Source organism: Antechinus flavipes, chromosome 2, assembly GCF_016432865.1.
Source record: "Antechinus flavipes isolate AdamAnt ecotype Samford, QLD, Australia chromosome 2, AdamAnt_v2, whole genome shotgun sequence".
In the NCBI taxonomy this organism is placed as follows: Eukaryota; Metazoa; Chordata; class Mammalia; order Dasyuromorphia; family Dasyuridae; genus Antechinus; species Antechinus flavipes.
In genome coordinates, this window is record NC_067399.1 from 292,681,255 (window position 1) to 292,753,343 (window position 72,089).

The window sequence follows — 72,089 nt, forward strand, 5'->3', positions numbered from 1 at the left end:
CCCAAGACACTGAATTTGAGAGTTACTAAATGGTGATCATTCTCTAGTAACCTAGACTTGTCATAGAACCTAGCAAGTGAATTGAATATTTTGGATGTTTAATATTGTCAAATTCAATTGAATTAGCTATAGGGGTAACAAGATGTTTATTTTCCAGGTATCTTGGAAAATATCTATGGCACATACATAGGGAGAGATATTGGTGGGGATTATGCAGTCTGGTCCCCCCAATCAACCCAAATCCAACTATGAATAAGTCATATCACATACTAAAATATTCTAGTTCTCTTTTGTTTTTCTCCTCTATATAAACTTTCCATTCTTCCATATATGAAAAAAATGAAAGGGCATTTACTAAGTATTGTACTATATGCCAAACATCATGCTGAATACTGGGGATACAAATATAAGAGCAAAGACATTAAATACAAGAAAAATACCTGACTCAAATTAATTAACCAATGGAAAATATAATAAAAGTTAACACTAATAGATGAAACAAAACTGCTAAAATAATTTTCTTCAAATTTCTCTATTTGTATACTTCCAAAGCATGCATTAACACAATTCTAATTTCTAGGAAAAATTAATGCATTGCTAACAAATATGACATCTCTTCTTTCAAAGTCATTGTGAACACTGTCCTATTATTATTTTCTCCACAAAAAAAAAAAAAAAAAGAAATGATTAGCATGCAGGATGTCAAGGAATTTCTCCCACCACCATCCCTGATGCCCTTGTACAGACCAGTTCCATGATGATACTGCAAAGCTTAAGAAGCAGAAGCAAAAGGCAAGAGAAGTGAAGGAAATATAATGACTTTTGAGGGAAAAGGGATAGTAAATGAAAAAAGTGCTGTAGTGGAAAATATGTATTGTAGTAAGTGGGTTTGTAAAAAATATGTACTGTAATTACATAAAGAATACATGAAATAAAATGAGAACTACGTGGCTAAGTTGTGGCAGAATGTTATAATCACAGCTGATAAGAGAAGAAATCAAAGTGATTGTAGAGCACTTGGTCTACATTAGTCTTTGTGTCTATGTCTGTGTCTGTCTGTCTGTCTCTCTCTCTTTCTCCATCTCTTTCTGCCAGCAACTTGCTTTTGTCTAAGATGAAATTTCATTGAATTCTAATGAACAATGGAAAACAAGTAATAAATTTGCAGCTTTGGGTAACTATGCCTGTCTGTATGGAAACATAAGCAAATATTCCAACTCATGAAAAAAATAATTCATGTTTAAAAGGAAAAAAAAAACATGGAAATGATTTATATGTCAAATGTTGAGTTTTCCACTTATCCTCACTTCATTCTTTTAATTAGGATTGGCCACATGGATGCTGATCTCACTTTAATTTAATACAAAATGATCAGTAAAATACTTGAAGGATGAAAGCACATAAATTTAGCCAAATTGGGAAGCCACTGAAAATCCATGAACCTTAGGTTTTTAATTAAATTTCAATCTTCTGAGGATTAATTTCATTTACTCAAGCTCTTATTTCAGAGAGTAAAGATCCATTAGCTTTTGGAGATCACACAGCTGTTACAAGGTGGCAATGTCATGCATTATGAATAAAGAGATTATAAAATATGAGTCAACTTTTCTTCACAGAGAATGAAAAAGTCAGGGGAAAAATATTTCATTAAAAATATTTGGCCTTTTGGGAGAAAGGATGTATATGAAGATATCCCACAAAATAGAGACACAGTGATTACTCTGAATAAAGTATTTGGCAGCAAAAGTGTTCCAGTTTCATAGTAGTGTTATCCAAGACTTGGTTTTAACATATGAAGTTTTAAAAATATGATTAGAGCTTTAGGAAAATGGTAAACACAGAAAATCAAGATCTCTATTCCGTGTTCTCATCTAATTTTAAGTTTATTGTGTTGCTTTACTAATATCTACCTTTCATTTTGTCTATTTTCTCATAGATCTGAAATAATTTGCACAGATCTTTCTTTTTCTGGTTACAATCACTATTTATGAGGTTTCACCACATGAAGTACCATGAAAGGCAATGATTTTCCCTTTCAAAAGTGATTTTTAAGTTTTTTTTAAATCAGAATATTTTTTGCAAGAATTCCAAAGTCCTCTAGCAAACTCATTGCTATAATCTTCAAGATGGATGTAATTTGTGCCATTTGATAACAACCTTTTCTGGATTTGCAATTGTGTCTTTCCATTGGTTCACAGCTTCAACATAGTTGCTGTCTTCACTTATCCAAATCTGTAAAAAAGTTAGGGAAAAGGCCAATTAATTAATGAAAAAAACTAATCACCTAGTCTAAAAAAAAAGTCAATTCTTAAGAAAGACTGATTGTTCTTTTTGGTTTGCATATTGTCAATTAAGCATATTTTAATTGCTCCAGAAACTTTTGGGGATTTTGAGAAATTAGTAAAAGATCTGGGTATGTTCATTCTAGAAAAGATCTTGAACATGCCAGGGATCAGAATTTGGAAGAGGACAAGAAAATGGTGACAGATGTGACTCTAGAAGAAAACACAGCTAATTCAAAGTTATTCATGGTGTAAATGAAAGTGCATTTACCTAATGTTTAGGAGATTCTAAGGTGCTAGCTGTGTTGCTAACAGTGCAGAAATGTTTCCAAATTTCTACATTTTAATTTACACAAAAGTAAAACAAAAAATAGGGGTGGACTAGATTGTTTCTAAAGTATATTTTTTCCCTTAACATTTTATAATTTTATAATTCTCCAAAGTCTCAGCACCATATTTTTCTTTTCTTTACCTAAAGTATTTCTGGGTTTCATGCCCCTTGAAGCAATGGGCAGTACTTTCTAAATAAGGGTTAAAGAATATCAACAAAAATAAATTATGAACTGAAGAATATATATATATATATATATATATATTTTCTGGGATTCACAACAAGTCTTGGTGAATATATGTGTTTTGAGAATCATATATACCACTTAAAACAACAAAGATATAAGTACCAGATTTTGTTATTCTAGTAAAGAATCAAACTTTTATATTACAGGTAATTTGATACATTTTTCCTATGTTTCCCCAAAAATCTAGAGAAAAGTCATGATAATCATAAAGGTACATAGAGAAACTACTGGTCTTTTATAAAAAAGAGAAAAAGAAGATAATTTTATGAAGAATCACAAGACTTAAATGGATCTTAGTCTTTATTATATAAATTACTGAATATTTTTATTATAGTATCTGAGTAGTATCCTATAGACTATCATGATAGAAAGTTATAAAATAGACAAAAACATATCTTATCTAAACATTATTTCCTATATTAGTAAAAGTTCAATAATTTTTTTTCAAATTATCGACTCTAACATAATTTATTCACTCGTATGTAAAAAGGCCCAGACTAATCATAAAATATGATTTGGAAAAGAAGCAAATAACAAATCTAAATGAGAGTTCACTTAAACATATTTTCTCTTCTCTGTAAAAGTTTATCATCAAGAATCATAGTCAGCTCCTGCCTCTTATATAACATTCAATTCTATTATTACAGTTCCTGATGTAAAATGCTAGCTTATTAATCATAATAAAAATTCTTTCCTATTTTAATAGAAATCCTGACAAGCTGAAGCATTTACATTAAATGTACTGATATTTTATGTATAAAATGTGTATATAATAGGCAAGTCATTTGTAGTATTAATCTGAACTGCTAGGCTTTCACTAAGACCTAGGTTGATAATAATAACAGCCACTATTATTTTTGTAATTATCTTACTTGATTCCCACAACAACTTTGTTGCTATTACTAGATCCAATTTATAGATGAGGAAACTAAAGAAAACAATAGATTAAGTGATATTTCCAAGATTATACAGCTAGTAAATGTTTAAGGACATAATTGGCTTCAGAAACATGAGTCTTCCAAACATCAGGTCCAATGTCATAGCCAGTGCCCCTCCTAGATGCCTATAGTTAAGGACTTCTCTTTAATTTTCCCTATGCTAATGAACTGTGTCTGAAATGCAATGAAATATAGATAAATGACAAAATGATAAAAGTTACAAAAGATTTTTTTTTTAAATCAAAACTAACCTGTCCTACAAAGTGTTTTCTTCTTACTGAACTCCGACTATAAAGCTTGATAAGAAAATTAATTTCTTTCTCATTCTGTGTAAATGGAAAAATCATTGTTTCTCCCCACTTTACTCTACCATTGTTGGATTTTAGTAGACGTGTTTTCTTCTTATAAATCAAATCTCCTGAACTAAACATTGCCACCTTCACAAAGAAATCTGTAAAATAAAAAATTGGGAAAAAGGTTATTTTGTTTTTTGGTTTTTTTTTTTTTAATTGAGAAATTACAGGTCAATGTATTTTAAGTAACTGTGTATACATTTCTTTTTCAAAATACTATAAGACAGAGAATATGTACATTATTGCCCTCATTTTATACATGAAAAATACAGTTCCCTAACATTAAGTAACTTATTTGTAAACAAACAGTTATTGTCAAACCTAGATCCCTTAACTTCTGGATTCAAAATTCTTTCTATTATCATAACATGATTTTCTCATATCAAATGATTACAAATTAAAACCTGAAAACTTTTTGGGGGGTGGGGCAGAGGGAGCGTCATCAAAATTAATTAAGCAATCATTAAACTTTAACTTAAAAAAAACTTAAATTATTAAAACAATAAACAATAGTAGATCATGATGAAATCAAGAAAATAATTAGATGCTATGTCTTTGGTATTAACTAAAAATTCTATATAGAATGAATAGTATTATAAATAGCAAAGAAAAAAAATTTGACAATAAAAATGAGAACTTAAATGGTGGTGGTTATTCTTGCTGTTCACTCATTTTAGTTGTATATGACTCTTTGTAACTCTATTTGGGTCTTAGTAGAAGGATAAAGCCAATTAAATAACGAAAAAGCTAATCACCTAGTCCTAAAATCAATTCTTAATTTTTTCTTAACAGAAAATCTAGAATAGTTTGCCATTTCCTTTTCCAGTTCATTTTACGATGAGGAAACTGAGGCAAGCAAAGTTAAGTGACTTGCCCAGGGTCAAATAGCTATTAAATATTTAAGATTTGATTTGAGCTTAGATCAGTGCTCTATACACTGCACCACCTACGTGCCCAAAATAAATGAAGAAACATGTTTAAAGATATAAAATACCAGAACTGACAAAATATATCACAAATAGTTTGCTTTTTTTTCTGGGTTTGGTGTTTTGTTTTGTTTTGTTTTGTTTGGTCTCCTGGATTTTACTTTTGTTCAGATCTTTCTCTCCCAACATGATTCATAAAGAAATGTATAGTTAAAAAGTTAATATACTTTAACTTAATATAACCAGATTAATATAACCAGGTTAATATAACCAGACAACAAATAAAACAATTAATAAAACAAGGCCATATATGACACACACACAAAAGTTAGAAATAGGACATTCTCAGAGAGAAAAATCAGACAAGCCACTAACAAATGTCCCACAAAAATATACCAGGACTAACTGGATCCATTATGAGCGAACTTTTTCCATAATTATATTTATAAATAAAATATTTAATTCAACAAACATGTTCAAAAGAACTCCATAAAACATTATGAATCCAAAAAATAAAATAAGTAAGCCATCCCTGCCTTCCAGAAATTTAAAATGTAACAGAGGGTTGACATATATTGAAGGGAAGGGAGAGGATATGGACAACAAGTCAGCAAAGGATATTGAAGAGTAGTTAGGAAGGTAGGAGAACCAAGTGAGAACAGAGTTGCAAAAATCCAGGGAGGAGACAATGAGATGAGAAGTCATCTCCCTTCACCATTCCATTGTGGGAAAAAAATGGGGTGGAGGTGGGATAGAGTGGCAACAAGGGAAATGTCTTCAAAGGTGTCAAACATTACATATATGGATATATTGATTAATTTAGTTGATTTCTTTTCTTCTTTTATTCCAGTTTTTCTTTTTTATTAAAAAAAAATGCCACCATAAGGGACAGATTTCTGGAAGTAGAAAGGGGAAATCTAGGAAATATAAAAATGATAACATAGGAAAATAACCAATTAAATATTAACTTTCAAAAAGATCACTGGTAATGTCAAAAAAAAACAATGATAGTCAACTGGTAGTATTAAAGGATAAATGACCAAGAAATGAGTTTTTCTCACTTCTTGAGTTCAAACCTACCCTTAGATACTAACTACTTGTTTGACTTTGGGCAAGTCACTTAACTCTGTTTGTCTCAGTTTCTTCTGTAAAATGAGCTGGAGAAAGAAATGGCAAACCACTCTAATAGCTTTGCCAAGAAAACTTCAAATGGAGTCACAAAGAGTCAGACAGGAATGAAATGACTAAACAACAAGTAAGCAGGCAATCAGAAAGTGGAAGGTAAGCACTCTGGGCAGTATTTTTAAGACATATGGCTATAAAAGAGATATAAGATGATAAGTTGAGGAGAATGGCAGTCAAGTGAAGGATTAAAGAGAGATTTGGGCATGGATATTAGCAGCATGTAAGGGAATAAAACGGAAGCCAGTAAATAAGACAATTAAAAGGAAACAGAAAGGAAAAGCTTCTAGAGAAGACAGTGTTAAAAGCTCAGGTAGAAGTTCTTGGACAACAAGGATCACTTCTTATTCAGACTATGGAATATAAGATGAGACAATGGAACAAAATAGAAAAAGGGGCATTGAGACATGATTTAAAGGAAAAAAGAGAGCTCCTTGCAGATGGCCGCTATTTTCTCAGTAAAAGTAGGAGTTGAGTGTATTTTTTTTAAATTAATGTATGTGTATAAGCCCAGAAAAAAAAAAGGGAAAAAAAGGAGTTGAAGTCATCTGCTAGGAAGCAAAAGAGATAGTTTAACAGAGGAGAAAAAAAGAGTTTGAAACAGCTGCAAAGACGAAAAATAAATAAATAAAAGGACTGTTATGTATGAATGAGAGTCCAGGTGCAATTACAAAACAAATTTGTGGTGGACCCCAGTCAGCAATATTTTGTTATTTCTTGCAGGAGTATGCAGCAACAGACAAGTTGAAGCAGACAATACAAATAGTAGGAGTAATCAAGAGTTATGGTTTGACAAGATGAGATGACAAGGAAGAAAGTATTCAAGGAAATAGAATCATAGAATTAGCTTACTATAATCCAGATAGTCCAGAAAGATAAGTGAAGCTATAATGTAGCATAATGGACTGCAAAACAGAGAGTTATAGGAGGACTAAACATCATGAGGAGTTGAAGATAGAGGTGAAAAAAATGGAAGAGCAGGAAATTAGAAAGAGAAACTTCAGAATTCAGGATTACAAAGCTAGCATAATCGGAGTTAAGAATAAAATATAGGATGTGATCATCCCTATGTTTTTAGGAGGGGAAGTGATGCTATGTATCACGGAACTTTTGGAGATTGATAACCTGAAAGACTAGAGTGTTCGAGGGAAAAACAACAGGTATAAATAATTATAGAGATATTTACTATTCATGTTTGGGCTATGTCAGTAAAATAAAAATTATAATACTTTGAAGAGGATACCTTTTAAAACTAGACAATATGCTAAGAAAAATCATTTAGAAAAATAAAGCATTTAAATTTTCAAAAATAATGCAAGAAAGTCCAAATAAAGAGACTATAATACTACCAGACCCTAAATTCAACAGTTGTCATCAAAACTACTTGAAAATGGTCAAAAAAAAACATAGAAAAGTTCATCAATGGAGCAAACAAATGAACAAAATAAACAACAAAAAAACTGTAGTCTGGTAGTTGATAAAGTCAAAGACATAAATTACCAGGAATAATTGCTTTTTAACAACTGCTAAGAAAACCAGAAACAAACCCTCTAACAACACATCCTAAAATAAGTTTAAAACAAATACACCTTTAAAAAAAAAAAAAAGGTTATAGCATGACAAAAAAAAAAAATTAGAAGAAAACGGCTGAGGAGTGGAGGGAATTATTAACCAAACAAGGAAAATAGTATGTTATAAAATATAAAACTGACAATTCCAACAGCAATTAAGAAGACTGGGGAAGAAAGGGAAATCAAATCAATAAAGATCTAATTCAAAGATAAATGATTAAGTTTGAGGAAATTTATTTTCTTTGAATATCACCAATAAAAGTTTAATATCCAAAATACATAGAAATAGATACAAAGATATATCATTTTATATAAAATAAGGATATAACAGTTTTCAAAATAAGAATTGCATATACATATACATATGCATATATATATATATTATATGCTACAGATGAGCATATAAAAGCATGGTTTAAATCACTAATGATAAAAAGAAATATAAATCAAAACTCTGCAGTTTCATGTCATTCCAAACAAATTAAAAATATGAAAATAAATGAGAATATCCATGTTGTAAAGAATAGGACAGGTATTTTGATGAGGAAATATGAATTAATTCAATTATTCTGAATTTTAATTTGGAATCATTCAAGAAAGATAAACTAAATTATCTACTGCTTTGATCCAATAATCCATTGATTTGGCACATAACCCCAAAAAAATCAGACAAAAATAAACTCCAATATATTCCAAATAACATCACTCTACATGGTAGCTAATAACTTGTAACTTAACTCTTTAACTATTATTACCCCTACTTGTTGATGGGAATTTTTTTAAATTATGAATGTAAATTAAAAAAAAAAAAAAGAACATGAGGAATAAATATTGGAAGATTTTTGAATTACTACAAAATGAAATAAACAGAACCAATAGAATGATGACTACAACTAAGCTAATTAAAAGATCAGTAAAAGAAAGTTGAAATCTGAGTAATGGAAAATATGATTAAGGTTCTGAAAAAGAGATCTAAAAAAAAAAAAAAACATAGCTACTTCCTCATAGCAGAGAAGTGTCATATTTTTCAGAATATTATACATTTTGTCAGACAAGATTTCTGCATCAAATGTTTTTGCTTAATTGTTTATTTGTTCTTTACAAGAGACATTTAATCAGGGGAGGAACTGAGACATAAATATAAAGGAAAAAATCAATAAAATGCATTTTTAACAGAAAATTAACATGCGTATTGAGAAGATGGAGAAATAAGGAATAAACTCCTTAAGAAAGAAAAAGAGTGGCCCTAAATACTGCAATTACTGTAACAAAGACCTAGATCAGGTGATATAGACAAGATGGGGCAAACTTTAAAAGGAATTCTTGTTGAGTGATACCAATGGCAAAAAAAGGAATCTCCCTTTTTTCTTCTGGTCCAGAATGACATCAGACACGAGAAAGATGCGAGTTCAAAACTAGCCTTAGATATTTACCTGCTGTATGATTTTGAGTCCAGTTACTTAATCCTCAATTTGCCCAGGGGTGTTGAGAGAATCAAGTGAGGTTATGATTGTATAATGCTTCACAAAATGCCTGGCACACAGCAAGCACAACCTAAATATTATCACTATTATTATTGCTGATAATTATCATTACTATAATATGTAAGGAACTGTGATGGTGCTGAGGACATATACAAAAGTGAGATAATTCTTAAGTTTATATGAACATAAAACACAGAACATAACACAAAGTCACCAGGGAAGTTCTTTTGCTCTAGAATCATAAGAATTGAGTAGAGCCAAAGGGAAGTCAATTAACCTGCCAACTTCTGTAGTAATGGTATTAATTTTCTATTTTGCCCAGCAAAAAGGTGATATGCAGAGAAAAGTTGCCCAAGAAAACCCTCTGGTTTCCAGATAGAAAACATAAGCAACATGGTCCATGGCCAGTTGGATATTAATGGTTTAATTGCATTTTTACTTACCCACCAAACTATCAGAATAACTCATCCCAGGACAGAGTTTCAAAGTTGGGTGAATATACTGCCTCAAAAAGATGAGGCAATTTCTGGAGGTCCAGTTCTGAGGGGTGCTGAGGGGAACAGTAATTGCTGGATAAGTAGCAAATCAATCAGGTCAACTTTGGTTTCCTCACAGATGATTTAATAAATGGAGCAATTATAAGGTGGATCTACACGGATCCTGATATAGTAAAGAGATTTCACAAAATAGGAGAATCTTGAGCATTGGAAAGATTCCTTTCATCAAAACCATATCTGAACAGGATGGGTTCATAGATTTAGAGCTAGAAGGAACCAATCCAATAGTCTATCCAAAATGCCAGCTCAACCCACTTAGGAAGAGCTGATTGCTAATCTTTTTAGTGTAACAATTGACAAATGCAATAAATCAGAGCTTGATTAACTGTTTGTTTGTTTTTTTGAGATTTTAAAAGTGTGGAGAAAATGTCAATAATGCAGATTAAACTTAAGAATGCCATGCTTTTTTGGAGAACTAATCATTCAATATTTACCAGCATGCTGCTGCCTCTAGTGATGGTGAACTCATTATCTCCCGAGACAGCCAATTACACTCAGCTCTAATTTTCAGAAAAATGTCTCTTATATAGAGCCAAAGTAAGCCTTTTCTGTCCAGATCTATGATTTCATTGGCAAAGAAAACTCCCAGTGAAGTAATTCCCTATACCAATAAAGAATAGCAATTGTTCTGCAACTTATTCTCTTCCAAAACTTTACCAAATTAAAGGGGGGCGGGATCTTTCTTTCTTCTCTATACTTTTCATTTCTGCCATTCTGCCAATGTACTGTTCCTCTCAGCAAAAGACAAAACATATAATTGTAGCTAATAAGCATAATGATAATAAAACAGCTGATATTTATTTTTTACTTTATGATTAAAGAGTACTTTTTCATTCTTTATCTCACATGATCCACAAACAGTCCTATAAAGAAGACAGATCAAGGATTATCACACCCATTTTACTTACAAAGAAACTGTAGTTTACAGAATTTAAACAATCTGCTCAAAAACATACAATGGCACAGGGCCAAATCTACTTCTTCTGACTCCAAGTCCCAGTTCTTTTACTATCATACCCTCCTGCCCATAAAAATGCATAAAAGCAAGGTTAGCAACCCATTTGAATTGAGGAAAAGGCAATCAATTTTTTTTTAAATTTTTAAAAATAAATATTATTTCATTTTAGAATTACCTCAATCCTGGAAAGTAAACACCACTATTATCTTAATTTTTATAGATGAGGAAACTGAGGCAGAGGTTATAGAATTTGAACTCAGGTATTCCTCCCTTCAAGTTCAATGTTCTCCCTTGGGTTATCTATTTGCCTCAACTATTATGTATTTAACTAAACTTTGGCATATTAAAGTGCTTGAGTCTCCTTCAAAATCTTCATAATTCTACAACTACCCCCACCTTCTTGTTTAATTAAATTGCTTTTCTTTAAGCATTATTATTCAAGATCAATATTCTTTGAGAGAAGGAATTAGTTACTAGTATTATGACCTTTTTTCTACTTTTTTCTTTTTACTGAAAACTTATTATTCCATATGTACTACTGACTAAGTTTTCATATAGAAAATTGACTATGCTCTAAAACAGGAATTTAGATCTCTTCTAAAAATAAACTTAGACATTTAAAGCAAAACATATATGTATACTGCAGACTTCCTGTAATGAGAGGCTAGAGAAGGCATAATATATAAGAAGATATGGCATTCAGTATAAGAACTTTAAAGTTGTTAAGAGGTCTCTGAACTTATCTTTTTTTAAGTTGCCATATTTTTCAGAAACACTAGATCCAGAACATGCAGAAGACCTTAAATGTGTCAAGGATAAAGTAGCAGCAGCACCACCACCCCCAACTGACATAATTTGAGGTTTGCATCCCAAGCAAGAAATTCCATATTCCTTGCATGTCCTTGGGAGGCAAGACAAGCACCAGTCAGTTTGTGCCAGATAAGGAAAATGCTTGTGCAGCTAAGTCCTTTGTAAATAAGTGGACCTTTATAACTTCATAGTCTAGCAGTTCCCAATGGAAAAAATGTAGCTTTTGCCATAAACTTGTTCCTTCCCATCAAGAGTAATTTTGTCCCTTTCCAACTTTTACTGTACCTTTCTCTCCCATAGCAAACCCATTCCTGGTTTCTCCTTTTCTTGCACTGTCATAAATATGTAAACTCCTATAAGGACTGTGAACTCTGGGTTCCACATACATCTTCATTTCTTTTGTAATAAACCTAGTTTTCACATAAGTCTCACGCTGCTGTGTCTACTTGTTGACAAAGTTGAGGTGGAAAAATTTAAATATTTTTTAAAGTCATTTTTCCAAACAAGAAAAAAAAATCAAAGGAATCATCTTTATCTATATACAGAACAGGAGACAAGGATTTGGAAAATAAAAAATAAATTAGTAGACTATGAATTTTGTAGCTATAATCTTATTCTAGAAATCCCTCTATAATTTTAAGTGAGACATTTGTGAATCCTAATGCCCTCATATGTGAAATAAGAATGATAATATTACTTGTCCTGCCTGCTTTATAAAAATTCTTTTGAGCTTCAAAGGTGCTATGGCATAGAAAAATATTTTATAAACTAAAAAGTACTATATAAATTCAAGTTATTATTTTGAAAGGATAAAGAACTAAGATTTAAAATGACTAACAAGGGAAGAAAGGATGAGACTTTGAATCAAAAAGAAAAGATCTGAGTTTAAATCTGGCCTCTGATACCAATTAGTTGTGTGTCCATGGGCAACTCATTTAACCATTATTTGCCTCATTTTCTTCATCTGTAAAATGTATAATAATAATATCTATCTCCCAAAGTTGTTGTGAGGATAAAATGACTTAATATTTGTAAAGCTCTTTACTAATCCTAAATTGCTATATAAATGCTAACTACTAGTTACTATTAGCTGTGGAAACACACAAAAGAAATAATGAATCCAAGAGATATTATGAAGAAACATGAAAGAAAATAGTGAAAGATTACATATGAGAGATTAAGAATTAGGAAGATTCATGATAAATTGAGAGACTGGTTTAAGAATATTTTTAATAATTTGGATATTGGAGGGATTCTGGTTGGGAAACAGAATGGCTCAGTTTTTCCACACTTCAAGTTGCAAATATTGGTAAAACTTTCAAATTAACATAATTCCCTTCAGCTAAAAACATAAGCCTGTAGAAAAAGAGAAAAAATATAAGGTATCCATCTTTCATATTACTTGTATTTGAAGCTCATAAAAAAATAGTCTCAAATCCTAGTGGGAGGGATGGTCAAAAAGGATAAAATCTGAGAGAATCATCATCAAAATATAAAAATTTACTATTTTTAAATTACAAATGCAAAAATTAAAGGAACAATCTTTGCATTAAAAAAAGGATCATAAGACAATAGCTTTTTATCCTAGATGTTAGAAATCAGAAAAGTATCTTAGTAGTAGTTTATTTTTTTAAGTATTCTTTTACCTACTGTTATTGAACTTACTCAAAGTTAAAGGAGTGGATGAGCTTGGAAGATGTTGTGCCTCAAGAATTTGTAACTGAATCCTGCTGTTGACAGCTTGAAAACAGGTTCCTACTTCAAGTTCCGCATGACACACCTGTGTAATAAAAGTTACTTTATAGTTAGGATTACGGCATATATGTACTTTGAAAATTCCAAGATGTACACCTAGAAAATATTGTCTTCTGTAGGTTTTCAAAACTAAAGCTGCTTGTGATTATGTAATTAAATTCCATGAATTCTACAAACACACATACCAATCCACCATTAATATCTCCTCTTATATCAATGAAACAAAGGATAATCTGATCCCTAAATAATGTTACACAGAATGTTCTTCATTTAATAAGACGTGTACTTACTGGGATATAATGCTGGGGACACAAGTTTTTGAAAGGTTGATTTTCTAGGAATGGCTAATTAAAGGGTTCAGAATCCAAATACCTAGAAAATTTAAATAGCCATTTCTCCACTCCCACTCACCCACCCCCAAAGAAAACATCAAGGAGAAAAGATACTGACAAGGTAGGAAATTCAAGACACCACTTGATGATGAATAGATATGAATAAAAAACTATAAAAGCTGAAACACTACTAATATAAGAAATTTCTTATAAAAATGTAAGAAACTCAATGAAGATAAAAAGGTAATAATGGAAAAATGAAGGAGTAGTAATTTTCTTGCATTCAGAGAGTATAGTTGAAATGAGTTCCTACACCAGCCATCCTTACTTAAAACTCAGACCATCCCCCAACACTCCAGATGACTTCTTCATTTTGTTCTCCAACAGAGATACCCTACTCTTTTTTTTAGCTCATTTTTATGTATTTTCTTAATTTTCTAGAATGTAAGCTGCCTGAGGAAAGAACTGTCTTTTAGTTTGTCTTCCCAGCACTTAGCACAATTCTTGGCACAAAGTATGTGCTTAATAAATGATTGGTTGATCTAGCTATCTATCTGAGGTTATCTTGATTATCTTTTATTTTTGTTGAAAGAACATCTATTTTATTTTTGTCCAGTCCCATGATTGGCAAATCCTTGATCACTTAAAATCTTGAAAGTTTTTTCATATTATATCATATAAACTCATGATCCCTTACATTAATTTTTTAACCCTTATATTTATAAAGCACTTTCATTTATTACTCTCAGAGGTCAGCAATGTCCCAGGCACTGTGTTAAATAATGGAAATACAATCATAGAAAGAAAGAAAAAGTCTGAGTTTGGAGCCATATTTGAAAGAACTAAACTGATTCATTTATATTTGTTCTAGAAAACTGGGAGTCACTAGAATTTCTTAAATAAAGATGATCTGATCAGACTTTCACTTCTTGAAAATCATCTTGACAGATGAGTAGAAGATGATTTAGAGTAATCTCTAGACCTAAGGTAAGGAGATTAAGGTCTAAGATATTTTTCAGAAGAAAACTCCTTTCAGCCTATGTAACAATTACTGAATCTTTTGTCTAGACATTAACATAAGTCTGGCTCAAACTTTCATAAGAGATTTACAACTGTTTCTTTTGCGCATATCTAGTACTTAAGCATATAGTTCCCATTTTAACCAACACCTGAACATTATGAGAATTGTCATAAATTTTCTGAGGTTCAGCACTTACCTATTTTCATTTGAGAGATCTGATATTGAATAAACATGTTAACTATATGGCACAGATAGATTTAGATTTCCCACTGAATTACACTGGATTACCAAAAACAAAGAATCCAAACCATAAACACTAAACCCAGCAAGACAAACTTTACTAACTTGTGATTTGTGTTAAGTTTCAGCCTTTAAAGCAATATGAGAAAGGAATGATCCATTTGAATCTTTTGTAAAAGTATTGAATCAGTTTTATCTAGGTTGTTATTCAATAAATATTCCTTTTTTAAATGAGGATCAGGTAATAAATAAAATATACAAGTAAAATAAAGGTTTAAGCTTAATTCCATGAAGAAAAAAAATGCCCCAAAATGAGTTTATGTACAATGTAGAATAGAGAAAGGATGGGAAAGGTGGTTTCCAAGAAACTTAATTCAGTACACAAAAACCTATTCCTCTTGTTTCCTTTATATGGCTTATGTTTTGCCTATATCTCAAAATATCCCATTTTTGTATTGTCTTTTAAATTATACTTTGACTCTTTTTGGAGACAGATGGAGTATAAATGCTAAATAAATAGTCCAAGTTTTAACCTTGGGAGATTGTCATAGAAATCAATGATATGTCTACATGGTAACTCTTGAATTAAATCCTTACAGATTAATAAAAGTTTATAACCAATATCTGGCTGTCGAGTTAATGAAAGCAAGTAGTAGTTCTTAAAAGTAATCTGTATTACTGACATATATACTTCTTATGGGAAGATCATTTATGAGATCAGGAAGTATTTTATTGTACCAAATTTATGGGCAGGTATGCTATTCTCTGGTGATGAGAACAACATGCTTAAGATAACTACAGAGCAATCTCTGATTTAGACTGGCATTTATGATTCTTGCTTTCCTTAAGCAACCAGCTGTTGTCTGTTACTATAATAAAATTTATTGGATAGATTCCTGTCTTCTAAAATATGATACAATAAAAAAAAAACCAAACCCTTAATGGTGCTTAGTGTAAAGCATTCATCCTTAAATAGGTAAGCTTATTTAACAGGAAGAATATTTAAAATCCTGGTTAAGTCTATTATTTGTTCCTACAAAATCCATGACGCACAAAATATTTTCCAAGTTATATAATGTCATTACTCACTGAAACTTTTGAGGGAGGTGTTATATCCAAACAGTAATCCTTTTCCTGTATATTAAGCTCTCTGAGAGATAATGAGCATTCTCCAATGGTTTTCTTCCTAGGAGTCTGGGTTTGGATCTTAAATACCAGTCTAACAGTTTTCAGGCTTTGGAGTTTAATAGCAAATACAAAAGTCTCCATAAATTCAATAACCTAGAAAAAGTAAAAATCAAAGCAATTATACTCTTTATTTTTGAAAAGCAGTTTACAAATACAATCAACTATCACAAATATTCTGTCATTTTAATCTTCACAGATACGAATTTAAATAATTAATTTCTTTTGGGTTTTTTTTGTTCAAATATTTTTTAATAAAATAAGGAAAATAAGGTTGAAAGAAGCTAATATCATTCTGCTCCAGGTAACAGAGCTTAAATTAGATAGTAGATGTTATAACTCCTAAGCAAATGGTCCTACTAAATCACAGTGCATCCTCAAAGACAACTAAATGAAACATCAATAACTTGGTTGTTTTTTTTTTTAATGAGATTTATGGATAGAAAAACTACAGATTATACAAATTATACAGATTTGGGGGGGGGTGGTCTAGATATTAATTTTTTATACTCAAACAGTCATGACAATTGACTTCTTTACTGGCTTGCTCATATGTAATAGTAGTTTGCATTTCCATAGCACTTTCAAATAAAAAGCTGTAAAATGGTTTTATATAACATATTTTCCCAGGATATCTTTATATTTATTATTAAAATATAATATTCTGAGCTTCAGAATAGCATTTAACTCATATAAGTTACATATCACTTATTTCCACAGAAAACAACAACAACAACAAAACAAACAAACAAACAAACAAAAAAATGAAATTCAAATAGAAACACACTGGTCACTTACACTGGATCCTTCTTTGACTGAAGATTTGAAATGTATTGGTTTGGGCAAAGTTAATATTCCTTTTATAGAAATAGTAGGATTTTCTCCATAACTGGAAGACCAAGTCAAATCTCTGCACTAAAACAATCAAAAAGGAGTGTTTTAGTAGTCATTAAGACTATAATTATATAATTCACATTTAGCATCTAATTGTTATATATATATATATACATATATATATATAAGCTGTAAGAAAGAAAAATTTAAAATTAATATAACAGATGAAATTGCTTAACTCTTCCAAATTAAAATAATAAGGAAGTGAGTATATATCAATTGCCTTTGGCTTCAGTTATTCCCAACTCTTTGTAAACTTATTTGGGATTTTCTTGGTAAAAATACTGAAGCAGTTAGCCATTTACTTTTCCAGTTTATTTTAAAGATGAAGAAACTGAGGCAGATAGGGTAAGTAACTTGCCCAAGGTCACACAGTTAATGAGTGTCTGAGGCCAGATTTGAACACTAGCATTTTAGCCATTGCACCACCTAGCTACCCAGTTGCCTTCATAAGATACAAATGTAAATCAACAGTTTTCAACACAGTTCAAAGGACTTCCACCAATATAGATTAAATATGGCTACATGCCTTGTAGAAAAATTCTAAGTAGTTAATTAAAGTTAAATAATATTTTAAAGGTCACAGGGCTACTAAGTGTCAGAAAATCCAAGTTTTCCTGATTCCAGACTCAACAGTTTATGTACTACACTATAATGCTCCTACAGACCAGCCCCATACCACAGTAAATAAACATGATAAAATGAAAACAATATACAGATTTGACTGAGTACTTTTGTAGCATATTACAAAAAAAAGGTAACTCCCATGAATAGCAGTCTTGTTGTTTGTTTAATAGTAAGCTGTAAGAAGATAATATGTAGAATCTGATAATTCATTCTGTAAGAAAGGCAGAAAAACAACTATAATGAATTACCTGTAGAATTGTGATCCAAATCTGATCTACTGAAGAATTATAGAATAATTTTATGTTCAGTCTTCCAAAATCTCTTTCATCTCCTGATAATGTGATTGTATCTGAAGTGAGAAGGTACAAATGACATTTGAAATTCCATCTAAAAGTGCATTCTATATAAATTCTCATTTTATCCAGTTTGATTTTCTGGTCTTCAACACAATACTACCCTGTTGAAATGTAAGGTCCTTCTGAAGGGCTGAGCCTAATTTTTTTTTTTATAAACATAAATGCCTATTCCCTTTCTCTTTCCTTTGTAACCCCAATGCAAACACTTAAATGTATGTTGCCTTATCATTATTATCTTGATATTTCAATTGTTTAAACAAGAAAAAAAAAGCTGTCATTAAAAAAATTAAATTCATAATATAGGATTAGTTTCCAAGGTATTAAAAAACTAAGGAAATACACAAGCAGATCTTAAAATACAGTGGTGGGCATATAAATTAGAACTAAGAAAGAATTAATATTTCTGCCACACTGTAACGTAAGGTTCAGGAACCTCCATTAAAAACTTAACACAAGCAACACAGAAATTTGTGTGATGATATTGCATGACTGAAAGCACAAAGACAGACTCCATAGGCCAATTGAACTTCCTAATATCACTATCACCTTGGTGATACTTCCAATTTTTTGTGAACATATAAAACTTTCCCTCCCACTCAATCTTCACCACATCACAAGCAGTGTTTAATTACTACTTTGAAATTGACTCAATGACAAATGCAATAAAATTATATATTTTACCCAGGCTTCGAGTACTGCCCTGAGAATTCTTCCTTGAAGACGAACTGCTTGGTACACTGGACATTGAATCATATCTCTAAAATGAAAATGTTTTCATTATTCAAAAACCTCTCATCATATTTTAAAGAAGCTCTCATTTAAAATATGACAGCTACTTCTAGTTGCATTCTGCAAATAAACTAATTTGTGATGTCAATAGTCAAAATTTCATAGTTGTAGATATTTAAGAATCACTCCATCAAAGTTATCATTCAATTTTGGAAATTAAATATGGTTCAGAGGGAAACCCTTCACCTAAAATGCTATTTATATTGTTACAGAAGAACTTATTAATGACAGATGATATTTACACAGCACTTTAATGTTTATGAAGCCCTTTTTGCATACTTGATTTCATGCAATCATCACAGCAACCCTGAGGTAATAAGGCATGTATTATTGTTCCATTTTAATATTGAAGAAAACAAGATTCAGAGAGGTTAAATAGCTTGCTCATGGTCATAAACGAAGCAGATGATTTGACTTTTATTTCTTCTGACTCCAAGTTCAGTGCTCGAAAACAGTTTTCCATTTTTATCAAATGATGAAACATTTTTCATGCTCGGTTCAGTAATATTATAAGAAGAAATAAATATGCTAAAGCTATAAATAATTACATGCAATAATGTAGAAAAACTAAAACTTCTTCTAGAATATTACAATACCTTAAAATTCAGGTATTCATAAAATTAAATTATTTTAAGACAATGAACTGGGTTTTTTTCCTATTCCAAATAGATGCGTGGATTTGTTATTTTTTTGGACTAGACCAGTGACCTTTTATTAAGAGCTTCCAGTAACTAATTTCTTTTAAGAATATATATCAGTACCTTCTCTGAAATATAGCCTTAGAAAGTTATACCTATATGCCAAATATACAAAAATAAAATTATTCAAATGTTTGCTATGCAATAACAATATTTTGTCTTGCTATCTCAATTGGCACCAAGTGGAGATACTTCATATTCAATAAAATGTTTTTTTTGTTTAATTTGTAGTTACATTCAAAAAGAAAACCTAAGTTAAATAAGAAATTTCATCTCAAAGTTCAAATTTCAGGCAACTTAAGTTTCCCTAAGTATATACCAAATAAGAAATAGGAGATCCAAGAAAAATAAGAATACTTTTAGTTGTCAATTGAAAAATTCTTGAAATGATGCTATCAAGTGCTGAAGCAAATAAGTCTAAGAGGGATTCCATCATAATTTATTGTTCCTATTGCACTTTACTACGCTGTATAAATTCCTCTAATTCTTCAGCCTAAAAATCAATTAATAGAACAAAGTAAATGTATTTTAACAACTTACTTGCATGAATCGCTGTGATGAACCTGTAAGATCAAACATAGATTTGCTTAGTCCAGGGGACCCAGGCATTTTGGGGCTCCTTAAATCACAAACTGTAAAAAGAAATAAAGAACACAATGGAATTTTATTTACTTCATGAAGGAAAAATGGGCTTCTATATTATAGTCTTGATAGAAAATCATAATCTTCTGAAAAAGTTATTTTCTATCAAAAATAAGGTTAGTATAGTTTGAATTTGGTTAGATTATTTGATTAAATCAGATATTGCAAAGAATAAAGAAGTAAAAAAATAACATGAAGAACTAGATAAGATTCTCCCAATTAACTCAACATAAACCTTAGCAGATATTCATTTCACCATGTGCACCAGAGGAGTTATAAAAAACATAAGACACCAAACACTTATAATATTAATCAGAAGCCTCACATCTGAATAATATGAATACTTTCTTCAATGAGAATCAAAAGGTACTATATCTGACAAACTAATAAAATGAAATCCATTTTACATTGATAGGAAAACACTGTTACCAATTCAGAATCAATTTTTATTGAGATAGTTATATGCAAACAAAATCCTGACCATTCAGAACAATGGTCAAAATTAAGATCAGATTACACAAAAGAAAACTTCATGTCAAACTGAAATCCAATGAAGTCAAATGACTTGGCATGTACACAAAACTAGTGCATATCAGAAGCAAGATTTAAAAGTAGAACTCAATTCTCCTGACTCAAAGTCTTTTAAGAGTAAATATATTATTAAATTTTGGGAGATTAAAACATTATATGTATATAAAGCATTTTATAAATCTTAAAAGCAGTACATGTCTGCTATTATTGCAATTAGATTATAGACATATGCTTGAAAACAAGTTAGAATTTTATAAATAAGGTAATTAGGCAAGATTAAGAAATTAAGCAACAAAGGTTTGCTTTTACAGAAATTCACATATACCAAAAAATGAAATGGAAAATTTCTACCATCTATTATGTAATATTTACTTCCTTTGTTTACACTAATCAAAAGGTTTGTAGAGTTATCAAAATATAACAGATGGTATTTCTACTATTAAAAGTTATACAATATTCTTCTTCCATAAGAAAAAAGAGAATAACATTTCCATAGGAGGGTTTGTAAACTAATATATTATAATATTAAAAGAAAGCATTCTTTCTCTCAAAGAAAATTTAAAGGAAATTGAGTTTTGTTCCTAGTACATGCCTTATCCATAAAGAATATCACAGAATCATGAATTTCATACTAGAAGGAACATTGGAGGTTATTTAGCCCAACTCCTTTCATTTTACAGAAGAAGCAACCAAATCCCAATTAAATGACTTGCCAAAAGTAACAAATAATACTAGTAAGTGACAGAGCTAGTCTTAGAATCTAGGGCCTTTGGCAGCAAAGTCATCAGTATTTTCCACACTGACCATGCCTACAAGTACTAAATTGCTAAATAAAAAGTATCCATTTTCATTATATCCAAACAACAACTTGTTAAACTTTATTTTCAGTGGCATGAATGTTATTACATAGTATTGTACTTTAGTTTTGCTTCCGTATATGCTGAGGGAAGAGTGTAAAGACAGTAGAACGCTACTTCTTACCTGACCCATATAGCCTCAGAGCTTCATTGTTAGGAGGAAATCGCCTGTTTAAGTCAGGTGATACATGTTGAGGCATGAAAACTGGATTATATATGTCACAATTAGCTCCATCCAAGGGTGAACTACTAAGTACTGTTTTTCGATCTCTAAAGGAGGCTCTGGCAGAACCTGAAAAACATACCATCCATTAAACATACAATGTAGGCACATTTCACCAAACATTATTAAGCAGTTCTAAAGAAAAATAATTTTAGGTGAAACAAGTGTAATGGGCTGAGGCTTGAGTTGATGCACTGAGGTCCCAAGCATGTGAGGCTAAATAGTAACTGACCATACTCTATTAATATATATGCTTGGAGAAAGAATGGCCCCGCCCACTCTTTGCGCAAGTCCTGATGTGTTGTATAGGAAATGACGATTTTGGTGGGTGGAGGCAGGGGAGAGGAAAGGGAAGCGGAAAGAGAGACTACTGGCTGGCATCTTGTCACAGCTGCTCGCACTGCTATCGCCACCGCCCTTCACCTCCAATCCCCCTCTGCTAGCTGGCTTCCTCTTTGTCAATACTGCTATCACAATCCTTCTCCACTTCTTCACTTCAATAAAGATTGAAGATTTTTCCTTTAAGCTGAATTCCTGACTCCGGCTGATTTTAAATAGGTGGTCATCACAAACAAGTATGGAAAAGGACAAATTCAGGAATTTTCTCATGACTAGTTTAAATTTAAACATTTGACTTCCATCATATTTGGGGAAGTCATAATCCCTTTCTCAAGAGGAACAAAGTAATAGAAAAGTATCAGAAATTGATGTTTTGTGTGAGAGCTGAGTTTTAAAGTCCATATGGTTGCTTTAAAAAAATAGATTTAGTCAAAATTATTCTTAAAAATAGAGATTAGAAGAGGATGGACTCAAGATGACAGATTAGAGGCAACTCAGATGAACTTTCTCAATATTCCCCTACAAACAATTTTAAAATACTGCCACAAGTCAAATTTTGGAGTGGCCAAGTCAACAAAAGGTCTGAGAGGCAGTTTTCCAACCTGAGAAAGCTTAGGAGCCTACACACACAGCATCATAATAGTGGTAAAAGCAGTTTCAGTAGCTTTCACCTCAGAGATGATGAGGGAGTCAGACAACCTCTCAGAAAGAGACTACAGCAGCCCTTTGCTGGCACTGGGTACAATTATCATTGACTAGCAACTCTATTTCAGCAACTCCATGTGCAGTTCTAAGTCACATTTCCAGTATAGAGAAATGATTGATGTTGGTCACAAGGAAGCTGGGGCTTTGGTCACAGTTCCAAAGCAAAGAGTACTCTAGTGTTTGTTCCTGCAGAGGATCAAGAAATCTTCTTGGGTAAAAATAAGAGCACAGATCAGAAAAACAACCACACCTCTCCTGGCATCACACCACTTTAAAAGCACTGAAAACTTACACTCCCCCAGAACTAGCATTGAAAACAATAACACAAAAAAGTCTGAAACCTGGGACAGTGCTTCTCCACTCCAATATGAGCAGAACCCAACTTTGTATAACAAAAAGTTCAAAATCAAAAAATAGGCTAGAAAAATAAGCAAACAACAAAAACAAAATTTAAACATAAAAAGCTACTACAGTAGCAAGGAGGACCAAGACATAAACTCAGAAGAAGTTAACAATGTGAAAAGTGACCCAAAAAATGCTTCAAGGGAAAATATTAATTGGACCCAAGCTCAACAATTTCGAGAAGAGTTATAGAAAGATACAAGAGTAGTAGAGAAGAAAATAAAATAAAGAAATGAGAATGATACAAGAAAATCATGAAAAGAGAGTCAACAGTTGAGTTAAAAAAGGCACCCCAAAAAAATACTTAAGAAAATAATACCATCATCACTACTCCCAAAATGAATCTAATAGAAAAAAAGGCACAAAGATTCATTTAAAAAAAAAAAAAGAACTCCTTTAAAAACAAAATTAGGATTTTTTCTTGTACAGCTTGATAATTGTGGAAATATGTATAGAAGAATTGCACATGTTTAACATGTATTGAATTACTTGCTGTCTAGAGGAAAAGGTGAAAAGAAGGGAGAGAAAAAAAATTGGAAGACAAGGTTTTGCAGGGGTGAATGTTGAAAATTATCTATGCATATATTTTGAAAATAAAAAGCTTAAAAAAATAAAAATAAAAATGGTCAAATGGAAAAAGAGCTATAAAAGCTCACTGAAGAAAATAAATCTTTAAAAATCTGATTTGGCCAAATAAAAGCTATTGTTTCCATGAGATATCATAAAATAATGAAACAAAGTTGAAAGAATGAAAATATAGAAGAAAATGTGAAATATCTCCTTGCGGAAACAACTGACTTGGAAAATAGATGAAAAAAAGAGAATTTAAGGATTACTGGACTACCTAAAAGTGATGATCAAAAAAATAAACTAGACATCACTCCCCATGGAATACTGCCCTGATATTTTAGATCCAAATTAGTAAATTAGAAACTGAAAGAATTCACCATTAACTCCTGAAAGAGAGCACATACTCCCAGAATATAGACAAATTCCAGAGCTTCCAAGTCAAAGAAAAATGATGCAAGCAGCCAGAAAGAAACCATTCAAATATCATGGATCCATAGTCAGCATCACAAAAGATTTAGCAGCTGGTTAAAGTAGAGGGCTAGGACTATGAAATTCCAGAAGGCAAAGGAGCTAGTATTATAACAAAGAATCACCAATCCAGTGAAATGAGTATAATCCTTGGGGGTGGGGAGGGAGAGGAAAGAGGGGGGGAGAAATAAATATTTAATGAAATAGAGGACTTTCAAGAATTCCTGATTTTAAAAAGAGAGAGAGAGATAGAATATTTGATATTCAAACATAAAACCTAACAGAAGAGTAAAATGGTAAATATGAAAGAGTGATCATAAGATCATCAATAAAGTTAAACTATTTACATTCCTATATGGGAAAATGGTTCATGTAACTCTTAAGAATTTTATCACTATTAAGGCAATTAAAAGGAGTTTACATAGATGACATGTTGATTATGTTGGAATGATCTAAAAAATGAAAGGGTAAAAGAGAGGGATGAACTGGAAGTGGGTGGAGAGATGGAAAATGGGGAAATTTTTCACACAACAGAGGCATACAAGGAAAAGCCTTTACATTGGAGAAGAAAATGCAGAGAATTGGCAGGTAATGTTTGCACCTCACTTTTATCAGAATTGGTTAAAAGAGGAAAGACTATGTCTACACACTTAGTAGTGTATTAAAAATGTAACTTAGCTAATAGGAAAATGGGAGGAAGAGATAAAAGTAAGCAATGGGGAGGGGAAGGAAGGATAAAAAGAAGGACAAATTAAAGGAAACAGTGATTAGAACCAAAATAGACTTTTGAAGTGGGTCAGGATAAAAAGAGAGAAAAAATAAAAAATAAAGGAAAATGGGATGAAGGGGAAAACACCATTTGTAATCATATCTATGCCTATGAATGGGATGAGAAACAGAAGCAGATAGCAGAATGGATTAGAAACTAGAATCCAACAATGTTATTTATAAGAGACACACTTGAAACAGAGTTAAAAATAAAGGGCTGGAGCAGTCTAATATGTTTCAGCTAAACTTAAAAAAAAAAAAAAGCAAGAATAGTAATCATGATCCCAGACAAAGCAAAAGCAAAAATAGATCTAATTAAAAGAGATAATTAGATAGTAACATCAGAAGTTTTCATAGCAAGTTTCTCTGATAATGGCCTCATATCTCAAATACATACTGCGTATAGAACTGGATCTTATTTATAAAAATAAAAGCCATTCCCCAATTAATAAGTTGTCAAAGCATATAAGGGGCAACTAGCTGGCACAGTAAATAGAGTGATGGACTTAAAGTCAAAAACACTCATCTTCTTAAGTTCAAATCTGGCCTCAGACACTTATAATTATGTGACTCTGGACAAGTCACTTAACTGTATTTCTTTCTGTAAAATTATCTGGACAAGCCACTCCAGTATCTTTGTCAAGAAAATCCCCCCCAAAAAGGTCACAAAAGTCAGACATTATTGAAAACTACTAAACAATGAAGACAAAAACAGGAATTTTCAGAAGAAATCAAAGCTATCTATATTCATAAAAAATGCTCTGAATCACTACTGATTAGAGAAGTACAAATTAAAAACAACTCTTATGTACTACTTCATATCTATTAGAAATTATAAATAGTGAAGAAGATGAGGAAGAAATAGGGATATTAATAAACTGCTGGTGAAGTACTGTTCTCCAACCATTCTGAGAAACAATTTGGTACTCTGAACAAAGGGTGATAAAATTGTGTATACTCTTTGACCCTGTGATGTCACTACTAAGTCTGCATTCCAAAGAGATAAAAGAAAAAGGACATATTCCAACATTATTTATAGTTGCTCTTTATATAGTGACAAAAAATTAAAAATCTAAGGGATATTCACCAATCGGGAAATGGCTGAACAAGATGTAGCATATCATTGTGATGGAGTACTATTATGCTATAAGGAATTATGAGAGTGGTTTTACTAAAAACTAAAATTTACTAGAGACCTATTTGACTGATAAAAAATGAAGCAAAAAGAACCAGGAAATCATTATGCCCAGTAACAGCAATGTCACACAATGAGCAGCCATGAAAGACTTGGCTACTCTGATCAATACAATGATCCAAAACAATTCCAAAGATCTCATAATGAAAAAAATGTTATATACCTCCAGAAAGAGAAGTGATAAACTCTGAGTGCAAATTGAAGTATAATTTTCTTATTTACTTTTTCTTGCTTTTTAAAAAAATATAGCCAATATGGAAATATGTTTTGCATACTTTCATATATATAATTGATATACTGCTGGCCTCAGTCAATAGAGAAAGGAGTCAGATGGAGAGAGAAAATTTAGAACTCAAAAAATTTAAAAGAAAATTTTAAATAAATACCAAATTTAAAAAAGAAAATAGCTTAAATCTCCCTTAAAAGTATACATCACAGGGCAGCTAGGTGGCGCAGTGAATAGAGCACTAGCCCTGAAATCAGGAGGATCTGAATTCAAATGTGATCTCAGACACTTCACACTTCCTAGATGTGTGACCCTGGGCAAGTCATTTAACCCCAATTGCCTCAGCCAAAAAAAAAATATCTAGATAAATAGATAGATAGATAGATATCTATATCTATCTATCTATTTATCTATCTATATATGTTATATATATATATATATATATATAGTAGTATCTTTAACTGTTGTAGCTACAAAGGGAACTCAGTCTCTTTTAAAGAAGGCAATCTTTATCAGAGAGCAAAGAACAGCGAGATAGTTGTTATAGAAACAACTGAACATAAATTTTATCAGGAAAAACACCTGAATAAGACTTCCAAGAAGTGAAAAGCAGAATGCAAATACAGATGTTTAAAAATATTTAACAGGAAATTTTATAATTAGAGGGAAAAGTACCCTTGAACAGGCTTCATACACAAATCTGGTTATACTAAGAGATTATATCACCATATAACTTTGTCCCAGTTACACTAAGGAAATAGAAAAGTGTAGAGGCAGGAACTCTGGAGAAGTATATTTGAAACAAAGTGTTAACTCAGTGGAACTGATGAGATGATGGTTCTCTAGTTCACATATATATTTAGTACTTAGTATGGTGATGTAATGATTCTCACATAATCAGTATACTGTAATGATGTAATAAGGTATATAAGGTATATAGGGTATATAAAGTATATAAAGGCAAAGAAGGACTGGAAAAGAGACATTCTATCTTTGACCAGCCTCATGGTGGCTCTCCTGCCTCCTCCACTAAGATCAAGACTGGACCAGAATAAGGACTCTAGATTCTTTTCTGACCATTCTCATGGTGTTTATCCTGCTGAGACCTAGGCCCATCCGAAGGACCTCCAGAAAGCTAGCCCAAACATTACACAAAGTTACCCCAACCAGGGTCTTCTAGAGATCAGCAGGAATTGCATATAGGTTGTCCCTCTTACTAACCTAAGCAAAATGACTACACTACAGGGAGGAAGATAAGATTCTAGAATCACACAGTGCCCCATATATTGGAGAAACTGATTCATTTCTCTTCTCATTCTAAAGCACAAGTTTATTGAGTGGAATAACAACCCACAATTTAAAGTGTTAATTTTCTCTGTCTCTTTGTTTTCCTTTAGTGTACATAGCTGAATTTGAATAAACAAAATGAAATAATATATGATGCAACTCTTTTGTACTGTGCCCAAAAAAAAAAAGAAAGAAAGAAAGAGACTTCCAGAAGTGAAGCTTAGAAATTAAAAAGCAAGTTAGCCTGATTTCCCCTTTTTCAAATAGGAATAGATAAAACAATGGAATAATGAATTTTATCTTGCAAAATTTGGGCTATAAATGTAAATCACTTTAAGCTTGTCATTTTTCTCTTTTCTTGTGTGTTTCAGAAGCAGCCAGATGATTGTAAATGCTAACAACATGATTCTTTTACGTAAATACAAGTGCTTATCAGTGAAATATTTACAGAAAGTAATTGATATCTCTCTAATATTTAACAGCCCAAGTTAAGAAAGAAAAAAAGAAAGTTTCAAAATAGGGAGCAAAGCTAAGAAATTGATTCAGAATTGGCAAAGTCAGGTTACCCTGACTTTGGGATAAAGTTTGGATATAATGCACTTTTAGGCACCAGTGAATTATACTGGCCTGACAACTTTATAATGGAATATGCTTGTAGAATTTTCTGTTATGATGCAAGACAATCCTAAATTACTTATAAATGTAATAAATAATTATGATTAGTTGATCATAATAAATTTCATGACCCAGAAAAAAAAAAAAAAAAAACCTTAGGAACCAACAATCTTCATCAATAAGAGAAATTCTTAGTTAATTGCAGGTCAGCAACTCACTTTCAACTTACAGTTTTATAGAGTTGCCTGAGGCAATGAAAGGTTAAGGTACTTGATAATGAGCTTACTGTAAATTGTCAGAAGTAGGATTTAAACCAAAATCTTCCTGTAAGGATATCCCTCTATTTTCTATGCCACCATAGCAGTCATAATTTTAATGCAATTCAATCAACTAAGAAAATACATGCAATATATGCAAAAAGTTTTGAAGGAAATAAAAATAAGACTGACATGGTCCCTAACTTAAAGAAATTTACAATCTATTGAATTTTGATCTAAATAGCAATGTAAAGGAGAACATCCCAAATATACTGACCACAAAACTTTCTATGTTTATTTTCAGACTTCTGAAAATTGAAAGCAAAATCATATGAAGGTTATTCACAACCATATGGGAGGGACTTGTGAGTTAAAATAGTTATCTGAAAATATTCTGAGCTCTCAGTTTACTTGTCACAAATGCCACAGATCTTTGGTTCAAGCCTCAACAACCAGTTTTGCTACAGTCCTTCAGGAGCAAAAGTGTACTAGGGTTGCAACCGAGAAACATCAATGCTGCAAAGTTTTGAACTACCAGTGCCAGGTCAGAGAACTCAGAAACAAAGGAATTGACACACATCACCAGAATTTGCATGTGGAAAACTCTGGAGCACTACACCACGCCTGAGGGAAAGAGTACAGCATCCAGCTGGAGCCATTTCTGACCACTCAAATGTCACTTACTACCAACAGTGATGTTGAACTAAGTAGCTTACCTCTAAGCTTTAACTTTTTCAACTGTATATCAAATTGTGCATACCCTTTGATCCAGCAGTGTTTCTATTGGGCTTATATCCCAAAGAAATACTAAAGAAGGGAAAGGGACCTGTATGTGCCAAAATGTTTGTGGCAGCCCTGTTTGTACTGGCTAGAAACTGGAAATTGAATGGATGCCCATCAATTGGAGAATGTCTAGGTAAATTGTGGTATATGAATGTTATGGAATATTATTGTTCTGTAAGAAATGACCAGCAGGATGAATACAGAGAGGCTTGGAGAGACTTACATGAACTGAGGCTAAGTGAAGTGAGCAGAACCAGGAGATCACTTTACACTTCGACAATGATATTGAATGAGGATGTATTCTGATGGAAGTGGATTTCTTTGACAAAGACTCAGTTTCAATTGATAAATGAGGGACAGAAGCAGCTACACCCAAAGAAAGAACACTGGGAAATGAATGTGAACTATTTGCATTTTTGTTTTTCTTTCCAAGTTGTTTTTACCTTCTGAATCCAATTCTCCCTGAGCAACAAGAGAACTGCTCGGTTCTGCTAACATATATTGTATCTAGGATATACTGCAACATATCTAACATATATAGGACTGCTTGCCATCTAGGGGAGGGGGTGGAGGGAGGGAGGGGAAAAATCGGAACAGAAGCGAGTGCAAAGGATAATGTTGTTAAAAAAAATTACCCTGGCATGGATTCTGTCAACATAAAGTTATTATAAAATAAAATAAAATATTAAAAAAAAACACTTTTTCAACTGTAAAAACAGGAATAGTACAACAATTCCATATTTTGGAACTGGAATTGGAATATACCAATTATACAGAGATACTCTGTTATGACTTTCTATAAGGAAACAGCTCTACTTGTTTAAATGTTTTCCTGACATCAAACCTATATTTGCCACTTTGCAACCTCCATTCATTGCTCTCTCAATTTTGAATCTGAGATCAATTAGAACAAGTCTAATCCTTCTACTACATGACAATTCTTCAAATACCTAAAAGCAGCTATTAACTGTCCCTTGATTTTTTTTCCTTTTCAAACTTAATACCACCAGTTTCTTCAACCAATCTCTCAGGCCATTCAGCATCCTGACTGCCCTCCTCTAAATCCCCATCACTTGGTGGCCATTGTTTAAGAAGGACATTAATAAGCAATATTTCAGATAAGGTCTGGAGAGGGCAGGGTACACTGGACTCACTGCCTCACTGTTCTCAGAAACCATGTCTATCAATACACCACAAGTGTTATGTAACACTGCTATCTTATATCAAGATTTGAAGTCCACTAAAATGAACAAATCATTTTTACAATAAATTCTAACTATAAATGTTTCTCTAACATTATATTTGTTAAGTCCAAGATTTTTTTGTACCCAAGGATAAGATCCCTAAGAGCAAGGATTAATTTTTTTTGTCTTTATATTTCTAGTGCCTAGCAAAATCCCTGAAACATAATAGGTGCATAATAAATACTCGTGATTTACTGATCAATTTATTCTTATTGAATGTCATTTTATTAGATTCAACCTAATGTTCAAGGCTCTCAAGATATTTTTGGATCTTTATTCTGTTATCTAGAGTGTTAGCTATCCCTCCAAAATGTGTATTATCTGTAAATTTAATGAATATATCACTGATGCCTTTATCCAAATCAATAATAAAGTTATACAACATAGGGTAAAGCATTTTCCTAAGGTAAGACCACCTGCCACACTGATGTAAAACATGTAACAACTTTCTGATTTAAGCCAGCTAAATATTTCTGAAAGACTCTTTAGTTCACCTTTCTTACTTTTATGAGGAAACTGAAATCACTTGCTCATTCCTATAGATTGTAAACTTCCTAGATGGGATTTGAACATGAGTTGCATGATTACAAATTTTCTCCCTCTTTTTCTCCCCAATACCCTTCCTTGAACAGCAAATAGTCCAATACAAGTTAAACATGTACAATTCTTCTAAACATATTTCCATATTCACCATGCTATACAAGAAATATCAGATCAAAAGAAAAAAAAAAAACATGAGTAAGAAAAAAAGAACAAGCAAACAACAATCAAAAAAAAAAAAAAAGGCAAAAATACTATGCTTTGATCCACATTCAGTCTCCATAGTTCTCTCTTTAGATGTGGGTGGTACTTTTTATCCCAAATTTATTGAGATTGCCTCAAATCACCTCATTGTTGAAAAAAAGCAAGTCCATCTGAATCTATTTTACTTATATTATTATCTAGTTCACATTTCTTCATTCTCTCCTCAAGTATAATATCAGATGAGGCAGCTAGGTGGCACAGTGGATAGAGCACCAGCCTGAAATCAGGAGAACCCGAGTTCAAATTTGGTCTCAGGACACTTAACATTTTCTAGCTGTGTGACCCTGGGCAAGTCACTTAACCACAAATGCCTAGGAAAGAAGGAAAGAAGGAAGGAAGGAAGGAAAGAAGGAAGGAAGGAAGGAAAGAAGGAAGAAAAAGAAAAAAGAATAATATCAGATAATTTATCAAAAGCCTTCCTAAAAAGTAGGCAAATTAGAGAGACCACATTCTCATCTATTAGTTTAAAAATCCCATCACACACACATAAAAAGGTAAAAGTTTGATATATCACAACCTTTTCTGGCTCTTGGGAATCATTTCATTCTTTCTAATTATTCATCATTTGAGGAATCTACTCTAGAATTGTTACAAGAGCATAAATCAAGTTCACTGGCCTAATAAAGTGATTCTGTTCTTTTCCCTTTTTTTGAAAATTGGGAAATTTGTACTCTTTTCTGATCTGGTAGTATACTTTCATTTTCTAGGATCTTTCAAATATTACTTGACAGTGGTTCAATATTCACATGTGATAGTTCTTTCAATAAATTTTAATTGTAAAAGATTTACAATAAATGAAGGAATGTAGTATAGTGAAAATAGCACTGACTTTGTAATCATACAATTCATGTTCAAATCCCATCTAGGAAGTTTACAATCTGTGGGAATGAGCAAGTGATAATCTCCCTGGATTTCAGTTTCCTCATAAAAGTAAGAAGGGTGAACTAAAGAGTCTTTCAGAATCTTACAAGCTCTAGATCAACAATCCTAAGAATGCAAAAATAATAGCAATATTAATACTTAAATACTGTACATGTGAACTTTTAACCTGTGTCATTTTACCCCTTACCTTGAAGTTCCTCCATATGTAAAGGAGTTGCTTGAGTCTTTGGTTGAATATACGATAATTTAAATCTGGGCACAACAAAAGGCACTTCTTTGCCATCAGGTGGAATTTTGGAAAGGAGATAATCCTCTGTACAGCCAACTTGACATTTAACAGACACTGAAGACATTGGAGGTAGACATGTAACATTTTGTCCTTCTTGAGTTGCTACTTTAGAGTCTTTTTCTGTGGAAGCTGTATAGAAATAATAATGCTAATCATAAAAATAAAACACAAGAAATATAATAATAACACAGCATTATTGAGAGTACAAGGCAGAGTGGATAAGATGCCAAGTTTAAAGATGTGAAGACTTAAGTTCAAATTTCATCTCTGATACCAGCTGTGGAAGTCCTGAGCAAGTGACTTACTCTATTTGTTGTACAGCTTCAAACAACTCCTTAAATACATAGGAGTATTCCTACTATTACATCTATAGAAATTGGTAGAAAAAATCCCTCCATGTTGATTTATAGAATTTTCACATATTGCCAAAATCTAAATTATTCCAAAATAGAAATCTCTATCTTTTTTTCCACTTTCCACTGTAACTCATTATTTTTCTTTTTTATAGTTGTTTCATATTGCCTCTTAATAATCTGCTCATCTTCATTAGAAGGACTATGGATTTTGCAATCAATTTTTTTCCTCAAACTATTCCAACTTAAAATAACTCATCCCATTTATAAATGAAAGGGTCAGAATATATTCCCAATTCCTAGTTCAGGAAATATGATCACCTTATCCATAAGGATAATAATCGCATCTATCTCCCAGGGTTGTTATTTGGATCCATTGAGATATTATATGTAAAGCACTATAAAAATCTTAGAACACTGTGTAAATGCTATAGCTATGGGTTGGATTAGATAGTCCCTAAAGTACCTGAAAGTCTACAACTCACTGAGTTGGAAATGAAAAGGAAGAGACAACTATGAATTCAGCCGCTCTTTTGGAGTTATTTGTGAGTCAAGAAAATTCTAATATTCAATAGCCTCTTTAAAAAAATAAGTTTTCCCTTAATTAGGACCAATTAGCAACAAATATTTCTAAAATAACTTTAGAAGACTTAACAAAAGTTCCACCAAAGCTTTGGGGTTTTTTAAGTGTTCCATTCTAAATGACTAATAAGAGAAATGCAAATCAAAATAACCCCAACATTTCATCTCATCTCCTGAAAATAGGTTTAAAAAATGTAAAAATATGGCAATAATCAATATTGGAAGGGTTGTGGAAAAATAGGCACACTAATATATTGTTGATAAAACATTGAAATATTGAAATAAACCACTGTGGGAAAAAAGTAACATGTATATAAACTAACTAAAACGTCTCTACACTTTGAACTAGAAACTTCATTGTTTGAATCAGAAACTTCTTATATCCCAAGGAAGTCATCCATAAGAAAAAAGTCCCTACATATTCCAAAATAATTACAGCAGCATTTTTTATGATAGCTAAGAACTGGAAACAAAGTAGAATCCCATTTATTGGGGAATGGTTAAACAAACTGTGGGAACATGAATGTAATAAAATAATAAGAAATTATGTATGTGATGAATACAAAAAGCATGAAAAGATCTATATAAATCAATACAAATTAAAATAAGCAGAGTCAAAAAAAATTTATGCAGTAAACAGTATACATAAAAAGGACAACAACAACAAAAAATCAAAAACAAATCCAATAACTTTATAAAAAATAAGCAGAACCTGAATGAGGAGATATGAGAAAATACTCCAATCTTACCTTTTGTGAATATGAAAGGTCCTCAGATGTTACACATTGCACATGTTTAGGGTATTTTTCAACATATTGATCAAATTATGCTGATTTTTTTTTCTCTTTAAAAAACTTTGTCATATGGGATGGCTCTCCAAGAAGAGGTAAGGGGAAGTATACTTGGGACAATTATGGTAATGAAATAAATATAAAATAAAAACTAAAACTTATTTTTAAAAAGAAAAAATTCCAGAGGCAACTAGGTAGCACAGTGGATTCAGACTCAAACATTTGACACTTACTATCTGTGTGACCCTGAGCAGGTCACTTAGCCCCAAATGTCTCACCAAAAACAAATAAATAAATAAATAAATAAAGCAAAGGGTTCCAGTATCACAAACTGTTTCAGAGTCATGGCTTTAGACTAAAAAGAAAAAATATATACATTAAATAAGTAAATGCCGATTCTATGAAGCTGATAATGCCTGAAATCATAAATTAACTTATATTAGACATTTCTAGCTCAACTAATCAGAAACATTTTCCCATAGGGAAAAAAAATTATTATAAGTGGCACATTATACATGTAGTTACAGTAACTTGAAATAAATAAGAATAAAAGATTCATTTTTTTCTTAATTTCCTCCCCAAAAGAAATCCATGAATAATCCATGCATAGTTTATGAATCAAGAAGTGGAATACTTTGTCTGAGAAAGGAAATAACACAGGGTTTCTCAACCCAAGCCACAAAAGCTTTTTAAACTATAAAAAGGACACTGAACTATAATGCATTGTAGATACAATTTATGACATTGTTACTATGGGAAAATCCTTCCACACTGTAACTAGGGACACCAGGAACAAAGCTTCTTTGCTAGTCACATTAATTGCCAAAGTGATTTCTTTGATACTCTTATCTGTCAAGTCTTTGAAAGTCAGGACTGTCTTAATTAGCTTACCAATAATCTTAGTTAAGTATTTACTATTATATAATAATTAGGATTAGTAATAATTAGTATTTTGCTTAATAATAATAGGTATAACCATATATAATTCACAGCTGTGCTTTTTTATCTCACCATAGAAACAGCCTCTGCAGCAGCTTTTTACAAATTCTGTGGCCATTGCTTTTAAAATCCAATATCATAGCAATAAAAACAAGTTTCCAAATATAAATTTATCTGTTGGTAGAAATAAAAAAAATAACAATATTTAACATTAATTAATCAATCCATCAACAAGTATTTATTAAGTGACAATTATGTGCCAAGGACTATGATAAACATTGGGGATACAAGTACAAAGAATGAAACAATTCCTGCTTGTAATAAGTTTGCATTCAATGGGGGAAGATAGAAAGTACATCTATCACTCTCTTTGTGTCCCTTATATAATTCCATAAGCTTTTCTTTCTAATAAATTACTAGTAGTTTCACTTACTGGAAGTCATCAAAATGTTATCTTAATATTAAAACTGAAAAATGGAAAAAAATTCTGATTTCCTCATTTTTTAATGCTATTTGAACCTAAATACACTCTCATAGTCAAGTTGGAAAGATAATAAGGTGCTAATTAAAATACATGAAAATGGACCCTTTTTCCTACACAGTAAATCTAGATATCAGAAGTAAAACTTACCAGAGAGAAAAACCAATGCTTCCTTTTCTTGAAGGTAAGTCAATTATGCCCATTCTGCTGAAGAAAAATAAATATGTTTAAAGCTCATTGACAAATAAGATATGATGAACAGTTGAAGAGGAGTGATCAACTATTTTTCAGATCAGCCACTTGTAGTTCTTTTTTTCTTCTCTCTGCTGCCTACCTTTCACTTGCTGATATTTTCATTAATTGGTTAATTCAGATGTCATGGGCAAGATTTCTCTAATACAAAGAAAATTATTTCACCAGTATATGGTAGCAAACTAAGTTTTCTCTAGCAGACACAGATCTGGTTTATCTGTTCAATCAAACTAATACTGAGATCCTCCTTTCCAGAATATCTTATATCCTTTTCCTATTCATTTACCCAACAATATATATGGTACTTCCTATCCTCTAAAATTATATCTAAACTTCAAATTTTAGCATGGTATTAAATATTCATCAATTCAGTCTCACCTCTGACTTATAATTATTGTGTGATTCTAGGCAGAGGCACTCTAAATGTACTAGCCAATTTTCTTAAGATTGTAAGTTATACTGTGCACACCTTTTGATCCAGCAGTGTTTCTACTGGGTCTGTATCCTAATGAGATCATTAAAAGGGAAAAAGAGCTCACAAGTGCAAAAATGTTTGTAACAGCCCTTTTTGTAGTAGCAAGGAAATAGAAATTGAGTGGATGCTAATCAGTTGAATGGTTGAATAAATTATGATATATGAATGTAATGGAATATTATTATTCTATAAGGAATGATGAGCAGGCTAATTTTAGAAAATCCTGGAAAGACTTAAATGAACTGATGCTGAGTGGAATGAGCAAAACCAAGATAATATTGTACACAATAACAAGATTATGTGATGATCAGCTGTGATGGACTTGGCTCTTTTCAACAATGAGGTAATTTAAAGCAACTCTAATAGAATTAGATGGAAAGTGCCATCCACATCCAGAGAGAGAACTATGAAGACTTGAATGTAGATCAAAGCATAGTATTTTCACCTTTTTTTTTGTTATTGTTGTTTCTATGCTTGTTTTTCCTTCTTGTATTTTTTCCCTTTGATCTGATTTTTCTTGCATAGCATGATGCATATGCAATTATGTTTAGAACTGACCAAGTTTAATCTATATCATATTGCTTATTGTCTTGAGAAATGGGGAGAGGGGGACAGATGAAGAAAAATTTGAACACAAGGTTTTGCAGAGTTGAATGTTGAAAACTATCTTTGCATGTATTTAGAAAAATAAAAGGCTATTTAAAAAGAAAGAGAGAAAGAGAAAGGTGGGGAGGAAGGGAGAGAGAAACAGATAGACAGAAACAGAGACCAAGACTAAGTTATAGAGAAGGTACCAGCCTGAACTGATAGAAAGTGTTTCATCGTAGGATTCCCGATGTTGGAATCTTTACAAATTGCTAACTCATTAGAATTGATAAATTACTGATCTGATCTTACAAGAAGATGTTTTGGGCCAGAACCTGAAACAAGGTACTAAGTAGAACTAATTAATACAATGCTTGTGTTTACACCTTTACTCACTGGAGTTCACAAGTATGCCAGATTCACAAAGTAAACTTTGTAACTGTGAATTCACACCTCCCTTGAAGCTCTTAGGTCCAGAGAGCACTATGGGAGAAACCCTAATCTCTCTCTCTCATGCTCTCTGATATATAAGAAGAAAACAGAGGCTCAATTAGAGAGAGATTCATTCCATTTTCTACTTGGCTAGCTGGTGGCAGAAGGAGAGTTTTCAGAGGAAGAAGCTACGAGTCGAGAGTTCAGCGGAAGACTGAGAAGGCTCTCTCAGAGGCACAACCAGATTCATCTTCATCTCATACCACTGTGGTGTCAGGGCTCCTACACTTCCCCCACTGAGACCAAGCTGGTCTGAAAGACTCACCAGAAAGCTAGTCGAGCCCCAAGTGAAGGAGACAGGAGATTCATTCCATCTCTGTGCTGGCTGGAGGCTGAAGAAAGCAAAGGACAATCTGCAAGAGCTCTTGGAACCAAGCAGAGAGATAGACCTCAACTAACCAGGCTATTTTGAAAGGAGAAAATAAACGTTTGTATTTTTACCAGCTGGCTGCATTTGGGTGATTATTACTTTCAACTGCAACTAAGACTGCCTCCAAGAAAAACCTTCCCCGAGAAACCTATACCTTCTCTTCCAGAGAGAACTACTATTATTTTATTTTAAAAGAAGAAAATCACCACACATTCATATACAAAAAAAATAAAGATCCAAGGACTCAACCCTAAGAAGAACAAGAAACAAATGAAAATTTCTCATAGTGTCTTGATCATTGACTTTGAAAAGATTTAAGAGCCAGACTCTAAAACATAAGTGAAGTCAAAATACAGAACATTCTGAGAACCACTACATATGCTGATGAGGACAGGTCCTTTAGAGAGGAACACTTTTCTCTCTGAAGTGTGGGAATGGTGACCCCATTAAATGATGTGATATTACTTTGTATAGCTTCTCTTGTTAGTGACACCAAAACAGAGTTCATTGGAGGCAAACTTGTGAAATTAATGACACTTGTCTTCTCATCAACCTCTTCATTTTCCTTTCCTTTCTTTTTCAATGGCATCTCCCTCATTACCTCTTCAGCCATCTGATTTTTTCTTTTTGGCCCTCTTTCCTTACCCAGAAAATATCTGACTTCATTTGGAATTTTACTAAAATTCACCCATGCCAATGTGTTTGGTCCTTTAAGGTTTCTATTTCCTCTTCCTTCAAAACCCTGTCAGCAGCCTGTTTGTTTTCCCTTTCTTCATTTTCTTCATCTATCTTATATTCCATTCCTACAACATCAAATTTTCAGATATTGGTCATGGATATTATGGGCCAGAACTTGAAACAAAGTACTAAGTGGAACTGAGGAGACAATGGTTATCTAGTTTAGCATGATGTTCTCTAAATTCATTATGATTGATTTAATCTTATAACAAATAATGGTTTCTTAGTGATATAATGATTGGTTTATACTCAGTGTGAAGCATATAAGCTAGAAGCCTCAGCCAGAATTCATTCAGAGAAGCTCACAGAAGGCAGAGGAGACAGGTAGGAGCTTAAGCTCTGGGAACCAAGGACAGACATTCATTCGATCTTCAGTCAGGCCATTGGTGGCAGGCTCTCCTGCATTTCTCCACTGAAATCAAGACTGATCTGAAAGGCTCTCCAGAAAGCTGCCCAATCTCAGGAAGGCGATATTAAAGAATCTGGACTAGAAGAAAGCTAACTGGGCCCCCTGAAAGGAGACAAGACTTTAAAAGAGATAATAAAGGATTTGGACTTTAACCCCTGGACACTCATGTGGTGATTACTGAACTGAAACTAAGCCTGCTCCAAAGATCCTCAGAAATCTAAGAAAACTGAACCAGAGAACATTACACATGGACATGTTAGATAAGTACTATTAATATCTCTCAGGGGATATTGGCAATGGATAAAGAGCTTAACAATGAAAAAGTCTTCTTAAACTCAAAGTAATAAAATTATAACAGTGAAATGGTTGTTGGTCCAAGTGTTATCGGGGGAAAAGTTTCCCTCCAGCCTTATACCCATGTGTATTTATTGAATGGACAAGACTAGAGGTGAATTAATGAAAGAGATGGCATGATAAGTAGAAATAATAAAGCATATTTAGATATCCACAACTCATGAGTGTCACTACCCTCCACTAGAGTCCATATTTTGATAATGTAATTTTATATTAGAGATGACATTTTCACACCAATATGCATATATTAACATGAAGAGAAACACCAAAGTAAATAAAATTGTGTTAGTAAAAAAAGACCTTCAAAAATATTATGAAAATTGAGAATAATAAACTATGTCAGACTTTGAAGCAGCAAAGGTATAATTCTAAGACTCAACTATGCCATGTTATAGATGTCTTGGAGGATTCAAGATAGAAACTAGAGTTTAAATCAAGTGGAAATACATATATTCAAACATTTGATGGCTTACATTTGATGAAGACATGATAATAAGATAATGTTGTAAAAAGATCAATAGATTTAAAATTAAAAGATGGATGCTCAAATCTCAGCTCTATTATTTACTAGCTGGTTATTTTACATGAAGCTCCTCATCTGTAAAATGATAATATTAATGTTGTACCACCTATCCCACATAGTTGTGTTGACATAATTAAATACTAAACCAAATCTCTGCTCTCATCAGTATAATTATTCCCATCAAAGATGCTGATCCTAAACCATCCTATGTATCCATTTTATGAACTTCTGTCCATCTCCTCACTTAATTCTCCAAAAGTGTCCACCTAGTGCTCTGGGGGCCTTTCTCTCTTTCTTTTTGCCACTCTCTCTTCTCTCTTGCCACTGTGAATATAACAAAGTAACACACAGTTCTCTTTTGAGTCAATTTAATTAAACTCAAAAAGCATTTGTTAAGCACTACCAACAACAAAGTATCAATCTTTGAGTTAGGTGCTAGAGATGCAAAGACCAAAATGAAAAGTCATTACACTTAAGGAGCTTATGTTCTATTAGGGAGAAAATAGAGATAAATAAATTTAAGATATATAGAACAAAAATATAGTAATTTTCAGAAGTAAAGGAGAAATGCTCACAATCAGGTACATCATAATTGGTACTTTATCTAAACCATGAATAGAGTTAGAGGTAAGAAAGAAGAGCATGCTATTCATGGGGGACCCCATAAGAAAAGATCTCACAATGTAAGCAATCATGTGAGCAATTAAAACTTATTTTACATTTCTTTAATGATACCCTGAATTTTGATATTCCTTTACAATATCTTGATTGCAATGCTGGGGATCTACTGATATTTAACAATGCCTTTTAGGTATTGTTTGAGAGATCTAAATTTCTCTTATTTTGGAGACTGTGGTTTTCCATGATTCACAGTCATATAATACTCAAATCTATAGGTCTGTGATTTTATCCATTGGGATATTCCTTCTAATTATGCATATTGTAATCCATTTATGCCTATATTCTTTTCAACTTTTGCCAACATCTACTCATTAAATTTACTGATATCTTTCTTCTCAGAAAGTTCTTTCTTCTGATAGGTGATCACTTTTAACAGAAGGTATAAGCAAAGCATATAAGTCAAACATTTTGTTTTGAGGGTTTTGGATAACATGCTGGTTTCAGCAGTTCATGTCATCAACAATAAATTAATATCCTTTCAGTCATCACAAATGCTGTCACAATTTTTAATTAGCTAGAAATGTCATACTTTATTAGAATGGAATCTTAAAGGAGAAATTTCCCTTCACATAATCTAACAGTCACATGTGGGAATTTGAAGAACTCATCAAGAGGTTAAATTGCATGAAAGACTGTTTTCCCAATTCTGAAATTCACACACACACACACACACACACACACACACACACACACACACACACACACCGTCCCTGAGGCAAGAAAGCAATAAGTTGGCTCCCTATCCCGAGGCAACCAGGTGTGCCATTTCCTTGTATGGCATTTTTTCTTTCTCCTCCTACCCTCATCCAACATAGAAACAATGTTCTTGGAGTTGTGTATAAGTAGGGTTATGTGTTCTCCATACACCAGGGAAGAGGGAAAAGTAGTTAAGATAAAGGAAAGTTAAGGGAGCAAGAACATAAAAAGCCTCAAGAGCTGAAAGCTCACTTTGCTAGGATTTGCCTAATAGCTGACAAGAAAAAAAGAGTTGTTGACCTGAATTGACAGGTCATTATCCAGGAAGAGCCAACACTTCAAGTGAGCAGGTGTAGATGAATTTAAGTAAGCTAAATGACACCATGATGCTGTGACATATTTTGACTTAATGTAATCACTCTCTTCTAACTCCATGGCCACCCTTCCTAAAAAAAAAAAAAAAAAAATCCCTATGCTATTGAGATTACAGGGTATAATGGATTGAGAGTTTGTCTCAATCAAGAAGATTTAGGTCTAAATCCTACTTCAGAAATACACAGGTTGGGTAAGTAATTTAATTTTTGTTGTCCTGGAGAGCTTACCTATCCCCTGCAGGTACTCCCTTTCCCAATGATATCAAGCAGTAGGTTGGAAGTAGAGATCTCAGCATACATTTGCTTTTGTAAATTAAAATTAACACTTTTTTAACACTTTTTTTGAAGACTCTAAAATAGAGATGAGTCCCAAGTTTCTTAAGATCAGGATTAATTTTATAAAATTGTGTTCCCAAAAAATGATGTTAAAATTTAATTATAACAAAACCAAAGAAATTGTGCTTACTTAATTCAATATTGCTATTTCTGGTTTCCTAGACTGTCTTGAATAAAAACACCCTACATATGTTACTAAATCCTTTGACCCCTTAATCTCAAAAGAAAACTGAAGCTTTAAAACCTCAAAAAAAAAAAAAAGAGACCAAAATAATTTCAAAAAAGGACTGTTTCCAAAGTTACTAATGAGCTTTTATTTGCCAAATCCAACAGCCTTTTCTCAGTGTTTATCCTTGACCTTTCTGCAGCTTTTAATACTTTTGATTATCCCTTCTTCTTAGAATAAGAGGTTCTTAAACTGAAGTCTTTAAAGTTTGTTTTTTTATAGCTATATTTCAATAAAATTATAATCCTTATTTTCTTCTTTTAGAAAACATTATTCTGAGAAGAGGTGCCTTTGCAAAAGGGAAAACAGTTTACCAAAGGAGGCCCATTACATTAAAAAAAAAAAAAAGGTTAATAAGCACTCTATGTGATCTCTTCTCCCTAGGTTATTATGACACAATTCTTTCCAAGTCCTCTTCCTATTAGTCTGATTTCTCTTTAGTGTCATAAACTGATTCATCATTTTTGTTTCATTTTTTATTGACAGGTATACATGGCTCCATCCTTGAACTTCTTCTCTTCCCTCTCTATTTTTCATTACTATCATCTCTATATTAACAACTCCCACATTTTTCCTTTCTCTCCCCATAGGTAGAAACATATTCATTTGTGTGTACATATATATGCATGTATATGTACATACTTGTTATACATGTATGTATGAACATCCAGTCCATCTTTCTTCTAAACTTCACTTTCACATCTCAGTATCTACTGGCCATTTCCAAATATCTCCATAGGCATTTCAAAGTCAATTAAGTTTGAGGTTTTTTTATCATTGGCTTTCTGCCAAAAATTCCTCTTCTTAACTGCCTTCTTTTGATTCACCACCACCTTTTCATTAATCTAAGTTCAAAACTTCAACTTTTCTTTCTCCATCAACTTTCACATCCAATCATTTATCAGGCTTTTTTTTTTAATTCTTTCTCCATAATGTACCTCACATAGGTGCCACTTGTCTATATTCATATAGCCATCATCATAGTAGACCCCTCACCACTTAAAGAAACCAGGTAAGTCTTATTTTTGCTTTTGCTTTCTTCCAGGGATATCTGTGGGCTATTAGCTCAGAAGATCTGCTATAGCTTCTTCAACTCACTTGGTTTTGAAGATTTTCTAAGTTTTTATTTCTTCCCTAAAAGCCCCATCAAGTCTTCCACCTTTCTCATTCCACTGTGAACCATAAAGATATTTCTTTAAGGATTCTCAATCTTACTTTTTTTCAACACACCAATATCTTTAATTATCTCAAGAGGAAAGAAATAGATAACTTTTTAGGGAGTAAAGAAGCAAAAACAAACAAAAAATTGTTCAGAATCACTGGAATATATACATAAGTGAAGCAAATTAGTTCCCAAAACAAAGACGTGCTGGCTTTGCCGGCTATCAGCTTTGTTCAAACCAAAGAACATCATTGAGCTAACAGCATCATTCAAATACTAACAAGAAAAAAACTCCATCACCATTTGATGCCTCTATGCCAATAAACCAAATTTATAATATATTATATGGAACTAATTGGCTACCATTATTTTCTCTAAAGAATGTTTCTGTTATAAAAGAGGTAAGGGGACATTCTATACAAAAGTGTAGAAATAGGAATTGTAAAGTCATGTATGGACAATAGCCAAAAAAAAAAAAAAAAAAAAAAAGTTTAGTTAGAATAAAGTGGGTAAAGGAGAATAAGGTCCAGTATATCTCAAAAGATAGGATGGAGTCAATGAAGGACTTTAAAAGACTAAGGAAAAAATCAGTACTTTATCCTAGAGGAAATAAAGAATCATCAGTTTCTTGAGTAAGGTTCTGATATTTTCAGATCTGGCTATAAGTTTGTTAATTTAGCCATTGTAGCAATTAATTGAAGAGAAAAAAGAGACAAATTAGCCAGCTACTTTAATATTCCAGACAAGAAGTGATGATGGGTCTAAACTAGGCATGAGAATGGAGAAAAGAAGGCAAATGTTAAGTAGGTGTAGGATCAATAAGACTTCAGTTTACTTCTTCTGACTTCCATGTTCACAAATGAAACTACCAGAAAAATCAAGAAAGCATTATTAAGTATTAAAAGCCATTAACACAAAACTGAAAAGCAAGGGCTTTGAAAGGGCAAAGTTTATTTAGCTGATTCAAAAGCTATATCTGTGACTGAGATTTAGACTTCTAGGCCATTCTATATGGAGTTCTTGGTCAAAAATGGAAAGCACCTAATCAGATCTAATAAAACTATATCTAGCTGAAAGTCTTAAAATTTTAATCAAAAAGACTTTAAGGAAGAGAGAAAGGGAGAGTGAGCAAAATTGCCATAGAATGCCCACCAAATCCAATAAAAAGTAAGTGCCTACAATGAAGAAAGGCAAAAAAAAAAAAAAAAAAAAAAAGAGTAATAGATTCCTGAAAATCCCCAGAAGACAAGGAACCAGCAATAAAACCATTGACCTCAAATGTCTACATGCAAATAAGAATATGGAGACAGATTTATGTATGTATACAAATAAAAAGGAAAGTAAACTAGAGACCATAATATAATGAAGCATATTTGACTAGATAAGAATCACTGATAATATGGGATGGAATCTATGAATAGAATATAGTTATGGAAGTGCATATCTTATTCAAACAGAAAGAGATAAATGAAAGGAGGAGGGAAGAGATGTGACATTTTATGGACACATACTCAGGTGAAATCTGGAAAGCAAGTGTAACCAGGCTTTGGTGTATGGCCAGCTTACCACATGGAAGCAACCATATGAGAAAAACTAAACACCTGTTTCTAGGAGAAACTTCTGTACTCTCCAACCACATGAAGGGGAAAAGTTTCTTTCCACTAAGAATGTAGCCAGAACTGGATATATCTTCAAAACTAACTAATGGGGATTTAGTCATTCTCTCTCATATTGTCAGCCTCCAGGATGCACATCTTCTTTACCCACAATACAGACACTGTGCAAAGTACTTAGCATAGAGTCTGCCTTTTAGTAAATGCTATATAAATGCTTTTTTTTCTTTCCCTTTCTTTCCCCACTAAATGTTGGAGAGATAAAGGCAGAAATAACTTCTATGATGACAAAGCTTACATTACAATGGAGGAGGTAACATGCAAATCATGAGATACAGACAAGTTATACAAAACGTAAAACGGAAGGCAATCTGGGAGGAAAAAAACATTAGTATCAGGAAAGACCACTGGTATAGTAGGAAAGGCTTCTTAAAGAAGGTAGAATCTGAGTTGAATCTTGAAAAAACAAGAGAAACTAAGAGGTAGAGGTTTGGAGGCAGAGCATTTTAGGCATATAGAGAATAGCAATCACACTTGGATTGCAAATGCCATATTATGTTGAAAGAATTCCAAATAGGCCAAGGTTGATGGATCATAAATTATGTAAAAGCAAGCAAAATACAAAACTGGAAAGGTAGGAATAGGGCAGATTATAAGGAGCTTTAAATACCAAACAAAAGTTAATTTTGAGCCTGGAAACAATAACAAGCCACTGGGCTCACTGAGCAAGGAGGTAACATAGTCAGAACTGCATATTAAGAAAATTATTTTGTATAAGCCATTTTCCACAACTGATAAATGGTCAAAGGATATGAACAATTTTCAGGCAAAGAAATTACAGCCATTTCTAGTCATATGAAAAAGTGTTATAAATCATTATTCTTTAGAGAAATGCAAATTAAAATAACTGAGATACAAACTCATACCTTTCAGATTGGCTAAAATAACAGGAAAAGAAAATGATGAATGTTGGAAGAGATGTGGAAAAACTAATGATCCAACCATTCTGGAGAGCAATTTGGAACTATGTCCAAAGGGCTATAAAACTGTGCATACCCTTTGATCCAGCAGTGCCTCTACTGAAGCTGTGTCTCAAAGAGACAAAAAAGGGAAAAAGACCCACATGAGCAAAAATTTTTCCAGCAGCCCTTTCTATAATGGGAAATAACTGGAAAATGAGTAGATGCCCATCAGTTGGGAAATGGCTGAATAAGTTATGGTATATGAATGTAATGAAATATTACTGTTCTATAAGAAATGATGAGCAGGCTAATTTCAAAAAAGCCTAGAAAAGACTTACATGAACTGATGCTAAGTGAAGTGAGCAGAACCAAAAAAAATTGTAGACAGTAACAACAAGATTATGTGATGACTCCCTGTGTTGCCCTTGGCTCTTTTCAACAATGACATGATTCAAGACAATTCCAACAAACTTGAGTTGGAAAGTGCCATCCACACCCAAAGAAAGAACTATGAAGACTCAATATTGATCAAAGCATAGAAGTTTCATCTTTTTGTTATTTGTTTGTTTGTTTTTTCCCCTTTTTGATTTGATTATTTTTTGCTCAGCATGACAACTATGGAAATGTTTTTAAAATTTCACTCATTCAACTTAGACCAAATTGCTTGCTGTCTTGAGGTAGGGGAGGAGGGGAGAGAATAAGAAAAATTTGGAACATAAGGTTCTATGAAGGTGAATGTTGAAAACTATCCTTGCATGTATTTGAAAAAATAAAAAATAAAAAAAATCATTAAAATGGAAAAAAATAAAGAAAATCACTTTGGTGGACAACAAATGGGAGAGGAGAAAAACTTGAAACAAGGTGGACATTTAGAAGACCATGGAAAAAGTCAAAATGAGAGGTAATGAAAATTTTAACAAGAGTTATTATGGTTGTGCAAATGAAGGGAAATGAAATTATGCCAGAGATATTATGAAAGTAAAAACAAAACCTGACAACTTGGAAAAAAGCTTGATAACAAATTAGAGATTTGCGATTAATTACAGTCAATTGGCAGAAAGAGTTATCATCTGGGATTCTGTATTTACCTTTCCTTCCTCCCTCCCTAAGTGTGGGCTTTTCTTGATCAACTTCTAAAACATCTACTCAGACTTTCTATGTCCCACAGTCCCTTGGCATTGCCATAGTAATTATTCAAATAATTTAAACATATCTGGATCTTACCACCTACCAAATAGGACTTCTATGACTTTCCATCTCATCAATAATCAAACTTTCTTTTATGTGTGGTCTCCCCCAATTAGAATGTGAGCTCATTCCCTACATAGCCCCCTACATGATTTTATAGACTTCAAAATCATGGCTCTTCTGCCATCTCCTCCTGAAATTCCCCTTAGTGCTTGTGAGATTCCCTTGTCCTAAAACATCCTACTAAGGTAGTGCTTGCTAATGCTGGAATATGGCTCCCAAAGCCCACTCCCAATTCTTTTGCCCATTTTTGAATTCTTTCTGGAGTCTCTAGTTTGCAAAAGGACTCTCCTTTTCACTTCCCTCCCAGTACTGTTCCTGACTTTCTAGATTTCAAAACAAATCCATCTTCCTCCTCCCTCTCTTTCTCCCTTTTCTTCTTTTTTCCTCCTTTCCCTTTCTTCCAACTTCCCTCCTCTTCCCCCATGTCTGTCCATCTCTCCATCTCTCCATCTCTCTCTCTCTCCTCTCTCTCTCTCTCTCCTTCCCTCTCCCTCCCTCCCTCCCTCCCTTTCCTTCCTCCCTCCCTCCCTCTCTCCTTTTCCCTCTCTCCCTCCCTCCCTTCCTCCCTCCCTCTCTCTCTCTCTCTCTCTCTCTCTGCCTCTCTCTCTCTCTCTCTCTGCCTCTCTCTCTCTCTCTCTCTCCTACTCCCCTACTCCTACCTCAAACATTTTTCTGCTCCCTTTTGCATATAGTCTTCCTTCATTGAAATGTAAGCTTGTAAGCCCCTTGGGGGTAACACAGGTCCTCATTTATGAGAAGGGTTTAATAAATGCTTTTTCATCCATTCATTTATGACATCAAGGCTATAAGACTGGATGCCCTCATCATAACAGGGAAGTTTAGAAAAGGGAAGTCCAATATAAAGGCAAACTTAATGGGAGATTGTAGCTCAGGACAGAGGCTAGAATTAGATACATAGATCTAAGAATCATTGCATAGCAATAACAATTAACCCCATAGAAGCTGATAAGATCACCAAGTGAAACAATACTGTCTGGACAGAGAGAAAAGGACTCCAAACATATCAGTGGGGGACAAACAGATTTTGCTATTATACACTTGTTAAAATGGGGGGGGGGGCAGGGAAGGGTAGAGGAAATTGCCAATTTCATGGAATTTAACAATGGCTCAGAAGTAACTATATAAATGAAGAATCAGCAAATGAGATTGAAAAATGGTCAGACACACAGGAGGAGAAGGTAAATGATAGTTTCAAATGTCCTGGAGAGATAAAGAATGATGGAGATCAATAAAAAGTCATTAGATTTGGTAATTAAGAGAACACTTTTAATATAAGATTGTAATGTAAAAATTATCAAAACTATCTGTCAATGACTATGAAATAGAAAAGTAGATCAGTGGAACAGAGTAGACATACAATTTATATCAGCAAATGAAAAATAGTAAACTTGTACTGGCAAGTGTAAAGGCTAAGTTCAGGGGGTAGTATTTCATTATTTGGTAAAAAAAATAAAAATGTTTGGAAAACTGAACAATAATATAACAGATATTGGCCACAGACCAATATTTTACACCTTTTGCCAAGTTAAAGTCAAAATGGATACATGACATAGAAAGAGAGAGATTACAAGAAAATTTGAAGAACAAGGAACTTATTAGATATAGATAGGTGAACAATTTACAAATAAACAGGGTAGAGAACAGAATGAATTGTAAAATTGATCAGTTTGATAACATTAAATTAAAAGGGGGTTGTACAAATGAAACAAATATAGGTAAGATAAAAAGGAAAGCATAAAAATTTTATAGACAGTTTCTTAGACAAAGCTCTCATAATATGTAAAGAACTATTGTAAAATCTATAAGAATACAAGTCATTCCCCAATTGACAAATGGTCAAAGAATATGAACAGTCAGTTTTGGGATAAAAAATGGAAAACAAGGTGGTGCACTGGATAGAGCACTAGCCCTGAAGTCAGGAGGACCTGAGTTTAAATCTGACTTCAGACATTTAACACTTCCTACCTGTGTGACCCTAGGTAAGTCACTTAACCTCAATTGCCCCAGCCAAAAAAAGAAAAAAGAAAAAAGAAAAGAAAACAATTTATAGTCATATGAAAAATTGCCGTCATTATTGATTAGAGAGCTGCAAATTAAAACAAAACAACTTTGAGATATTATTTTATATTGTATATTATAAAATATGCAATATTTTATAAATATTGATATATTTATATCAATAATCTAATGTGTACTTAATCACACAATCATTCTATACTCAATGGAACTGAATTAGAGATCTCAATAACAGTAATCATAATAACCTCTAACTACATATCAAATTTTATAAATGTGTTCACTCATTTTAAAAAACACATCCAATTTATTATAGACTAAGTAAGAAATCATATTCAAGGTACCTCTTGCCATCCTTCAATGATGTCAAATTTGTTCAAAATAAGTTAATAACTTCATATTTACTCTGGAAGAAACTAAATTCAAAATACTACTGTAAATTAGACAATTCAAAGAAAACTTAATTCTGGATACCATTCACAAAAATTCTAATGGGATCAAAAGTTCTTTATTTTCAAGGTTAGTTGCAGATTACAAATAAAACATTATTTAATGATCTGTATACACTTATAAAGAAGTCACAAATGTGAAGATCTAATAGCAAATAGTTCAAATACAGTGAAAAGGCTTCCACTTTTAAGAAATACAATGAAACACTTATTGTTCAACTACAGAAGTGAACTAGGGAGAAGTGACTAAGAAGTCATTATCTAATACAATAGTTCCTACTGTTTTTTATTCCTGCAAATCCCCTTCAACAACCACCAAAAAAAAATGTACTGGGACCCAACAGAATAATTTAATAATTTAATAAATTACTCACAATATTCTTTACAATTATTTACTACTTACGGTGCCACTAAAGAATATAACCATCACAGGACCACTAAATGGGAACCATTGATCTAATATCTCCTGCCTTTTAAGTCCAATTTAGTTTTGTTTAAAATATTTGAATAATCAGCTAACAGATGTTGGCAATATTTCAGAAAATTTATGTGCTGAAGATTTTGCTATTATACACTTGTTAAAATGGGGGGGCAGGGAAGGGTAGAGGAAATTGCCAATTTCATGGAATTTAACAATGGCTCAGAAGTAACTATATAATGTTTTTATTAAGAGATGGACAAACTGAATACTTGAGAATTAGCATCATCAATTCAACAAGTGTTAATTCCAACAACAAGAACACATGTAATTATACAAAGTGTGAGTCCTAAATGCCTCAATTTATGTTTCATTGAAGAGTTACTTTACAAAATCAAAGTTCATCTCTCCTAACAAGTTTGGACAAAGGCTCACCTTATGGCAGAGGGGAAGGAGGAAAGAGGACAAACTAGGAACAATTACACATTTTCATTTTATCTTTCACTTTACCTATTCTATACCTAAAAGTAAAACTAGTTTAGTTTATGTAAAACAATGCCCTTTCAACACTTTTATCCTTGCTACCATAAAAATGCCAGGATAGTTACATTCCAAATGTGTCAGTGACAACACAATCTGGCTCCAGAAGTGATCTTCTAGAATTTTCACAATTTTCAAAACTGGCAATTTTATTACAATAATACAATAAAGTAGTAAACAATATACTCCTTTGCATTTTAGAAAAAACTCATTAATTTCACCTTCACATTAATGTCATATTAATGACATTAATAACAATAAGGAAAATTCAACTTACTACATACTCTGTTTCTTATAACAGTATGAAATATTATCATTTTCCCCATAATTCTAAACAAATACTATACAGTAAAATATGTTATTCAGAAACCTAAAGCTAAAATCTATTTTTCTATAAGATTTGAAATGAAAATATAACTTTCATGAAACATCATTTTAAGAATAAGTTATTTTAGGACTTCTACAAATGACTGGGGTATTTCCTGACATACATCTATTTTAAAAATTTAGTAATTTAATTACTTTGACTACAGTAGTATTCACAGCAATGTGATTTAGAAAACAAAACTCAAGACATATGTAGGCTATTAAGATACAAATTTTTAATACGAAAACTTTAAGAATGCTCAAGCTGTTTTGTTCTTAGTACTGATATGTTAGTCAGTTTCCTTATTGAAACCAAGAACAAAAAAAAAAGATAAAGGATGAAAGGATGAAGAAACTTTTAATTTCCTCTGAAGTAAAGAGATTGGACTAAATCTTCTCTAATAAGCTTTGAAATTCCAATTCTGTTACTTCAAAGTACTGTGCCACTAGTATTTAAAGTTCCCAAAACAATCTAATAAAATGCCTAACTTTAATCACGCTCTGCTTAGATGGAGGAAAAAACAACTAAGAATGCTTAAGCAGTTTAAGCTTAAGCAGTTTAAGCATAGGGGAGCAAACCCGGGACAGTAAAAGCCAGATTTCCTGGTCTTTGTTCTGGGACTCTACATAGAAGGGTATATTATACATGCTAGTCATTTCTTAAGAATTAAAAATGACAAACACAAAAGGAAATTAGCAGCTTTATCCCTTTCAAAAAGCAGAACCAAATTATTGAAAAAGTATAATATTGGTTATGAGTAAACTGTAATAGATCATGGAAATAAATCATTTCTATCCCCTTTGGAAGAGGTCAAATGATTGAGGACTGATGAGGAGGAGGAGCACGACTCTTGAGGTTATAATCAGTGTATATTGAAAAGGGGAATAAACTAGAAATGAGGTCTGCTTAGCAGATAGCTGCGGGATATTGACAAAGTCCCCTTTCCCTCTCCTGGGTTTCATTTTCCTCATCAGTAAAGTCAGGGAATTAAACTAACCTGAACTCTGAAGTCTCCTTGACTACTGGGCTACTCAAGACATTGAGGATGCTGAAGAAGTTGCTGTCAGAGGGAAGGTAAAAAGTGAACACTGCCAAAGAGCACACTTTGAAGAGCCGTGAGCAAGCTCCTTACTCTTGTCACTATTGGCGGTGTCATTCACCTCCTCCAGGCCTAAAAGAAAGGTATTTGCTTACCTGGGGACTAAGGCCAAGTAGACCTGGAGAGCTGGAGTCCAGCTTTCAGCTTCAAACCTTTCCAGCCTTCAAACCTTGCCTGCTCTATCTATTGCCTGTGTGGCTTTTAGTTAGTTTCTTTATTCCCCTCACATCCTCAGTTTCTTCCATTGTAAGGGAATCTCGAAGGTACCTTTCAGTGTTAACTCTCCTAACCATAGGAAGCAAGGTTTAGATTGACAGTTAAACTCCGAGGGATTAAAACTCCTCGGCCAAAATCACCTGAGTAAAACCTACCAGACCAGATAGCGGGGAGGGGCGGAGTAAAGACCAAGAGCCCCGCCCAGCTGGGATGGGGAAGGGGGTGGTGAGTGAAGAGCCCACGGACTGAAGCACAAGCCAAAAGACAGGGGAGCGAGGGAGGGGGGAGCGGGCGCCTCTCCTCTTTTTCTCACCTCATCCAAGGAATAGTGCTCCTAAAAGGCAGAAGCACCCAGCCCGGATCTAGACTCAGGCTTCGCAGTTCTTAGAGATGTCTTCTCCCCCTCCTGCTTCACCTGCGCCAGTCCTCACACCTGAGCTGGCGCGTCTCGGCGGACCTCGGTTCGTTAGCTGCTTCGTTCAACGTACCCCAAAGGATGACGCTTCCACCGCTACATCCTGGACGATCTAGTTCACTATACCTACTAGAGCCAGAAGCTGAACGCTCCACCACCGCCGTCCCTAGGGCTCCTCCCAGCCCCACCCCTAGGGAGGTGTGGCCAGGAGTGAGTGCAGAACAACTAAATTACTTACCTGAAGTTGCGCCTGCGCCTTGTACTTTCTACATCTCTTAGCCGGAGTCTACCCCCAAAGAGGTGAAGTGCAGACGAAGAGCGAGGAGCTTTTACTGTTTCAGTAGACTAGATAGAGGGTAAAGGTCACAGAAGCACGGTGAGGTATGCACTTTGAATAAGGTAGAGATTTTTCCACTCGGATACCCTTTTTCCATCAAATATATTATACAAAAAGGATATTGTTGGGTTCCAGCCTAGTAGAAAAATCCGGAAAGGATCTACTAGGTCTTTATAATTTAAAACCTTATACTACTTGATTTTGCATCCCTACCCTCAAATCCATACAACACACCTCTGATTACATAATCTGAAATGAGATGGAATTTTACAAATCATATGACCCAACTCTTTTATTTTAAAGAAAGATGTAGCTTGAGGATAAAATCATAGAGTTAGTAACCTCTGAACTGTGATTTTAAGGCTTCAAACTCAAGATTTACTGTTTTTTCATAATACATGTTCTGTCACTTTCACCTAAATTGGCAGTAACTGGTGGGAAAGGTGTGTGTTTTTTTGTTTGTTTGTTTGAATCTGAAAAGGGTAAATTGTTATGTTCAAAGTGAAGTATGGCTAGGACTTTATCACTTCCTCTTAGTCTCAGTCTCACCTCTAATCCAAATTCTATCCACTTTCTAAGATCTTTCTGACTCTCCTACCTTTTTAACACATTCCTAACTACACCAGGTAAACAATCTCTGCCCAGCAAACTTCCTAAGCCCTTTGGAATCAGTCATTTGACATTTAGCATATGTTACTTTGTTAAGGTCTTTGGGTTGTTATTTTAAACTTCTTAACTTTTTACAACTTGTATCTACATTGTAAATATCTGGAAGCAGATACTGAATATTATACTTCTTTGTATCTTGCCTAACCTCAATGGTAACATAAGATTTCACACACATTGTGTTAAGTAAATATTTGATGAATTAATTTCTAGAACTATTTCATAACTGACAAATTCTAACTTCCGAGGTGCTAATCTATTAATTGAAATGATTAACTTATGGATTGGAATAAAAACAATTTTATTAGCAATTACCCTGCCTACATTCTTACTACATTATCTTCTTCTTCTTACATGTATTTTTTGCCATTTCACCTTTATCCCTTCCCTTTCTATCTGTCCCTCCTGTGTTTACCTTTCTTGTCTAGAGAAAAACAAAAGAAGATGTTACTGGGACTAGCAGATGTGTTATACTTCTTTCTTATGTAGTTAAGGTAGGAGATGGTATGGTAAAAAGTCAGGTGGTATGGATGTGACTGGAGATGTGAAACCTAACAATCATCAAGGAAAGGTTGACTGACTAGTGTGTTAGAGAGGATGCTTGGTCAAGCAATGATTGGTCTTTGTAACCCATCCAACTCTGATTCTATGATTCTATTATCTTTTGTTTTTACATATTCTTGATTTCCCTTTTATTTCTTCCTGTTCTTTCCTAGAAAACTAACCCTTAAATATTTTTAAGAAAAGGAAAAGAGAAGAGTTCAGCAAATCAATTGATTCAAAAAAAGTTGACATTAGATGAATTGTTTCAAAATAATCAAACATCTCTCTTTTGATGCTAAGCTTGTTTTTTTTTTAATTTCACAATATCTAATTTCAATTGTTTTACATTATTTCCATTTACAATGTTGTAGTCATTGTGTGTATTGTAATTTTGTGTAATATTGTATAATCTAGCAGCAGAGTATAATATAAAAAAGCTGAATTTAAAGTTTAATGACTGGAGTTGAATTCCAACTCTACCAAGTGCTAGTAGTATGACTTTAGTCAAGTCATTTGATCTCTCTGGACCCTACTTTTCTCATCTATAAAATGAGGATTTTGAACTAGATCAGGGCTCCTAATTTTTTGTGTCATAAACCCCTTTGGCAATCTATGATATCAATTATACATGTAAAGTCATGTAACATGTATTTTCATATTAACCATACTGTAAAGAGAGAGACAGAGAGACAAAGAAAGAGAGAGAGGCAAGAAAAATTTTTTTAAATCTTTCATCGTCAATCATCATTACAATCTTATTGTTATATACAATTATATCCTGGTTCTTCTTGCTATATTTTGCATCATATAGGTTTATGTTAAGTCTTGTCAGGTTTTTTTGAAACAATCCCCCAATCATATATTACAACTTGTTCAGCCATTTCCTACTTGATAGACATCCCCTTGATTTCCAATTCTTTGTCATCACAAAAAGATCGGCTATTAATATTTTTGTACAAATAAGATCTTTTTAATTTTTCCTTTCCTCTCTTTGCAATACAGATCTAGTACTGGTATTACTGGGTCAAGAGATAAAGTTGTATAGCGCTGCTGGCATAGTTCCAATGTCTCCCTAATTCTAAAAAAAAAAAAAAAAAAAAAAGAAGAAGAAGAAAAATTCTCACTTGAAACAATCATCTGGGGTAGCTGTGATCCTAAATCTCTTCTTCCTCTTTTTTTTTTTTTTTTTTTGGCTATACGTGAAAAAAAGATCATAAAAAAAGATCATTTTCAATTAAATAATAAGGTCAAAAATATTCCAAAAGACTTTAAAGAATAAAAGGAAAGAGGGAAATTAGAAATATTGAGATTGGGAAAAAGGGTTTGGGGTCCCAGAGTGGTATCGCACGGTGTCTGAAAAGAATTTGTAGGCTTATTCTGGAGAGCAATTTGGAACTATGCTCAAAAAGTTATCAAACTGTGCATACCCATTGATCCCAGCAGTGTTTCTACGGGGCTTATACCCCAAAGAGATACTAAAGAAGGGAAAGAGACCTGTATGTGCCAAAATGTTTGTGGCAGCCCTGTTTGTAGTGGCTAGAAGCTGGAAAATGAATGGATGCCCATCAATTGGAGAATGGTTGAGTAAATTGTGGTATATGAACGTTATGGAATATTATTGTTCTGTAAGAAATGACCAGCAAGATGAATACAGAGAGGACTGACGAGACTTACATGAACTGAAGCTAAGTGAAATGAGCAGAACCAGGAGATCATTATATACCTCAATAACGATACTTTATGAGGATGTATTCTGATGGAAGTGGATCTCTTCGATAAAGAGAGCTAATTCAGTTTCAATTGATCAAGGATGGACAGAAGCAGCTACACCCAAAGAAAGAACACTGGGAAATGAATATAAATTGCTTGCATTTTTGTTTTTCTTTCTGGGTTATTTATACCTTCTGAATACAATTCTCCCTGTGCAACAAGAGAACTATTCGGTTCTGCACACATATATTGTATCTAGGATATACTGTAACCTTTATAACATGTAAAGGACTGCTTGCCATCTGGGGGAGGGGGTGGAGGGAGGGGAAAAATCGGAACAGAAGTGAGTGCAAGGGATAATGTTATAAAAAATTACCCTGGCATGAGTTCTGTCAATAAAAAGTTATTAAAAAAAAAAAAAAAAAGAATTTGTAGGCTTGAAACCATCTCTGAGTCAAGGGGCAAAGTTTTATTGTAATTATAATGCCATTACAAACTGACTAGAATTCTAGTAGAATTTCAGCAGAAAAACAGAAGCAAAGGAGATATTTTTATACAGCTTTTGTCAACTATATGGCTCATAGGTAGGAAGGAGTGCTTCTCAGTTAACCAGATTATTACTGAAAAAATTACCATTCAGCAATGAATTGAGGAATGGTCTTATTCACTATTGTTGCTGGAGTTTAATCTGTGGGAGTGGTCAGAATCAGACCGATTGGGCATGGGAGTTTCCTGAGATTCCAAAGCTATAAGATTTAGGATTGCCCCTCAAGGTCAGAGGACCACAAAATCATAATACATTAGAGGCATCATAAATTGTCCTTGACTTCTCAGTGGCTAAAAGGGGAGATAGAATTAGGAGCTCAAAAAAAATTTTAATGTTAAAAATAAATAATTTAATAGAATTGAACTTTAAAAAAAAAGAAGAAGCAGGGAATCAAACATATTATATATCAGGAAAGAAGCCAGTACATAAAGAGAGATTAAAAATAAAAGAGAAAGCAGGGATGAGAATAGTAACAATCTCCTGAAAAAGTCAAAAGGAATAAGATAAAGGGTCTTTCTTAAAAGGATTGACTTTCAGTGCAGCTATAAGGCGCAGTGAATAGAACACCAGCTCTGAAGTCAGGAGGACCTGAGTTCAAATCTGGTCTCAGACACATAACACTTTCTGGCTTTGTGATCCTGGACAAGTCACTTAATTCCAATTGCCTCAGGGGGAAAAAAAAAAGAGGATTATTTTTGACAAGGAATTAACTCTTTGTCATAGAGGAAGAAATATTGGGGAAGGTGTCTCAATTATATGAGAAAAATAAGGTTCAGTTCTATCTTATAAACATTTAATAAGCAAACTGTGTATAACATGCTGCGCTCTGGACAAAACAAGTTGAAAATATTTTTAAAAGACAATCTTCATAAACTATGGCAAATATAAATAATTATATTAATTGACATTAACCATTCATGATCAAAATGAAAAACCAAAGTACATAGGAACAAAAAAAAGTCTCTTTTCACTATTAAGTACTATTTATTAGCTCAAAACCAGAATCATTCATAAAGCTACCTTATTATTAAAGGATTGAAAAGTCCTTATATATGTTTAGTGAGCAAAGAACCTGTAGCAAGAATCACATTTGCATTAAGAATACTATATAAAAATCAGCAGAGGGGTTAATAAAAACAGAAAAAAAGGCTGAGCAGAAGAAATGGACACACATTGAAAGAAAAGAGTTATATCAAAGGACAAAAACTTCCCAGAAAAACAAAAAGGATATTAAGTCAAAATCCTTTGAAGGAAGACATTACAACAAATTTTGCATGGCTCCCTGAAATGAAAATGAGCAATTCCAAGAATGCACAGAATGACTGACTAGAACAAACAATTAATTGAAAATATCAAAGAAACTGGAACAGAAATGAGGGCTCTTAAGGAAAAGATCCTTAAAAGAGGCAATACCCAATAAGACCCTGGGGGGAAATCTTTAAACCACTAGTGCCCCTGGCAAATCTCTAAATTTAGAGATTGCAGAAAAGTTTTCAGGCTATATTTATGGAGGAAATTTTTTTTCACCAGGAAATTTGCAGAAGAATAGAATGGAAGAAAAAAGGGAGGAAGAGGGAATAAATGTGTTATATTGTTATGCAAACACTATGCATAACAATAAATTCTGAAAGATGAGGAGAAGGAGGAAGATGGAGGACTTGAAGAGGATCACAGTCAGAAGAAAAAATAATAGAATATACTTTTCAGTTCAGAAAAAGACATTAAAGCTTAGAAAACAAGCCTACAGAATATGAAAAGAAGATGCAAAAAAATAATCTAAACATTATAATGGACGGGAGGGGAGAGCATGAAAAAGAACATATAAATGCCATACTTTTGAAACCATAGAGAAAACTCCTGCTCTATGGAAATAGATGGTATATCTTGAGAGAATATATAGAATTTTAACAATAACATCCTGAAAAATTGTGTCAAAACATCAAAGAAAATAATTAGACATTTAACAAAAGAACAGAATTCAAATTGTTCTTTCATAAAGCACCCAGAGGTGAGCAAGTATTAATTGTAAAAAAAAATTATCAAATAGAACATTAAATGCTTTACATTGTAATGAAAATCTAAGAAATGAAATCTTATTTTTCTATCACTAAGGCTCATGAAGGGAAGAGTTGGGGAGTTGTTTTGGTTTAATTTTCTTTTTAAAAAATAAGAATGTCTGGGTGACACAGAGATTATAAAAAGAGAATATGAGCTAAGGAGAAATCTGAAGCACAAAATCTGTAACAGGAAAAATTCAAAACAACGGAAAATGTGAATCCATATTCCAGTAGGAAATTTTAATGTCATTATTCATAGATATGCATTGGAATAATACAGACAAATAATTTCATCTTCTGGGGTAAGGGAATGGGAATGGATGGGGTAGGAATATTCTCATTAGGGCACAAGAAGAAAGGCTTTAATCTATCTTAAAGCATATAATCACATGAGGAAGACTAGAATATTGAGGGGCAGGTTGCAGAAGGAGCAGTGGGAGAGGTTACCATGAGCAGAAAGAAAGTTATCTTGCAGTTTTGTGAATCAGCCCCACAGATAAAAGAAGGTTCTGGAATAAACTCTGTTTAGCAGAGTTAGGGAAGAGGAGTTAGAGATAGTGAAAGTTAAATCTTTCAGAAGATAAGCTTTTACAAAATGGAAGTAAAAATTATGCTTGAAAGGAAATGATTGAGACACAACTGATGCCTAAGAGGATGAGTGGCTATAGTTTAGAAAGGACTGAACAAGTCCAAAAGAAGGATAGAATGATCTCAAAAAAGATAAGCCCAAAAGAAAAAATATATAACATGAACAGGTCCCCATAATAAGGTTACAGAAGCTTTCCTATTATATCCTGCCATCTCTGTTGACAATTAACATCTCTAAGGAATATTCTAAAGCATCGTAAAAATGCAAATATTAGAAAGTGGGTGTACTGAAAATGAGATATCACAAATTAAAATCACTTAAATAGAAGAATGAGTGGAGAGACAGGAAGAATTCAGTACTACAGTTTTCTCTAAACTAGGGGAAAGAAGGACAAAATGAAAGGAGGATAACAGAAAAAAAAAACACAAACTTGAAAATTGTGATTCTAAATATTAATTGACTAAATTCCCCTATAAGAAAAAATAAAATAAAGAATGGATTAAAAACTTAACAATATGCTATACATAAGAAATTCATTTAAAGCAAAAACATAAAGTAAAAATAACCATTTGGGGAACACAATTATGGAAACAGAAGTTTCTAGGATTACCTCAGATAAATCAACAAAAAGATTGACAATCTTTAAAAAAAAAAAAGTTGAAACTATATTATGTTTGAATGTATCATTCACAATGAAAAGTTTCTAAAATGAATCATATGTACAATAAGTGACAGTAGATAATTTTTTTAAAAAGCAAAAATATTGGGTAATAGCATAATGATAATAGTCTTTGATATGCTTTTTTTCAGTTTTGGTTCATTCTAACAGAAAAATACTTAAAAAGAAAATTATAATGCTGAACAAGTTGTTGCAAAAGTCAGATTTGAACTAAGGCAACTTTTAAAAGGATGCATTTATATGCACATATCATATACATAAAATATATCATTAACAATTGTTAATATATCCTTTGCAAAAAACTAATAATATATTAAGGCATAAAGGAATTATGAACAAAAAGCAGAAATAATAAAATTGATTTTTATAGATCAGAATACAATGAAAATTGTAACAACTAAGAGAAACAAAAGCAAAAGACGCCAAATTAAATAAATATTTAGTAATGATAGCCTAAATAACATGTAGTAAAATTGAAATAATAAAAATAATAAATAATTATAATTAAGGTAATCAAAACTATGAGACAACAAACCAGAACTAGTTTTTTAAAAATCCCTATGGGAAATTTTATGTTTATGTATTAGGAAGGGGGTAGTGCAGGGGGAAGGAATCAATTTATTAAGCTTTAAAAGCTAGAAATTAAATTATCAAATTTAAATAGAAAATAAGAAATTTTTAAAATTAAAAGGGAAATACAGAAACCTGAAAATAAAAAACTGTATAACTAATAAACCAATGTAAAAACTGGAAAAAAATTTTAAACTAATATTGGTTAACATTGCCTTTCAGGATAATTAAAAAAAGAGAGGAAAATTAAATTACCAAAATAGATAATAAACATAATGAATTGTAACTGAGTGGAAATGAAGTTACGTTTAAAGGAAGCTGACAAGTATCTGCAAAACATAAAATATTAAATTGGATTAAATTCCCCTATAAGGAAAAATAAAAGGAAGAATAGAAAGAGTAAGCAATCTAATCTCAGAAAAAGATGCTAAACAAGATATAAATTAAATATCAAATAAAAAACTTTAGCGAACAGTTTGCAAGTAATTTCTATCAAACATTTTAGAAGCAATTAATACCTATGCTATAAAATTATTCTCAAACATAAAGATAAAAAGTACACCACCAAACTACTTTTATAAAACAAATTTAGTTTTGACATTCAGTGAGATAAAGTGAGGTAAAAAGGAAATTGTAGCCCTTTCTCACTAATGAATATTGACAAAAAATTTAAGTAAAACCTTCACAATAAAATGATAGTGAATTGAGAAAATAATTCACATTGATTAATGCTAGAAATTCATGCTAGAAATTCCAGAATGATTCAACAGCAGTAAAACAACATACCCATATAATCTGTAAAAATAAAAAAGGGACTTAATTATTTCAACAGATGCAGAAAAAACTTTTGATTGAAACATAATATTCATTTATGTTAAAAATCCTAAAAGCATAGGCATGGAAGGACCCCTTTTTATGCAATCAAAAATTATATTTGAAAATGGTAATTAGCATTGTTTGCAATGAAGAAAAACTGTTTCCTGGATGCAAAAGAGGTGAAAGCAAATGTGCCCATCCTTCCCTACTATTATTTGATATCATCCTAGACAAAATTTAAAATATTATCAGCAAAGAAGACACATAATTACCCTCATTTGTTTGTTCATCAAGGGGCACAGTAGATAGAGTACCAGGCCTGAAGTCTGAAAGATGAGTCTTTCATCTTACTGACTCATCTTCCTGACTTGAGATCTGGCCTCAGACACTAACTATATAACCCTGTACAATTTACTTTAATTCTGTTTGCCTCAGTTCCTCATCTGTAAAATGAGCTGGAGAAGGAAATGACAAACCATTCTGGTATCTTTGCCAAGAAAACTCCAAATGGGGTTACAAAGAGTTGGACAAGAATTAACAATAACCAAGCATATGATTTGATTGTATATTTAAAAAACCTAGAGAAGGATGGAAAAAAAGTCATTGAGATAATTAGCTTTGGAAAGGATAGAAAGCAGGATAAAATAAATTTACAAAAAGTATCAGCATTTCTCTATAATGGTAATAAAATGCAGGAACAAACGAAAAATTCTAGTCAAAATAGATACTAAATATGCATAGCATCTCAGAATTAATCTACCAAGACACAGTGAAGATTATATAAATATAATTATACACCACTATATAGAAATAAAAGGAGAGTTCAATAACTGGAAAGATATTCAGTAATAATTCTTGGGCCATATCAATAAATTAAAATAATACTTTTTAAAGTATTGTACAAACAGTGCTATCCTAATACATAACATAATTGTATATTATATTATATATTTTAATATATAATAATAATGACAAAGGATGTTTTATAAAATAAATTTAGTTTTGACATTCAGTGAGATAAAGTGAGGTAAAAAGGAAATTGTAGCCCTTTCTCACTAATGAATATTGACAAAAAATTTAAGTAAAACCTTCACAATAAAATGATAGTGAATTGAGAAAATAATTCACATTGATTAATGCTAGAAATTCATGCTAGAAATTCCAGAATGATTCAACAGCAGTAAAACAACATACCCATATAATCTGTAAAAACAAAAAAGGGACTTAATTATTTCAACAGATGCAGAAAAAACTTTTGATTGAAACATAATATTCATTTATGTTAAAAATCCTAAAAGCATAGGCATGGAAGGACCCCTTTTTATGCAATCAAAAATTATATTTGAAAATGGTAATTAGCATTGTTTGCAATGAAGAAAAACTGTTTCCTGGATGCAAAAGAGGTGAAAGCAAATGTGCCCATCCTTCCCTACTATTATTTGATATCATCCTAGACAAAATTTAAAATATTATCAGCAAAGAAGACACATAATTACCCTCATTTGTTTGTTCATCAAGGGGCACAGTAGATAGAGTACCAGGCCTGAAGTCTGAAAGATGAGTCTTTCATCTTACTGACTCATCTTCCTGACTTGAGATCTGGCCTCAGACACTAACTATATAACCCTGTACAATTTACTTTAATTCTGTTTGCCTCAGTTCCTCATCTGTAAAATGAGCTGGAGAAGGAAATGACAAACCATTCTGGTATCTTTGCCAAGAAAACTCCAAATGGGGTTACAAAGAGTTGGACAAGAATTAACAATAACCAAGCATATGATTTGATTGTATATTTAAAAAACCTAGAGAAGGATGGAAAAAAAGTCATTGAGATAATTAGCTTTGGAAAGGATAGAAAGCAGGATAAAATAAATTTACAAAAAGTATCAGCATTTCTCTATAATGGTAATAAAATGCAGGAACAAACGAAAAATTCTAGTCAAAATAGATACTAAATATGCATAGCATCTCAGAATTAATCTACCAAGACACAGTGAAGATTATATAAATATAATTATACACCACTATATAGAAATAAAAGGAGAGTTCAATAACTGGAAAGATATTCAGTAATAATTCTTGGGCCATATCAATAAATTAAAATAATACTTTTTAAAGTATTGTACAAACAGTGCTATCCTAATACATAACATAATTGTATATTATATTATATATTTTAATATATAATAATAATGACAAAGGATGTTTTATAAAATAACAAAATTCATTTAAAGGAGCTAACCATTTATAAGGTTGAAGGAAATAATAAAAAGGAGATATAATTTTACCAGACTTCAAGCTGTATTATTTAAATAATCATCATCAAAGCTATCTGGTTAAAAATCAGTGAAGTTAAGTAGAAAAAACTAGACAACCAAAAAATAAAATCAATGGGAAACAGTAGCCTGATGTTCAAGTTTATCAAACAATCACTGTAGAAAAGATTATCTTTTTGACAAGAACTACTGGGAAAACTAGAAAACAATTTGAAAGAAATACATTTTGGACCAACATTTTATGTCATATATCATAATAATCTCAAAGTGGAAACAAGTATAAAATGTGAAAGATAAAAATAAAAAATTAGAGGATAATTAAAGAAGGTACTTTTTACAACTTTGACTAGAGAGAGAATTCTTTTTTTTTAATTAAAACTTTTTTATCTACAAAACATATGTATGGGTAATTTTTCCAACATTGACCCTTGCAAAACCTTCTGTTTCAACTTTTCCCCTCCTACCCCCCACCCCCTCCCTTAGCTGGCAGGTAGTCCAATACATGTTAAAATACATGTTAATCCAATATATGTATACATATTTATACAGTTATTTTGCTGCACAAGAAAAATCAGATCAAGAAGAAAGAAAAAGAAAAACTGAGAAAGAAAACAAAATGCAAGCAAATAACACCAGAGAGAGTGAAAATACCATGTTATGCTCCATACTCGATTTCCATTGTTCTCTCTCTGGGTATAGACGGTTCTCTTCATCATTGAACAAGTGGAACTGGTTTGAATCATCCCATTGTTGAAGAGAGCCATGTCCATCAGAATTGATCTTCATATAGTATTGTTGCTGCATATAATGATCTCCTAATTCTGTTCATTTCACTTAGCATCAGTTCATGTAGGTCTCTCAAAGCCTCTTTGAAATCATCCTGCTGGTCGTTTTTTACAGAACAATAATATTCCATAGCATTCATATAATATAATTTATTCAGACATTCTCCAATTAGTGGATATCCACTCAGTTTCCAGTTTCTTGCCATTACAAAAAGGACTGCCACAAACATTTTTGCATGCATGGGTCCCTTTCCCTTCTTTTAGATCTCTTTGGGATATAATCCTAGTAGAAACATTGCTGGATCAAAGGATATACACAGTTTGATAGCCCTTTGGGCATAGTTCCAAAGTGCTCTCCAGAATGGTTGGATTCATTCACAGCTCCACCAACAAAGTATCAGTGTCCTAGTTTTCCCACATCCCCTCCAATGTTGGTCATCTTAGCCAATCTGACAGGGTGTAGTAGTATCTCACAATTGTCTTAAATTTGCATTTCTTAGAGTAAGAATTCTTAAAGACAAATATGATGACATATTGAAGACAAATATGAATTTTAATTGCATAAAATTAAAAAGGATTTAACCCCCCCAAAAAATAAAACTTAGAATAAGACAACTTCAAAGAATCCTAGATCAGTACCCAGAAAATCTCAGAGGACATCTGATCCATTGTGCCCACTCATTTTGCAAATGAAGAAATTGAATTTGACAGAGTTTAATTGACTTATTCTTGGCCACAGAAAAAGTCAATAGTTGAATTAGGATTTCTGCAATTTTCAGATCCTATAGCATATAGAGTAGGAATAACTATTTGCATCAAATATCACTGATAAAAATATAATATCCAAGATAAATAATTGATACACATAACATAATAAGCCATTACCCCAATAGATAAGTGCTCAAAATATATGAAAAGAATTGCAAATTATAAAGAACCAAATGAAAACCTGTTCTAATCACTAAAAGTAACAGAAATGAAAATTAAAACAACTTTCACACTTTACAAATTGGCAAATATCAGTCAATGTTGGAAAACTATGGGAAGGGAACTTCCGGTTAAGATGGTGGAGAGGAGGCTCACAGCTGCATAAGCTCCACGCTTTCTCTCACTATCCATTTCATTACAAGCCTCTGAATCAATGCTTGACTGAAAAAAAACCCACAAATAGTTACCAAGAAAAGCCATCCTTGAGATCCGCCAAGAAAGGTCTGTCTTTACTGGAGGGCTGGGGCGGTTTTAGATCGGGCGCAGGCGGCGGGCAGCGGCAGTGAGGGCACAGGAGCAGACTGGAGAGGGGGTGGAGAGTGATCGTAGCCGTCTCTGCGGGGAGAGCTTCGCTACAGGTTTGGATACTTTCCTCCGGCAGCAAGTCAACAGTCCAGCAGAGAAGCTAAAAACACCGGGGCTGAAGAATACAACCCCAAACAGCTGGAGTCTCTCAGGACCTGGCCGCCCCCCCTTCCCCCCCCTCAGTGACTCAGCACACTTTGGGATCTCAGAGCGCAGGCGCAGCACAGTCCTGCTAGTGCCTCACTGCTGCCCCCTGCAGTCTGTAGAGGAAGCTCGATAACACACCCAGCCCCCCCCCCCCCCCCCCCAAAGAAAGACTCCAGTTTTTTCTGTTTTTCTTTGGTAGTTTGTCTCTGATTAATAGACAGAATGAGCAAGAAGCTGAAGAGGACTTTAACCCTTGACAGCTTCTATACAGATAGAGAGCAGACTCTAAATCCTGAGGAGACTAAAAACAGGCAGTCCCCAGGTGAATCCCCAAAGGAGGAGATTGTCTGTTCCTCAGCACAGATGAACCTCATAGAAGTGATTAAAAAGGCTCTCACAAGGGAGCTAGAAGAAAAATGGGAAAAGAGCCTGGAGAAGTCAGTTAAAGAGAGAGTGGATAAAGAAGTAAAATCCTTGAAAAATAGGATTGGTGAACTAGAAAACAAAATTGGCGAAATGGAAAAAAATTCCACAGAACAAAAGAACTCAATTGGACAATTAGAAAAAGATTTTAAAAAAGTGAGTGAAGAGAATACTTCACTGAAAATCAGACTTGAACAAGTGGAATTGAATGACTCGAGGAGACAAGAAGAATCAGTCAAGCAAATCCAAAAAAATCAAACAATGGAGAAAAATGTGAAATACCTTCTAGGGAAAACAACAGACCTGGAAAACAGATCCAGGAGAGACAATCTGAGAATCATTGGACTTCCAGAAAAACATGATGAAAAAAAGAGCCTGGACACTATTTTCCAGGAAATTATCAAAGAGAACTGCCCAGAAGTCATAGGAACAGAGGAAAAAATAAACATTGAAAGGATTCATCGATCACCCACTGAAAGGGATCCTAAAATCAAAACACCAAGAAATATAGTGGCCAAATGCCAGAACCCTCAGATGAAGGAAAAAATATTGCAAGCGGCTAGAAAAACCCAATTCAAGTATCAAGGAGCCACAATAAGGATCACCCAGGATCTGGCAGCATCCACATTAAAAGATCGAAGGGCCTGGAATATGATATTCCGAAAGGCTAAGGAACTTGGTATGCAACCAAAAATAACTTACCCAGCGAGAATGAGCATCTTTTTCCAGGGAAGAAGATGGACATTCAACGAAGTAAGCGAATTTCATCTATTTCTGATGAAAAAACCAGAACTTAACAAAAAGTTTGATCTACAAATATAGAACTCAAGAGAAATCTAAAAAGGTAAAGATTAATCTTGGGAACTATATTTTGACTATATAGATGTATAAAGAATACATGTATACCTTGTTCTAGAAATTGATGTGGAAAGGACATTGTATCAGAAAAAGGGTAAAGTGGGGGTAGTACAGCTCATGAAGAGGCATAGGAAACCTATTATATCTGAGAGAAAGAATGGAGGGGGATGAATATAGTGGGTATCTTACTGCCTTCAGAATTGGCTTTAAGTGAAAAATCTTAAGACATATTCAATCTATGGTGAAACTTCTCCCATCTCATTGAAAAGTGAGAAGGGAAAAGTGGAAAGGGAAGGAATAAGCTAAGCGGAAGGGAATACGGGAACTGGGAGGGAAAGGGGTAAGATAGGGGGAGGAACTCTAAGGTGGGGGGAGGGACACTAAAAAGGGAGGGCTGTGAGAAGCAAGGGGTGCTCACAAGCTTAATACTTGGAAGGGGGGGAAAGGGCAAAGAAGGGAGGAAAGCATAAACCGGGGTTAACAAGATGGCAAGTAATACAGAATTGGTCATTCTAACCATAAACGTGAACGGGGTAAACTCCCCCATAAAGAGGAAGCGGTTAGCAGAATGGATTAAAAGCCAGAATCCTACAATATGTTGTTTACAGGAAACACACCTGAAGCGGGGAGATACATGCAGGCTAAAGATAAAAGGTTGGAGCAAAATCTACTATGCTTCAGGTGAAGTCAAAAAAGCAGGGGTAGCCATCCTGATCTCAGATCAAGCTAAAGCAAAAATTGACCTAATTAAAAGAGATAAGGAAGGACACTATATCTTGCTAAAGGGTAGCATGGATAATGAAGCACTATCTATATTAAACATATATGCACCAAGTGGGGTAGCATCTAAATTCTTAAAAGAGAAACTAAGAGAGCTGCAAGAAGAAATAGACAGTAAAACTATAATAGTGGGAGATCTTAACCTTGCACTCTCAGAATTAGATAAATCAAACCACAAAATAAATAAGAAAGAAGTCAAAGAGGTAAATAGAATACTAGAAAAGTTAGATATGATAGATCTCTGGAGAAAATGTAATGGAGACAGAAAGGAATACACTTTCTTTTCAGCAGTTCATGGAACCTATACAAAAATTGACCATATATTAGGACATAAAAACCTCAAACTCAAATGCAGTAAGGCAGAAATAGTAAATGCATCCTTTTCAGACCACGATGCAATGAAAATTACATTCAACAAAAAACCAGGGGGAAATAGACCAAAAAATAATTGGAAACTAAATAATCTCATACTAAAGAATGATTGGGTGAAACAGCAAATCATAGACATAATTAATAAACTTCACCCAAGAAAACAATAATAATGAGACATCATACCAAAATGTATGGGATGCAGCCAAAGCGGTAATAAGGGGAAATTTCATATCTCTAGAGGCCTATTTGTATAAAATAGAGAAAGAGAAGGTCAATGAATTGGGTTTGCAATTAAAAATGCTAGAAAAGGAACAAATTAAAAACCCCCCGTCAAACACTAAACTTGAAATTCTAAAAATAAAAGGTGAGATCAATAAAATTGAAAGTAAAAAACTATTGAATTGATTAATAAAACTAAGAGTTGGTTCTATGAAAAAACCAACAAAATAGACAAACCCTTAGTAAATCTGATTAAAAAAAGGAAAGAGGAAAATCAAATTGTTAGTCTTAAAAATGAAAAGGGAGAACTCGCCACTAACGAAGAGGAAATTAGAGCAATAATCAGGAGTTACTTTGCCCAACTTTATGCCAATAAATTCGACAACTTAAATGAAATAGAAAAATACCTCCAAAAATATAGCTTGCCCAAACTAACAGAGGAAGAAGTAAATATCCTAAACAGTCCCATCTCAGAAAAAGAAATAGAACAAACTATCAATCAACTCCCTAAGAAAAAATCCCCAGGACCAGATGGATTTACATGTGAATTCTACCAAACATTTAAAGAACAATTAACTCCAATGTTATATAAACTATTTGAAAAAATAGGGATTGAAGGAGTCCTACCAAACTCCTTTTATGACACAGATATGGTACTGATACCTAAACCAGGTAGGCTGAAAACAGAGAAAGAAAATTATAGACCAATCTCCCTAATGAATATTGATGCTAAAATCTTAAATAAAATATTAGCAAAAAGATTACAGAAAATTGTCACCAGGATAATACACTATGACCAAGTAGGATTTATACCAGGAATGCAGGGCTGGTTCAATATTAGGAAAACTATTAGCATAATTGACTATATCAATAACCAAACAAACAAAAACCACATGATCATCTCAATAGATGCAGAAAAAGCATTTGATAAAATCCAACATCCATTCCTAATAAAAACACTTGAGAGCATAGGAATAAATGGACTTTTCCTTAAAATAGTCAGGAGCATCTATTTAAAACCATCAGTAAGCATCATATGCAATGGGGAAAAACTGGAACCTTTCCCAGTAAGATCTGGAGTGAAGCAAGGTTGCCCACTATCACCATTATTATTTAATATCGTATTAGAAACACTAGCCTCGGCAATAAGAGTCGAGAAAGATATAAAAGGAATTAGAGTAGGCAATGAGGAAACCAAACTATCACTCTTTGCAGATGATATGATGGTATACCTAGAGAACCCCAGAGATTCTACCAAAAAGCTATTGGAAATAATTCATAATTTTAGCAAAGTAGCTGGCTACAAAATAAATCCCCATAAATCCTCAGCATTTTTATACATCACCAACAAAACCCAACAGCAAGAGATACAAAGAGAAATTCCATTCAGAATAACTGTTGATACCATAAAATATTTGGGAATCTATCTACCAAAGGAAAGTCAGGAATTATATGAGAAAAATTATAAAAAAGTCTCCACACAAATAAAGTCAGACTTAAATAATTGGAAAAATATTAAGTGCTCTTGGATCGGCCGAGCGAACATAATAAAGATGACAATACTCCCTAAACTAATCTATTTATTTAGTGCTATACCAATCAGACTTCCAAGAAAATATTTTATTGATCTAGAAAAAATAACAACAAAATTCATATGGAACAATAAAAAGTCGAGAATCTCAAGGGAATTAATGAAAAAAAAATCAAATGAAGGTGGCCTAGCTGTACCTGATCTAAAATTATATTATAAAGCAGCAGTCACCAAAACCATTTGGTATTGGCTAAGAAATAGATTAGTGGATCAGTGGAAAAGGCTAGGCTCACAAGACAGAATAGTCAATTATAGCAATCTAGTGTTTGACAAACCCAAAGCCCCTAACTTCTGGGAAAAGAATTCATTATTTGATAAAAACTGCTGGGATAATTGGAAATTAGTATGGCAGAAATTAGGCATGGACCCACACTTAACACCATATACCAAGATAAGATCAAAATGGGTCTATGACCTAGGCATAAAGAACGAGACTATAAATAAATTAGAGGAACATAGAATAGTTTATCTCTCAGACTTGTGGAGGAGAAAGAAATTTGTGACCAAAGATGAACTAGAGACCATTACTGATCACAGAATAGAAAATTTCGATTACATCAAATTAAAAAGCCTTTGTACAAACAAAACTAATGCAAACAAGATTAGAAGGGAAGCAACAAACTGGGAAAACATTTTCACAGTTAAAGGTTCTGATAAAGGCCTCATTTCCAAAATATATAGAGAACTGACTCAAATTTATAAGAAATCAAGCCATTCTCCAATTGATAAATGGTCAAAGGATATGAACAGACAATTTTCAGAGGATGAGATTGAAACTATTACCACTCATATGAAAGAGTGTTCCAAATCATTATTGATCAGAGAAATGCAAATTAAGACAACTCTGAGATACCACTACACACCTGTCAGATTGGCTAAGATGACAGAAAAAAATAATGATGAATGTTGGAGGGGATGCGGGAAAACTGGGACACTACTGCATTGTTGGTGGAGTTGTGAACGAATCCAACCATTCTGGAGAGCAATCTGGAATTATGCCCAAAAAATTATCAAATTGTGCATACCCTTTGATCCAGCAGTGTTTCTATTGGGCTTATATCCCAAAGAAATACTAAAGAAGGGAAAGGGACCTGTATGTGCCAAAATGTTTGTAGCAGCCCTGTTTGTAGTGGCTAGAAACTGGAAAATGAATGGATGCCCATCAATTGGAGAATGGCTGGGTAAATTGTGGTATATGAATGTTATGGAATATTATTGTTCTGTAAGAAATGACCAGCAGGATGAATACAGAGAGGACTGGCGAGACTTACATGAACTGATGCTAAGTGAAATGAGCAGAACCAGGAGATCATTATACACTTCGACAACGATATTGTATGAGGACATATTTTGATGGAAGTGGATTTCTTTGACAAAGAGACCTGAGTTTCAATTGATAAATGATGGACAAAAGCAGCTACACCCAAAGAAAGAACACTGGGAAACGAATGTAAACTATCTGCATTTTTGTTTTTCTTCCCGGATTATTTATACCTTCTGAATCCAATTCTCCCTACGCAATAAGAGAACTGTTCGGTTCTGCAAACATATATTGTATCTAGGATATACTGCAACATATCCAACATATAAAGGACTGCTTGACATCTAGGGGAGGGGGTGGAGGGAGGGAGGGGGAAAAAATCGGAACAGAAACGAGTGTCAATATAATGTAATTATTAAATAAAAAATTTAAAAAAAAAAAAGAAAACTATGGGAAGAAGACATGATAATAAGATACTTGATGGAGTTGTGAATGGTTCTAATCACATTCTTATCAATTTAGAACTGCACTAGAAAAATGACTTAACTATCCATACTCTACTGTCCAATATCCCAACCACCACCTGTCAAATATATAACCTAAACATGTCAAAGACAGAAAAAGAAATCTAGTTATTCTTAAGAATAATTTGTGAAAGCAAAGATTCAATCGATCAACAGGCATTTATAAGCACCTACTATGTATAGACTCTATGATGTCTTCTATGAATATAGAGGAAGGGAGGAAGGAAGGAAGAAAAG

The 72,089-nt window shown here is 33.0% G+C and overlaps 1 protein-coding gene across 3 annotated transcripts; it reads right to left on the reverse strand.

Annotated features, from left to right (window-relative positions):
* Window positions 1-1,857: 1,857 nt before the first annotated feature.
* On the reverse strand, window positions 1,858-52,953 carry TC2N (tandem C2 domains, nuclear). Of its 3 annotated transcripts, XM_051977334.1 has the most exons (14): window positions 52,708-52,953; window positions 37,839-37,905; window positions 35,920-35,973; window positions 35,361-35,462; window positions 32,522-32,752; window positions 21,691-21,858; window positions 20,077-20,168; window positions 18,731-18,806; window positions 17,942-18,042; window positions 16,971-17,087; window positions 16,077-16,268; window positions 13,305-13,419; window positions 4,050-4,249; window positions 1,858-2,232 (listed from the first exon to the last, which is right to left on the reverse strand). In XM_051977334.1, the coding sequence occupies exons 4-14, from the start codon at window positions 35,404-35,406 to the stop codon at window positions 2,122-2,124; spliced, it is 1,449 nt and encodes a 482-aa protein (XP_051833294.1). In that variant the 5' UTR covers window positions 35,407-35,462; window positions 35,920-35,973; window positions 37,839-37,905; window positions 52,708-52,953; the 3' UTR covers window positions 1,858-2,121. The 3 variants fall into 3 exon arrangements, with proteins under 3 accessions (XP_051833294.1, XP_051833295.1, XP_051833296.1); XM_051977335.1 differs by lacking the exon at window positions 37,839-37,905; XM_051977336.1 differs by lacking the exon at window positions 37,839-37,905 and having other exon boundaries at window positions 35,920-35,976.
* Between the last annotated feature and the right edge of the window lie 19,136 nt (window positions 52,954-72,089).

What these genes read in the sequence shown, in the direction of transcription:
- TC2N (XM_051977335.1), bottom strand. Translation starts at nt 35,406, where the DNA reads ATGGCCACAGAATTTGTAAAAAGCTGCTGCAGAGGCTGTTTCTATG. An exon ending in ACATATGGAGGAACTTCAAG is followed by an intron (nt 21,859 to 32,521) that starts GTAAGGGGTAAA and finishes TATGTTTTTCAG; the next exon opens with GTTCTGCCAGAGCCTCCTTT. An exon ending in GGGCAGTACTCGAAGCCTGG is followed by an intron (nt 18,043 to 18,730) that starts GTAAAATATATA and finishes TTCTCACTTCAG; the next exon opens with ATACAATCACATTATCAGGA.